General features: G+C 40.2%; 3 protein-coding genes across 3 annotated transcripts in view; 1 reads left to right on the forward strand and 2 right to left on the reverse strand.

Moving 5' to 3' along the window:
- The window catches only part of LOC138835282 (vomeronasal type-2 receptor 116-like), a 19,537-nt gene extending 9,681 nt beyond the window's left edge, over positions 1–9,856 (reverse strand). Inside the window, 1 exon segment of the mRNA XM_070033848.1 lies at positions 9,741–9,856. Coding sequence (XP_069889949.1) covers positions 9,741–9,856 — 116 coding nt within the window.
- Positions 9,857–19,038: 9,182 nt separating this feature from the next.
- LOC138835283 (PRAME family member 12-like) lies at positions 19,039–22,406 on the forward strand. Its single transcript, XM_070033849.1, has 2 exons — positions 19,039–19,196; positions 20,801–22,406. The coding sequence occupies exons 1-2, from the start codon at positions 19,039–19,041 to the stop codon at positions 22,404–22,406; spliced, it is 1,764 nt and encodes a 587-aa protein (XP_069889950.1).
- Positions 22,407–39,211: 16,805 nt separating this feature from the next.
- LOC138835284 (vomeronasal type-2 receptor 116-like) lies at positions 39,212–57,249 on the reverse strand. The gene is given in 8 exon segments (XM_070033850.1): positions 39,212–40,155; positions 41,246–41,369; positions 43,233–43,460; positions 44,147–44,953; positions 46,498–46,792; positions 51,589–51,752; positions 51,921–51,994; positions 56,799–57,249. Coding segments are annotated over 8 exon segments (3,087 nt in total).
- Between the last annotated feature and the right edge of the window lie 14,840 nt (positions 57,250–72,089).

Here is a 72,089-nt window from a genome sequence, read left to right on the forward strand (position 1 = left end):
GAACATTTTCTAATTGAATGCCTGGAATAATATATTTCAAGCAAATGCTCCCATAAATAGGGTGGCGTAGCAATACTAATATCAGATGAAATAGATTTAAAATTAAAAGTAATGGTAATAAACAAAGGAGGGCACTGCAGAAAAATAAATACAACTCTCCCTCAAGAGCATATAACAATTCCAAATATCCATGCACTAAATACTGGACACCCAACTTCATTAAACAAATAATTATTAATCTAAAACTTATCTAAAAAATAGATGCAAACACATTAATTGCTGGTGACATCAACATTTCTCTGTTGTAGCTGGATAGATCATCCAGGCAAAAATTCTGCATAAGACCATCATACCTAAACAACTGCATTGATAAAATAGAATTACCATATAGCTAGCAAATAATTAACCCAGGAGCATCCGAATATACATTCTTTTCAGCCACTCAAATAACATTCTCCAAACTAGATCATCCTGTAACTCAAAAGGCACATCTGTGCAAATTCAAAAAAAGTCATGATTTCCTATATCCTGACAGATCATAATGGAAGAAAATTACAATTCAGCAGGCAAAGCTATTACAGAAAATCCTTTGAAACTGGTGACTGAACAACATATTGCGGAATGACCAGAAGGTTATTGATAAGATTAGAAGGTTGATTCTAGTTTTTATGAAGCAACAGATATGAATACTAAAAAAAAAATCAGCTACTTTGGGACACAATGAAGGCAGTAGTCAGAAGAAAATCTATACCTCTAAATGCCTACAGAAACAAATTGTAGAAATCACAAATTAATAATTTAATGATAAGCATTAAGTTTCTTGTGCAAAAGGAACATGACCAATTCAAAACCACTAAATGGAAACTATAATATTAAAACCTGGGAAGGTTGCTCTGTGGTACAGTGCTTGCCTTGTATGCATGAGATCCTGGGTTTGATTCCTCAGCACCACATAAGTAGAAAAATCTGGTAGTGGCCATGTGGGTCAAGTGGTGGAGAGCTGGCCTTGAGCTGAAGAGCTGAACATCAGTGCCCAGGCCCAGAGTTCAGGCCCTACGGCCGACAAATAAATTAAAACAAGAAGTAAACAAAATAGAGAAGAAAATACCATAGAACGCATAAAAAATGAACAGATTGGTTCTTTGAATAAATTAAAAAATTGAGAGACCCTTAGCAAATCTGAACACAAAAGGAAAAGAACACACAAAATTATAGACAGCATTACATTCAGTGGTGAAAAATTCCCTATTTGCAATCCCTATTTGCAATTTTTTTCAGGGGACCAAGGCAGTTATTAGTCAGCCAAACCTTCATGGCTGTCAGTTAACACTTGGTACTAGAAACTTCTTCCCCAAGAAGCCCCTCTTCTGCCACAGAGCCCTAGTGTTTCCCATATTCTCTCCTGCAATACTTTCAGGATGTCTGTGTTACATTGAGGTGTTTACAGATGGCATAACCCAGTATTGGAAGATACCTATAGCTTCCTTCCCCCAAACTAATCCAAAACTTTCGAAAATACAGAATCAAAATTAACCCATTAAAATCAGTAGATTTCTGGTGTGCCAACAACGAGAAGTTTGTGACTAAATTCAGGTAAACCACTTTTTTGTAATAGACTCAAAAAAATTGAAAAGACCCAGGAATTATCTTAACCAAGGATGTGAACAAAACCTGAAGAAAACTTTAAATGTCTGAAAAAATTAAAGCATTTATAAGTAAATGGAATACCTTTTTCTTCCCCCGTCGGTTGTGGGGCTTGAACTCTGGGTTTGGGCACTGTCCCTGCGCTCTTCAGCTCAAGGCAAGCACTCTACCGCTTGAGCCACAGCACCACTTCCGATTTTCTAGTGGTTTATTGGAGATAAGAGTCTCACAGAGTTTCTGCCCAGGCTGGCTTTGATTCGTGATCCTCACATCTCAGCCTGCTGAGTAGCTAGGATTACAGGTGTGAGCCATTGACGCCAAGCTTAATGGAATACCTTTGATGCTCCTGAATGGGAAGGATTATCATCGTGAACATGGCAGCACTGCCCAGTTATTCTACACATTCAATGCAATGCCCATTGAAATCCCAACAACATTCTTGAGAGATATAGAAGAAATATGCAAATTTTTACGGACAGAAAATCGTGACAAAGAGCAAAAATGGTCTTTAACATCAAGAACAGTACTAGGGGAATAACAATATCTATCTTCAAACTCTGAAACAAAGCCTTAGTAAGAAAAGATATTTGGTAGTGACCCATGAAAAGGCCTGAGAACCAATGGAATAGAAGACCCAGAAATAAACCTGCATATCTATAGCTATCTACTATCTCATAAGGAAACACAAAACACAAAATGGAAGAAAGAAGCCTCTTCAATGAATGGTGCTGGCAGAATTTTGTATACATGAGCAGAAAACTACTAGAATCATTTCCAGATGGATCAGTGATCTCAATGTAAGGCCAGATTCACTAAAGGTATTACAGGAAGAGATTGTGAAACAAAGGTTATGTGATGGATATCACAGATTGAAACATCTTAGTCAAGTTCCAGAATCACAACAAATCAAGTTAAAATCTAGGTAAATTGCATTCAGCCCAAAAAATATTTCTGCATGGCAAAGAACATACTTATCAAGATACATACTTGAGAAAATGGGAGAAAGACTTTCTAACATGTATGATTTAATGTCTGATGTTAGAAAACGTCATACATAAAATCTATTCAAAGGTCAAAATTAAAAAAAAATACCCTCAATAAACAAATCCTCAAAGAAACAACAACTCTATTCATCAATGGTCTAAAGACATAAAGAGAGATTTCTCCAAAGAACAAATAAGAATTGCCAGTCAATATATGAAGTGATATTGAAAGTTTCTGGGAATAAAAGGAATACAAATCAAAAACTTACCGAGAGTCCACCACAACCCTATGAGAATGTCCATTAGCAAGAAAACTAACAATTGTGTCAAAAAGGGAGCACTACCACACTCCTGGTGGGAATGTAAACTTGTTCAATCACTCTTGAAGCAGTATGAATGTTGCTCAAAAGAGTAAACATAAAGCTTCCCTATGACCCAGGAATTGCACTCCTAGACATTCAGCCAGTAGAACAAAAACGAAGTTACAGGAAAGCTATCAACCCAATCAGGTTTATTAAACATTGTTTACAATAGCTATGATATGGATTCAAACTACATGCCTGTCAGTGGTGGAATGGATTAAGAGAATGTGAGAGTATGGTGTATATATACCAAATATCATTATATTTTTTCATGTGAAAGAATGTATGGCTAACTAGATAAAGAAATGGAAATACTTGAAAAGATAATATTAAGTGAAGTAAGCCAGACCCAAACTATAGTTTACATGGTTTACCTCATTGTTATAAATAAAATAAGTCTATTTTATATATATATATATACACACACACTATATACATATATATGTATTTATATACATATATATGTATGTATATATGTACATATATATGTGTATATATATGTATATATGTGTATGTATATGTATAAATATATATGTATACATATATGTATATACATGTATATATGTATATATATGTGTATATATATATATATATATATATATATATATATCCACACTGGATGGTAAAAGACAAAAACTTACACTTGGACATGACAAATTTTACAGGATTTTAAACACTCACATGGTGAGACCAAATGTGGATAATCTAAGAAATGATCACATATGCTAAATAGCTATATTTATATGATCTTAAAAAAGTTTATTAAAATGCACTCCATAGAATTGGAAATGAGATTTTTGTCATTTTGCTTTTTGTTTTGTTTCTTTGTTTTCTCCTTTGTCGCTCTTTTTATTTCGTTATTGTGTGTAAGATTCCCTATTTTACTGAGTGTAAGGGGGAGCACAGACATGGTAGTTGAAGGGGGAAATATTGCAGCAGTTAAACAGAAACTTGGTTGAAACAAATATACAACTTATTGTGGAGGGGATGTTAGGGTACTGAGAGAAAATGAGGAAAGAGGTGGCACTATTCAAAAAGAATTTACTCATTAACTGACTTAGGTAACTGTAGTCCCTCTGTATATCACCTTTACTACAACAATTAAAAATTGAAAAAAAAAGAAGTGTAATGAGGCAATCCATGCAAATGAAATAAAAAACAGCAGTATCTGTAACACAACACATAAGATAGACTTCAATGAAAGAATCAAAAAGTGACAAAAAGTTTACATCATGATAAAGAGATCAAATTAGCAATATGAAATAATCCTAAGTGTTTATTTTACACTACCAGAGCACTAAGCTATAAAATCAGACTGTGAGTTAGTCCTCAATACAACAAGAGCTGAAGATTTCATGGAGACATCTTCCAGGCAAAATTAGGGAGGCATGAGAATTAAATTTCACCCTTGGTAAAATGAGCACCATATACACCAAAAGAATATTTCAGTCAACCTCTATTGAATAATATTGAATGATCAGTAGATCATTCTCCAGAAGAGATGATATGCCAGGATTAAACACTGCCAAGTTTTAATTTATTGAAAATATATTTAACACACGTGCAGGTCATACTATAGTAATGAGAGAATTTAACAAGCAAATTATGCCCAAACATAAAACCAAAGGACTTTATTTTCCAACAATTATAAAATACTTAAATAATAATTAAAGTATTAAATGTAATTAACTAAAGATTAATGTGTGATAAAGTGAACTTTATGTTTTTTGGTCATGGGGGCTGAACTCTGGCCTGGACGCTGTCCTTCAGCTCTTCAGCTCAAGGCTAGTGGCCTACCACTTGAGCCACAGAACCACTTCCAGCTGTTTTTCTGCTTATGTGGTGTAGAGGAATTGAACCCAGGGCCTCATAATTCGAGGCAAGCGCTCTACCACTGAACCAGCTTCCCAGCCCAAGTGAACTGTTTTTTTTTCTTGTTTTATGAGTTTTTTTATTTTTATATAAGACAAGATCAGAGTAAGTAGAAGAAAGAAAATAATTATTCAATCATAAACATATTTATAGTGCTTGTATAAAAATTTCAGGATTTTAAAAGGAAGAAAATAGAATTAAAACTTGTATTTTATTACATGATGAAACATTAGAATAAGTAAGTCCTTCAAAGACTGAGAGAAAACTCCATCCTCATCCAAAAAAATACTACAAATACTAATACTCAAATAATTAGTGCCAAAGTATTCAAGGTGGTGAGCAAAAGACAAGTCACCATTTTCAGAAAGACCAAAGAGATTCTTCATCTTTAGGTTCATAATATTAAAAACTATATGTGTGTATGTACATGTATATATAAAACTCTAAAATTTAGGTTCAATTCTGTGGCAGAGTAACTGTTAACTGCTTTCTAGAGCAAGGTCAGAATTCCCATCCAACCCACTATTAACTTTTGCTATCACCATGACAACTTAGCACTAGTTTTAAAGAGCTCACAAGACCTGTTGGCAGAAATTTAAACCAATGAGTTCTTCATTTTGTATGTTGAAGTATCCTAATAATTTTTCTCAATGGTAACCACTCAATCATAATGCAGTTTTAAATAGATTGTCTCACTTGGTAGCAAATTGGGAGTTCAAATGAACTCTCTTTATGGACTAAACTCTCTATTTGGACCATTAATAACAATAAAATCACCAAGTGAACTGTTTTTTAAGACAAAATATAAGAAATAAAATGATCCTTAGAACAAATGAAAATAACAAGAGCTTACAATAAATCTATGGATATAGAAAATGGATGAAAGAAAAGAATATAACAACCCTGCTTAAATCAAGAGAGAATATTGTGGAAGAACAATTTATCCTGCAACTCAAGGAACTAGATATCCAACCCCCAAATTAGTACAAGGAATAAAATCAAACAGAAAAATAAATAGAGAATAAAAATAGTAGCAATAAGCAATGAATCGAAATCAGCTTGTACAAAAACAAAAGGTTGACAAGACTGAAGTAAAAGTCATGAACAATCATAGCAGAAATAACCACAATCACCCATATAGACACATATCTCCCAGGATTCTGGATGAGCTGAATCAGTATGGTTAAAAAAAAAGTCATGCTACAGAAAACCATCTACAGTTTTAGTACAACCTTCATCCCATTTCCTATCATTTCCATCGCAGAAACAGAAGAGTCAAGACTAAATTTTATGAAAAAGGAAATTGTCAATTATCTAGACCTATCTTAAGGCACAAGAACAATACTGCAGTATCACTATGTTTATTTTATACTGAGACAAATAGCAGAAAAATTACTGTGTTGAAAACCGGCAATATATCAATGAAATATAAGGCCCAGAAATAGTTGTAATCAAATACAGTTACCTGATTATTTGAGAGGTTCACAAAAAATGTCTGGCCTGGGAATGGGACCCTAAGAAAGGCATGGCACTGTAAAACTGGGTGTCCATTTGTCCAACGGTGAAATTTGACCCTATTCTTCAATCTGTACTTTTCTTCAACTCACAAGTTGATCACTTATTAATAAGGGATTAGAACTTTACAAGTAATAGAGAAACTGAGAGACAACATAACTTTAATAGAAGTCAAACTGCTCATAAAATAATAGCAAGAATAAGCTCTAAATTTCACTGAGTGGAAGAAAGCTTTTCATTCACAAGTCCCCATATTCCACACTACAAAACAAAGTAGCTGTGGTTGCATCAAATTGAAAATTTCAGCACAATGGATGAAACAGTGGGATATCCAAATGAATGGTTGAAATTACTGGTACCTATTCATATCACAGAGGATTAATAGCATAGCATAAAACAACTCTAAATTTTAAATACCAGTAGGAAAAATGCAGTTAAGGAACAAGCAGATGAGCAGACACATTAAAATTTAAAAATCCAAAGGGAAATCCATTACTGAAAAAAAAGTTAAACTATTTGAGCAATCAGAACAGTAAAACTAAAAGATAAAATGAGTTACCCATCAAGCCAGACAAAAATTGCAGTTTCAATTGAGCTAAAATGTATGTGTGCAATGAGGGAATGTAAAATATTAAACTGAACATTTAGGTCCAGAGAAGTTTAAGTTGAATTGGAAGATGGCAGTGTGGGCAGAAGGAATATGCATTTTTAAATCATGGTATCAAGATATAGTACCTCAGTAATGAGGTGTGAGCTGGAGATACATGTTAGAAATACATAGTATTTAAATGTTGCTCCTCTGTGGCAGAAGTTAAGAAGGAGCTATGTCATATATGCTAATTTGTTAATTAATTAAATATCTGCAAGATACAGTAGAAAAAAACATTCTGTGAGGCAAGCACCTGCATATTAGTGCCTTAAAGTGTTCTATTGTGATAGAATGAGTTCATATTTTCAGTGCTTATTACTGTCTCAGTTATGTTTTCATAATGCCTTGGGAACTAGAGGCTTTCTCATTTTGGTGATGACTTTTCAAATGTAGTCATGTGGATAATTTATATTTCTATTTTTCCTTCATGCACATTTGTACCCGGATCTACCGTTGTACAAAACAAACAAGCTATTTCTTCACAGAGATAGTCTGGAACACAGAAATAGTTTCTGAAAATTATTCCTGAATTTCTTTAGTAGAAAAACCAAAAGAAGGAAGTATTTTTTATATTTCAAATGTACTATGTATATGGAACTATCACAATGGAACCCATCATAATATGGTTTGTACATATTCATAAACAAAGTATTTTTTCTAAAAATCCCCCAAAATTGCATTGTTGGTAATAATGTAGAGAAATCAAAGGTTGAAGATAGCTCTGAATTAAAATTGCCTGTGCTAGTTGTTCAATCCTGAAATTCTAGCCAATCAGGAGTTTGAGACCCATGGATCCTGAGTGAAAGACAACTTGGGCAGATAAATCCATGGCACATTTATCGCCCCTTAAGCAACAAAAAGACAGAAGTGGTGAGTTCAGAGTTCCAGAGTTCTAGAGAAAGCCCATCAAGGGTGCAAAGCAAGCCAAATACCAGTGCCTCATTCCTGAATTCCTAGCATTTTCAGGAAGCTGAAAATGAACAGAAGAAATGATAAATATGGGAAAGGACAAAGGACATCAGAGAAGGTATAAAATTGGTTAAAAATAGAGTGAGTGACCATAATCTAATTTTATGATATGCAGGGTGGAACTACAATATGAACCAGTGAGAAACTTCATGGTAACATCAGATATCACAGCCTGATATCTAATGGCAGTGGTCTACTTATCTACAATAAATACTTCATGAATAAATATTACTATCTATTGTCAATATCATGCATAATACTTTACTAAACCAGACTGTAATTATCTTTATGTCTGTAGATAGCTATGAAACTATATTAGCAAAGTAGCAAAAGTAGCCAAACATGTTTTGGGAAATGAAGAGAAGGAAAATCAGCTAACCATGGGTAAATAATGAGGTAAAAATTGGTGCCTCATGCCTGCAGTCTTAGGCACTTAGGAGCCTGAGATTTCGGGATCATGTTTTGAAGCCAGCCTCTTATCTCTAATTAATAACCAGAAAGTTCCAGAAGTGTAGCTAGCTTGAACAAAGAAGCTCAGTGACAGTGCCCAGGCCATTAGTGCCTAGGACAAGTACAGAATAAAAAATGATAATGAAACATACTAGTGGCATAGAAAATAAGGACAGATATATTCTATAGTAAGGAAGAGAGTAATTCCTATTGCTGCCATCTCTGCTCCCATGGGTGAGCAGGTATCTCAGACTTTATTTCTCATACCAGGATTTGGAGAGGAGTACACATGATAGAGGCAATAGCATTTCCTCTTGGAGTAGGTATCAAATAGACTGCTAGAGTTCCTTTGAGTGTTATAGAATTATTTTTCTTTCCTTTTTCCTTTTCTTTCACAGCCATTTATTAGTGATATCTTCAGATAGAGACAAATAGCCAATGATATGGATGTGCACAAGTAAAGGTGTTCTCATCTTATATAGATAAAGTTCTCCTATAAGGGACCTTTGATAATGTTTTCTAATACCTCGATGTGACATGAAATAGTGAAATAGTGCTTAGTTTGAAAGTCACTGTTTGTCTAAAGTGAAAGATAGCAAGAGAGAGAGAGAGAGAGTGTGTGTGTGTGTATGTCTCTAAGGAACTGAAATCAGACACTGGACACAGTCCTTGAGTTTTTTTGCTCAACACTACCACTCTGTCACTTGAATGACATCACCACTTCCAGGTTTGGCTGATTAAATGGAGATAAATCTGTCATATGTTTCCATGCCTGGGCTGACTTCAAACATTGATCCTCAACTTTCAGCCTCCTGAATAGATAGTATTACCCCCATGAGCCAGCAGTCCACAATAAGAATGTGTTTCAGAGACCTCAATATTAAAGTGATACCTAAACAAAACGTCTGAGACGATTTGCCTATGGGAAAGGAAATGTGTCTTTAGTCTTTTAGCACAGAACCCATGAAACTGACTCAATTTGTTTGTAATAATATCAATTCATCATCTTCAGTGAGATCTGGCATGGAATAAATACAGGAGTAAAGTGAAATGCTGTTTCCCCAGGAAACAGGAGTTACATGGAAGAAACCAGATACATTTTCTACCAGCATGTAGAAATTTACTCAACCGTAGATAGAAGATGAAATAATGAAACTGAGCAGTTTCTGGTGCAGTAAGGATGGTTTTTCAGGGTAGAAAAGAGACAGTACACTCAGCAGTAACCAGGAGTTCCCTCAGCAGTTGCCTATCCTGACAACAAAACCGTAAATAAAAATTAACTGATGAGTTACTTACGGCTTATTCTCTTCTTGTCCAGAAACATCACTGCTACTGAGATCCGTTCCTAAAGTGTAGAGGGGGAAAAACCCAGCAATCATCACATCTCCATTCGTGTGTGCTCGCTTCTTCATTGTAGAAAAGCAGTTCGTGCTAGGCAAGCACCTGACAAGGAGCAGAAGCTGAAGGAGAAAGAATATGAAAGTCAAAAGAGACATTCCTGAAGCATCTGCCAAGCTGAAACCCTGACTGGCAGTGAGGCCAACAGTTTCAGGTATATATACATTCATGTATTTTCGTATATATGTATATGTGTCTTTTTATTGACAGAGATGAATACATAGCCCCCAGTTCTTGGAAAGCTCTTGCAAGTCCCCAGGCAGAAAGGGTAAAACTCCTCCATGGGGCTCTGCATCTGAGACCCTGCATTGAGAAGGAAAACATAAGTTGGAAAACATGTTTACAGAAAACATGGAAAACATGTTTCAGATTCCCCTTATTCAACCCAGTTGCTAAGATTTCCTTCAAGACCACAAATAGTGAGTCTCTAGGGATAAAGTTAACTTTGATATATTTGGTCCAACATCTGTGACAAGAAACTATTTGCATGAAAGCCATTTAGGATGATGCAACTGGATTGCATCAGAGGATGCCTAATCAGGTGCATGGTGAAATGGCCAGAAAAAAATGTATGCCACTGGGATAACAAAAGCTATTAGGACATCACACACAGTGGGTCAGTTCGCAAACTCAAGATCCAGAACAGCCACAGAACATTGCTTCTTGATCCAGGCAGGTTTCCATGAGAATTCCATGTGCACAGTCCTCTGCAAATGTACCTACTTACTATTCCCTGGGAAGCAGTGCTGCTGGTGAAAGCAGCAGCCTCATATTGAAGGCTCTGCGAAAAAATTGCTTCTTATGTATTTTGACAAATTCACAGATCAGTTCATCAAAAATAGCCTCAATTAAATAGCCTCAATAAGTCAAGTTCAATGCCCAAATTGAGTTTTACATTTACATTCTGATATTTCATCTTCACATAGCTAACTTTTACTAAACAGGATCAAGATTTTTTTTGTTGGTCGTGGGCTTGAACTCTGGGCTTGGGCACTTTTCAGCTCAAGGCAAGAGCTCTACAGCTTGAGCCACAGTGCCACTTCCAGTTTTCTAGTGGTTTATTGGAGATAAGCTTCTCATGGTCTTTCCTGCTCGGGGTGGCTTTGAACCACGATCCTCAAATCTCAGTCTCCTGGACAGCTAGGATTACAGGCGTGAGCCACCAGCACCAGGCTAAGTTATTATTTTTAATGATGTACTTCTCTGAGAAAACGTGATTGTGAAAGTTGTTAAGACTCGAGGTCTTAACAGATAATCCTCAGGATTATCTGAGGACTGAGTTTGGGATTAGGAAAGCTCTTGCAATGCCAGGCTAGAGAGGGAAAATGTTCTCTCTCCCTATCCCAAAACACATGTCACAGACTCCTGGGAGCTGAGGAAGTATCTCTTCTGCTTGCTTAAGCATAGATGAACAGCTGGTCAAGCATTTTCCTGAGATTGGAGAAGTGGTTTGAGCTTGCTCTAAAATAGTTTAGATAATAATATACCTAGAAGCCGGGCGCTGGTGGCTCACGCCTGTAATCCTAGCTACTCAGGAGGCTGAGATCTGAGGATCGCGGTTCAAAGCCACCCGGGCAGAAGAGGCCGTGAGACTCCTATCTCCAATAAACCACCAGAAAACCAGAAGTGGCGCTGTAGCTCAAGTGGTAGAGCGCTCGCCTTGAGCTGAAGAGCTGAGGGACAGCGCCCAGGCCCAGAGTTCAAGCCCCACGACCGACAAAAAAAAAAAAAATAAAAAAAAAAATAAAAATAATATACCTAGACATTGTCTCATAGGTTAAGTAAAAATGTATCTGTTGAAATTTTTGTGTGAATGTCTTCTGACCAAATCTTGGCAAAGATTATGCTTGCTTGTCTTTAAATACCCACTAACAATAAAGCACGGCATGCAGTGGCAATTGCTGTTTGCACTCTGCATCCCCTGTGTCCTGGTGATTTTGTGACCTTTACCCAGGGACCCCAGCGCACTAGACATTGACACGTGGTAATACAGGAAGTTCTTGCTATGTCAAGTATAAGTCAATATGAAACCATCTGTCTGTTTTCTACTTGTCTTAATGTTAGACCCAAATTCCATGCAGAGACCTCAATAGTAGGGCTACTTCAGAGTGGTGAGCACACTCTGCAGAAGGCTGCCGTGTTTCATACACATACACATCACAGTATAAATGAAGCTGAATATGTACTTTAACAAGCAGGAGGAAAAAACCTTTCTCATGAGGTTTCCAGTGGATTTTATACTTGTATACTTTTAAAACTCTTGGTACTATATGTTAGCTCCACTGAGGCTTTATTTATACTTGTACATGTATGTGTAGAGTGAAACTCAGTCTCACAAAAAGTGGCAATGGTTCATGTCATAAATCTATTAATAGTTTCTTGAGGAAATCACATACATTTCTGTAGTGGTTGTATGAAATGATATTGCCATGAGTACGTGCTCCCTTTCACTACATTCTTGCCATAATTTGTTATTGGTGTTGTTCAAGATAGACCTTGTCACTGGAATGTGATAAAATTTAATGTCCTTTGGCTTTGCATTTTCTTAATGCCAAGGATTTTCAGGGATTTTTATTAGCCAATTATACTTCTGGATTTGAGAACTATCCTTAACCATATTTGCCAATGTGACATATTGATTGCTTAAGAGTATTTTTCTGAGTTTCCTGTATATTTTGCTTATTAATCACTTGCCAGATGTTTAGCAGTGTAACTCTGTAGGCAATCTATTCACTCTACTGATTCCTTTGTTGTGCTGAAGGTTTTATTTTTTTTTAAATTTAATTTTATTTTATTTGTGAACATACTGTACAGAGGGGTTACAATTGCATGGGCAGGATAATGGGTACATTTCTTACCAAGCATTGCAGTCTCCTCCTTTGTTTACCCTTCACATCATTTCCCAGCCTCCCCCCTCCTCCCCCAATCCTTCTCCTTCACCCCCTCCCCCATCCATCCCCCCTTCCCCCCCCCCCCCACCGACGTTGTAAAGCTCGTTTTGGACATGACAACTTGTACTTCTCATTGTTGCAACAGGTCCACCTGTATCCTTAAACAACTGGTTTTTCCCCATCTCCTCCACAAGTTATACTGACATCAAATATAGTGAAAGCAGGGGTTATACTGTGGGGGAGGGACATACAAAGCAACAAAGAGATAATCTTATAAATGCGTTAGAAACACATGCATGAAAGAAAAAAAACACATTAAAATACATATCTAAGGGTTCATTTTCCTGACATCACATTATCTGACCTTTTCTGCTTCACTCATACATATACTAGATATTGCAAATAAGGGAAACCATGGGACCTATGTTTCTTTGGGCCTGGCTTACTTCACTTAATATAATTTTTTCCAAGTTTTTCCATTTCCTAACAAATGGGGCAATGTCATTCTTTCTGATGGAGGCATAGAATTCCATTGTGTATATATACCACATTTTCTTGATCCATTCATCTACTGAGGGGCATCTGGGTTGGTTCCAGATCTTAGCTATGGTAAATAATGCTGCAATAAACATAGTTGTGCTGGTAGCTTTAGTGTGGTCTTGTTTGTAAACATTTGGGTAAATGCCCAAAAGTGGGATTGCTGGGTCATAGGGGAGTTCTATGTGAAGTCTTTTCAGGAACCTCCATACTGCTTTCCAAAGTGGTTGAACAAGTTTACATTCCCACTAACAATGAAGTAAGGTTCCTTTCTGTCCACATCCCCTCCAGCATCTGTTGTTGTTGTTAGAGTTCTTGATTTTTGCCATTCTAACTGGGGTGAGGTGATATCTCAATGTTGTTTTGATTTGCATTTCTTTTATGGCTAGGGATGTTGAACATTTCTTCATGTGTCTATTGGCCATCCTTCTTTCTTCTTCAGAGAAGTTTCTCTTTAAGTCTTTCGCCCACTTATTTATTGGGCAGTTGTTTCTTTGAGGATTTGTTGTTGGGGGGTTTAATTTTTTGAGTTCCAAGTATATTTTAGATATGAGACCCTTGTCCGTTGTATGGCTAGTAAAGATCTTCTCCCAATCCGTGGGCTTTCTATTGATCTTGCTAGCTACGTCCTTTGCCAGGCAAAAGCTCTGCAACTTTATGCAATCCCATTTGTCCAACCTTTCTTTGATTTGTTGTGTTTCCGGGTCTCTATTCAGAAAATTTCGGCCTGAGCCAAGGAGACCTAGGGTTTCTCCTATTCCATCATGTAATGTTTTCAGAATGTCTGCTTTGACTTTGAGGTCTTTGATCAATTTGGAGTTGATTCTGGTGCAGGGTGATATATAAGGATCTAGCTTTAGTTTTCTACATGTAGTTAACCAATTTTGCCAGCACCATTTACTGAAGAGGCTTTCTTTCTTCTATTCTATTGTTTTAGCTCCCTTATCGAAGATTAGATGGCTATAGGTCTGTAGGTTCATTTCTGGGTTTTCAGTTCTATTCCATTAGTCCTGAGGTCTGTTCTTATGCCAATACCAAGCTGTTTTGATTACTATGGCTTTATAGTAGAGTTTGAAATTTGGTATTGATATTCCTCCAGCAGTGTTCTTTCCGTTGAGGAGCATTTTTTTTATTCGGGGTCTTTTATTGTTCCATATGAATTTTTGGATTGCCTCTTCTATTTCCTTGAAGAATGAGGTTGGAATTTTGATAGGTATTGCATTGAATTTGTAGATAGCCTTGGGAAGTATTGCCATTTTCATGATGTTAATCTTTCCAATACAGGATCATGGGAGGTTTTGCCATTTTTTAAGTTCTGTGTTGATTTCTTTTTTCAAGATTTTAAAGTTTTCATCATAGAGGTCCTTCACTTCTTTAGTTAAGTTAATTCCCAGGTATTTCATTTTTTGTGGGGCTATTACAAATGGAGTTGCTTTCCTAATTTCAGCCACACTTTTCTCATTGTTGGCATACAGAAAAGCCATTGATTTTGGGGGGTTAATTTTATAACCTGCTACTTTTCCAAAGATTTGAATCAGCTTGAGTAATTTGGGAGTGGAGTCTATGGGATTCTTTAAATACAAGATCATGTCATCTGCAAAGAGGGAGAGTTTTATTTCTTCTTTCCCTATTTGGATCCCTTTTATGTCTGCATCTTGTCTTATTGCTGTAGCTAGGCATTCTAATACTAGATTGAAGAGAAGTGGAGAGAGTGGGCATCCTTGTCTTTTTCCTGAGTTAAGAGGAAATGGCTTAAGTTTTTCACCAATGAGTATAATGCTGGCTGTAGGTTTGTCATGTACAGCCTTTATTGTATTGTGGAATGATCCATGGATTCCTAATTTTTCCAAAACCTTCATCATAAAGAGGTGTTGGATCTTGTCGAATGCTTTTTCTGCATCTATTGAGATAACCATGTGATTCTTATTCTTGTTCCTGTTGATGTGATGAATTATATTAGTTGATTTGCGTATATTGAATCAGCTTTGCATCCCTGAAATGAATCCTGTTTGATCGTGTTGTATAATTTTTTGGATGAATTGTTGAAGTCGATTGGCCAAAATTTTGTTGAGAAGTTTTGCATCAATGTTCATCAAAGAAATGGGTCTATAGTTCTCTTTCTTTGATGAGTCCCTGCCCGGTTTTGGGATGAGGGTTATGATGGCTTCATAGAATGTGTTGGGTAGTGAGCTTTCTCTTTCTATTTCATTGAAGAGTTGGAGGAGTATTGGTGTGAGCTCTGCTTTGAAGGCCTTGTAAAATTCTGCTGTAAAACCATCTGGTCCTGGACTTTTCTTAGCTGGGAGGTCTCTTATTGCTGTTTCTATTTCAGTGCTTGATATGGGCCTGTTAAGATAGTTTAACTCATCTTGGTTTAGTTTTGGCATGTCAATATTTGCTAAGAAAAGGTCCATTTCTGTCAAGTTTTCAAACTTATTAGCATAAAGTTTTGAGAAGTATTCCCTTATAATGTTCAGAATCTTGGTTGTTTCCGTGGTGATGTTTCCATTCTCATCTCTGAGTTTATTAATTTGGGTGTGTTCTCTTCTTTTTCTGATAAGATTTGCTAAGGGTCTGTCAATTTTGTTAAGTTTTTCGAAGAACCAACTCTTTGTTTTGTTGATTCTTTCTATTGTTTTTTGGATTCTAATTCATTTAATTCTGATTTAATTTTGATTCTTTCTTTCCGTCTACTGGATTGGGGTTTATCTTGCTGCTCTTTTTCAAGGAGGTTTAGATGTGTCATTAAGTTGTTAGTTTCAGCTCTCTCCAATTTGTTGATGTAGGAGCTCAGAGCTATAAACTTGCCTCTGAGTACTGCCTTTGCTGTGTCCCAGAGGAGCTGGTAATTTGTGTGTTCATTTTTGTTGAATAGCATGAACATCTGAATTTCCTTTCTAATCTCTTCCATGACCCACTCATGATTCAACAGTGTGTTGTTCAGCCTCTATGTGATACCGGACTTTCTTTGGTGGCTTTTGGTGTTGAGTTCTAATTTTATTCCCTTGTGGTCAGAGAGAATGCAAGGTATAACTTCAATGTTTCTGAATTTAGACAAGTTTCTTTGTGGCCTAAAATGCGGTCTATTTTAGAAAATGTTCCATGTGCTGCTGAGAAAAACGTGTATTCTGATGCTGTTGGGTGAAATGTTCGGTAGATGTCTATTAAGTCTAGTTGATCTATGCAGCTGATTAGATCTTCAGTTTCTCTGTTGAGTTTTTGCTGAGTTGATCTATCTAGTGGGGAGAGTGGTGTGTTAAAATCCCCAACAATTAATGTCTTCGGATCTATATGGGATTTGAGGGAAAGTAGTGTTTCTTGGATAAATTTGGGTGCTCCATTGTTTGGCGAATAGATATTTAGAATTGAAATATCCTCCTGAAGGAGATATCCTTTAATTAGTATGTAGCGACCTTCTTTATCTCTTCTCACGAATTTTAATTTGAAGTCTATTTTATCTGATATTAGGATTGCAACTCCCGCCTGTTTATGGGAGCCGTTTGCTTGGTAGATTTTGTTCCAGCCTTTAACATTGAAAATGTGTTTGTTTTTATGGGCAAGATGTGACTCCTGCAGGCAGCAGATAGAAGGGTCTTGTTTTTTAATCCAACTAGACAATCTGTGTCGCTTAATTGGAGAGTTCAGTCTGTTAACGTTAAGAGATAGAACTGAGAGGTATTTGGGAGTTCCAGCCATGCTATCCACCTTCTTGGGGGCTGTGAAAACTGGGTTCTTCCTATGGTTCTTGGATTCTAAGTTTGGGTGCAGTTTCTTGGCCTTTATTGTGGTCTTGTTGGTTTTCTATGTGTAGGACGTCTTTAAGAATCTTTTGTAGTGCTGGTTTGGTGGAGATGTATTGTTTCAATTTTTCTTTGCTATGGAAGGTTTTTATTTGGCCATCAGTTATGAAGGAGAGTTTAGCTGGGTACAGTATTCTTGGTTGATAGTTGTTTGTTTTTAGGGCATGGCATACATCATTCCAGGCTCTTCTTGCTTTGATTGTCTCTGCTGAGATATCTGAGGTGATTCTGATTGGTTTCCCTTTATATGTGATTATCCTTTTCTCCTTGACAGCTTTCAGGATCTTTTCCTTGGTCTGTGTGGATCTTGTGTGGATTATAATGTGACGGTGGGATGTCCTGTTCTGGTCTGGTCTATTTGGGGTTCTAAAAGCTTCTTGTATCTGAATAGGCCTATCTTTTTGCATGTTTGGGACGTTCTCTGCTAGGATCCTGTTAAACAAATTTCCTAGACCATTAACTTCTGTTTCTAGGTGCTCCTCTACACCCATTATCCTTAGATTAGGCTTTCTGATGGTGTCTTCCAGGTGTTGGATAGATCTATCATATTTCTTTGACTTGTCTTGGATGGTTGTATGTTCTTTCTCCATAATATCTAGGCTGTCTTCAATCCCTGAGATTCGATCTTCTGCATGGTCTAACCTGCTGTCAAGTCAAGACTCTCTACTTTGTTTTTTTATCTCGTTTCCTTCTAATTGGTCATCTTGATGCCTTCAAATTCTTTGTTGAAGCTCTGTTTTAGGTCTTGTATGAATTTCTTCACTTCCTTAATTTGGTGTTCAGTGTTTGTTCTCAAATCACTTAGTTGATTGGTTATGGTTTCTTTGGACTCCCATTCCTTCTGTTGGGTTCCATTCAGCATTCCCTTTGTGGTCTCCCTGACTTCCTTCAGCTCTTTTTAATGGATTCCATGAATGCCTTTAATGATCTTTGTGTATTCTCTACCTGGTCTCTCAATTCATGTATTACTCTTTGTTTAGCTTCCTCCCGTTCATGGGATTCCTTCAGTTCTCTTTGAGTGTTCTCAGCCTGCTCACGCCATTCCTTCCTTTCTCTTTGAGTATTCTCAAGTTGCTCACACAAATCCTGTATCAGTTTTTGAGTAGCTTCCTCACGGTTATGATATTCCTGTACAAACTTCTGGGATGCCTCCTATCTCTCCCTTTCACGCTCATACAGAGTCCTTTGTAAGTTGTGAAACTTCTCATTTATCATATTTGCCAGCAGTGTTTGTAGAGCTATTTGGGAACTCTCCTCTGGATTATTCATTATCTGTTCTGACCCCTGATTATCAAGATTGGGAATTGAGATATCCGGATATGCCATTTTTCTTATGTTTTTCCGGCTTACTCTGCCCATTTGAAATGAAAATAGCACCAGTTTTGTGCTAGAACACTATCTTAAGGCAACCATCAACCAAAGTTTGCATTTGTACAGTCAATAGTCTACAGGTACAATCTAGTTCAACAGATACATCTATTCAACATCAAACAACTATATGTTAATGGGCTTCGAACCACATAGAAGAATTTGGAAAACCAGTAATTATTAGGGTTATGGAGAGATGTGAGTAAAAAATAGGAAGAGATTGGTGTGGGGAGGCACAGGGACAGTTAACTATGTCCTAATCTCAATGCAGGAAATAGATTGGGTAGGATGCAAGTAGAGAGAGAGAAAAAGAAGAAAGGGAAAGGGAAATGAAAAGAGACCAGAAAAAAAATAGAAGCATAAAAATTAAAGTTATTATGGAGATTGAGACAATCTATTTAGAGAGTAATGTGAGTATATTGAGAGAAGGGTAGAGACATAGAGGAGATGTGAAAAACTTACAAAAATGCTTAAAATATTATATAGGTATAAAGAGGTAGTACTGCTATTAAGGAATTTAAGTCTCAGAGGTTTTGAATTGAGTAATTAATTTGTGGATTAAGTGTGTGCACAATGGGGGATAGGGTCTACTAGTTAACTATGGGTTTATCTGAGGATGTGGAGGACAAGAGTTTAGTCAGGCTTAAGGGGGTTGTTAGTTGTTGCCCCTTTTCGTTGAAGGCCACAAGACAGACAACAAAGACAATCAACGCTAAAGAGAAACAGATGAGACTAGACAAATGCTGCGCGGTGCCCGAGTAAGTACAGATGAGGAAGGAAACTACAGATGGAAGTGGCCAGCCACAACTTAACTCCCCAGAACAGAGAGACACTCGGATCTCCTCCTTCCTCCAGACGACCCTGGAGCAGGACTCCAGGGTGGGACCAGGGTACTGGGCACGTCTGTTTTTCTCTCTGGCCCAACTACAGATTCAGACTCAGGTCCTGTACAGGCACTTTTGGATCCCAGAACGTAAAACAAAAACGACAAACATGAAAGACACGAAACCTTAGAGCTCTGCCTTACCTCCAACTGGCCTTGGAATTTGGGTCTGGGGGCGCTGTTATCCCGGACGAGCCCCCAACGGAAAGACCACAGCCTCACTTGGATAATTTCTCAACGAGTGGGCACCCCAGAAACCAAGATTCCAAACCAGCAGATGCAACAAGCAAGAGCAGTTTACTTGACATTTGCACAAACAGACTCTCTGACCCGGTCAGTCAGAAAGCCCCGAGCAGAGGTTACAGACACTTTTAAAGGCAAAAAACCAAAAATTAACATAGAACACTCTTTGTGAAACAATTGACTAATGGTTGGTCTAAGAGGGGGGGGGGTTACAGGCTACAGGCCTATGATTGGTTGTCATTTGGCTTAGCTTGTAGTCTTGCCAGGTGGTCGTTGTCAAGGTCCGACCCGGGGATTGTTGAACTGAACTGGAACTGAACACAGACACACACACACAGACACACACTCAAAAAGAAGAAATATTCAGACCAGGCTATGGTGTAAATTCCCTTTTAATCTGCATTATTCCATTATTTCGGAAGCTGACATCTGAGGATCAGATGACAGGGCAGGTCAAAGCTAGCCAGCCAAGAAGGTGTGTGAGAAGAGTATCTCCAGTCAACTCCTGAGAATATATTCTAGCATTCTTAAAACCGTAGCTTGTAGGAACTCTGAGATGTGAGGGTCACAGGTCAAACACACTGGGCAAAACTATCCTTCAGAATTTCTAGTGTTGTGTAACAAGAGTTGTGGATGATGTGGTTGAGCAATAGCTGTGACAAAAGCAGCTCAGTTATGGCACCCAGGTCCTGAGTTCAAAACCCAGACCTGCAAAAAAGTGAACAGGACAGGAAGGACGGGAGAGAGAGGGGAAGAAAACAAGGAAGGATGGATGGAAGGCAAGAAGGAAGACCGGGAGAAAGGAAGGCAAGAAGGCAAGAAGGAAGGAAAGGGAAGGAAAGAACCAAGGGAGGGAGGAAGCGAAGAAGGGAGGGAAGAAATGACAGGCAGAGATATTTCAGATACATTGTTAGATAGGATTAAGGTGGGCTGACTGCTCCTCTTGGATGCTTTGCATGCTCAGGGGAGTGGTCCATTTGTGGGAATATCTGGAGCGCTTAATGTAGAAGGTTTGGCAAGCTGTGGTGTCCCAAGCGTTAACCACTGAAGGAGGAACAGTGCAGTGGGAGTCGGGCTGATAATCCTGTCACTTTTGTGTTGGAACCTGCCTGTGAATATGTCCAGTAGGAGGCTGGCTGGCTCTCCAGCTGTGCTGGGTGTGACTCAGGAATCCCATCAGAAGCTGCTATCTGATTGGAAGGTAAGTGTTGGTGAGGGTGTGGTCAGATTATAAAGATGGCAGAGGGCTAGAGATGAGCAGCACACTCTTGGAGCCTGCAGTCAGTCCCCGGTCCTGCTGGGATTCCGAGAGCCCTGCACACCTGCTCCACATCTGGTCCACATCCGGTCCCTCAAGATGAGCATCAGGACGCCACCCACACTGCAGCATCTAGCCCTGCAAAGCCTACTGAGCAAAGAGTCCCAGGCCATCTCAGTCTTGGAGGATCTGCCGGTGCTGCTGTTCCCCCCACTCTTCATGGAGGTCTACGCACAGGGCCGCACAGAGGTACTGAAGGCCATGGTGCAGGCCTGGCCCTTCCCCTGCCTTCCCCTGGGGGACCTGGCAGAGTCACCAGACCTGGAGACCTTCAAAGCTGTCCTGGATGGGCTTGATCTGCTGCTACTTGCCAAGAAGGAGCGCCCCAGGCGGTGGAAACTGCAAGTAGTCGATCTGCGGAAAGCACACCCTGAGATCTGGATACGGGGATACCCCTCCATGGCGCAAATCTCCGCTCCACATGTCCTGACTGAAAGGCCAACAGACAGTCGCCTTTCAGTTGGGACCGAAGAGCAGCCCTTGATTCTCGCCAGTGACCTGATCATCAGAGATGGCACCCAGGATGCTTTCCAAGCCTACCTCCTCCAGTGGGCCAGGAAAAGGAAAGGACGAGTCCAGCTGTGCTCTACCAAGCTGCAGATTCTGTCTGGCTCCATCTCCAAAATCCAGAAGGCTCTGCATGCGGTGCGCCTGGACTCCATCCAGGAACTGGTGGTGAACAATTTCTGGCATCTAGAAACCATGAGAAAATTCGCTCCTTCCCTGGACCGGATGAAGAACCTTTGCCTGCTCACCTTCTCCAAGATGAGTGTCGACTTCTACACTTGCAGCCGCCGGAATCTCTGGTATTCCGGCAAATATGCGGTGCATCTGGGGCAGCTGCAGCATCTGCGGGAGCTTCGTGTGCACGATGTCTTCTTCCTGTATGGACGGCTGCCCGCCATCCTCAGCAGCCTGACGCCTTTGAACACCTTGTCTTTGAGCTCATGTCCGCTGAAGGAAGCCGACCTGAGATTTTTGTGCCAGTGTCCCTGCACCAGGCAGCTCAAGCACCTGCGTCTGAGGAGTGTGTGCATGGGCCGCTTCAGTCCTGAGCCCCTGCGAGCCCTGCTGGAGCAAGTGGCCGGCACCCTGGAGACCCTGGCCTTGGAGCACTGTGACATCACTGACGCACAGCTCTCGGCCATGCTGCCTGCCCTGAGCCAGTGCTCCCAGCTGCGCTTCCTCAGCTTCTATGGAAACCACATCTCCGTGGCCGCCCTGCACAACCTGCTGCGCCACACTGCCAGGCTGGGCCATTTAAGCCGAGGGCTCTACCCGGCCCCTCTGGAGAGCTACCGCCCTCCACACTGGGGCCTAGGGAGCCTCGACCCCGAAAGATTTGCCCAGGTTCGGGCTCGGTTGGAGCAGGCCTTGAGAGACATGGGGCCAAACCAGAAGGTCCAGATCTGTACTGATTTCTGTCATCGCCGGCAAAAGGGCCAATTCTACAGCCTGGGGCCCGATGGCTCCTGGATGCTCACCCACGAGGGGCTTCCTAGCCTTTCTGATCTGCCTATGTAGTCACCAGCCTCTCTCCTGGAATCTCGCCTCAGCATCACAAGGAACCCCTGGACACAAGGACATTCTCCCTGGGGCATACTCCCATCATTCAATGTACGTGGCAGGGACTGGGAAACTTCTCCCGAACTTCCTAGTTATCCAAGCCCCGGACTTTCTCAGCATGGTTGGTGTCCATGGGGCCTGTGTACACATCATCAGTAAGCTGGAGTGGACTCTGCCTGAAAGAACTGGAACATCATCTCGTTTTCGCTCTTTTTGTAAGCAAACCTTAAAGTCCTGTGCAATCCCACACTATCTGTCATTTACTCTACCATTCACTTTATTAAATAAAAATCAAATAAAGGAAAACCATGAGTCGATTGATGTCATTTCTCAGCACCAAGCAATGGGAGTATTTTTGTTGCCGAGAATTCTAGGTAGTCGACCCATCAGAGATCGGAGCATCACAGTTCTAAGCTGGCCTGGGGAAGAAAGTCCCCAAGATTCTCTTCTCTAGGGAACCACCAAAAAAGGCCAAACCTGGGCCTATAGTTCAAGTAGTAGAGTGCTGACACTGAGCACAAAAGCTCAGGGAAAACTCCCAGGCACTCACTTCAAGTCCCAGAATTGGCACAAACAAGCCAATAATTGCATGACCGAGTCCAAACTGATAACAATCCAATTTGGGAGGGAGAGGAAGGGTGCAGGGAAATTCAACATCAAATATCAAATGACGTCCCATGAACGCAAGAGAACTCCTGGCAGAGATCCTTCATACTTAGTTATGAGAATGATCAATACTGCTTCAAATTTGATCATCTCTGCCTTGAAAAGACAAACCACACTACATTGGCACTTTGGGGAGTGATATTGACTTCAAGCCCAAATACACACACACACACGCACTCACACACACACACACACACACACACACACACACTCAAAAAGAAAATATATTCAGACCAGGCTCTGGTGTAAATTCCCTTTTTGATAAACCCCAGACTCACTGGGATACTTTCTCAATGGGAGGGCACCCCAGAAATCACGACTCCAAACCAGCAGATGCAACAAGCAAGAGGAGTTTACTTGACTTTTGCGCAAACTGACTCTCTGCCCCGGTCAGTCAAAGAGCCCCGAGCAGAGGTTACAGACATTTTTAAATGCAAAACCCAGAAAATTAGCATAGAACACTCTGTGAAACAATTGGCTCATGGTTGGTCTAAGGGGGGGGTGTACATGGCTACAGGCCTATGATTGGTTGACATTTGGCTTAGCTTGTGGTCTTGCCTCGTGGTCGTTGTCAAGGTCCGTCCCGGGGATTGTTGAACTGAACTGGAACTGAAAAATATAAACTCAAACTGAAAAACATGTACTATCTATAACCGTTGTCCTTGTCCTGTGGCCGGCTGACATCCGGACATCTAGGCCGGCCGATATCCGGATATCTGGGCCTTGAGACTCTGCCCAGTTTTATTTCTCAGTGAAGTGGGGGGTCTGAATGCAAGCACATTTACCGAAGCAAAATCAGCGGTTAGTAAGTTAGTAATGGTAATGGTAAAGGGAGGTTTTTAATTTTTAATCTTTCATTCCCCACTTCTTCTCTGGACTAATTTTAATCTTAAAATTGAGGTTGTCTCTATCCTTGTGGGATGTCAGTTGTCTTTAATACTTGGTATTCTTGGGTTAACACCATGGTCTGTATACTGGATAGCCTTTGGCGATGAACTGTAACAGCCTGTTGAGGATGCAGGGGCCAAAGGTAAGGAGCAAAAGTAAAATTATGATGGGCCCTGCTACCGCAGACAATAGGGTAGTGAGCCAAGGGGATCTGGTCCACCAATTTTTTTTTTTGGTCTGGTCGTGGGGCCTGAACTCTGGGCCTGGGTGCTGTCCCTCAGCTCTTCAGCTCAAGGCTAGCACTCTACCACTTGAGCCACAGCGCCACTTCCGGCTTTTTTCTTTTTGCTTATGTGGGGCTGAGGAATCGAACCCAGGGCCTCGAGCATGCAAGGTGAGTGTTCTACCACTGAGCCACCTTCCCAGCCCCTGGTCCACCAATTTTTAAACCAACTGGCTTCTGCAGTTTTATTCCATTTACGTTTTTCTAGTCGCTCACGAAGTTTGGCCATTGAATCCCGTGCCACCCCGGTGTGGTCAGCATAGAAACAACGTTCCTCCTTGAGGGCTGCACATAGTCCCCCATCTTTAATAAAAACCAAGTCCAGGCCTCTCCGATTTTGCAGCACATCCTCTGACAGGGAGAAGAGGGATGTTGTTAGTGCGGAGATGTATTTTTCTATTCGCTTTAAATCTTCTGTTATGGCAGCCTTTAGCTGCTGCATGTGCTGATATCCTTCCACGTAAGCAGCACTCCCTACTCCCGTCCCGGCTATGCCTGCCGCTGTTCCTATTCCCATGAGGACAGCCAGAGTTATGGTGACGGGTTCTCTCTTGTACCAGTGGGTTAGGGCCTCCACTCGTTCCTCAAAGGATGGGGAGTTATGATATATAACTCGAGGATACAAATGTACTAGAACACAGAAACTAGTCTGCTTTATCAGCATTGGTGAAACACAAGGGGTTAAACCGGTGTTACAGGCCCACCACCCTCCATCTGCGGGCACTAAGTATTTGCCTGTAATAGCCGTAACCTTTTCAGTGTGAGTACAAAGCCAGCTCTTTTTAGGGGGTGGTGTCCCAAGACATAGTCCCTGACCTGACACTTCAGATAAAGTTAGCTTGCTAGTACTTTGCTGTCCCCAGGGGCATGAGGAAGTTATGTTGTAGGTGCCATTGTAGGCTGTTCCTTCATAATAAGGGGGTGCCTCGGAAAGGCAAAGCCAACAGGACCGAGTGAGGTCGCTCTTGGTGGAGTTGTGGGCAGCATAGGCTCCCTTAATCAGGTTATATAAGGGGAGCATCAGGGGCAGCTCTGGGTCAGCAGTAGCTCTCGGGAGGGTATGGTTGGGTGGCTGGCTTGGGAAGAGGGGTCTCCTTTTTAGAGTGGGGTTGGGTCCCAAAGGGAGGGGGTTCATGCTCTGTACCAAAAGGCGGATAGTTTTTCGCCCGCCGTCGTCAGCACCCCGCGTGGGCAGCCTAAACCCCCAGGTGAGTCCAGTCCCCCAGTCCAGGTTAGGCACTTTTCCCTTATCAGTGAGTTTTACAATAAGCTTTATGCACCACCGTTGGCAGCTTTCGTCGACACAGTTTCCTTTTCCCCCTTGCCCACTGAATCTCTTAACCGTGATATAGTCCCAGGAGAATGAGGGGTTCCAGTAGGTATCGCCTGTGGTCTCACAGCCCCAGGCCTTACAAAAATAATCTTCTTTCTTCCCACATTTAGATTTGAGTCTAGGTTCCTGATGACTTGTGCAGACATAGATTGGGAAACCTCCCTGGGCCCCATCTCCCCAACGTACTGCAGCCTGGCTGCCATGAACCCCAGTAGCGAGCGGTATGCAAAAGATTGGTTCTTGGTCAGGCCACCATGTCCACAGAGGGGCTACGTTGGAGGTGGAGCAGATTATACTTCCATGTTCATTTACTACCTGCCATGTCTGGTTTTGGGGAAAGTGTGGGTTTGAATTTATGCCTGCCAGGGGGTGGACCCTTTGTCCCTCAGCTACTGTTAAGGTTACAACAGAAAGGAATATTAAACAGTTTTTAAGAGTCTTATGTTGAGAGGATTTTGAGTGTGCTGCAGCTTTCATTTGGGTGGCTCTGCCGGGTCCTTCTCATCCTCAGGTGGCACACATTTGACATGGGAAGCATGGATCCAGGCGGCAATCCCGTCTACCTTTAGCGCAGTAGGTGTGGTGAGCAGCACAGTGTATGGGCCTTTCCACCGCGGCTCAAAATTTTGGATTGGTGTCTCCTCACCTACACCTCATCGCCGATCTGGAAGGGGTGTGGGATAGTGGAACTTCCCTTCGTGTAGACAGCAGCCAAAGGTTTCCACACCTGTCTCTGGATGAGTTGCAGAGCTCGCAGCTGCGCCTGTAAACTTTGGGTATTTGCAAAAGAATCAATGGCAGGGTCAAGGAAGGCTGCTATGGGAGGGGGTCCCTCATATAGGATTTCATAGGGGGTTACTCCATGGCTTGCCGGGGTGTTACGAGCTCTAAACAAGGCCATGGGAAGGAGTTGGACCCAGTCTTTAGTGAAAGTTTCTAGGGCTAATTTGGTTAGGGTCTTTTTAATTTTCCTATTCATTTGTTCTACCTGTCCTGAACTTTGGGGGCAATAAGCACAATGTAATTTCCAATCTATCCCCAAAAGCTTGGCCACCATCTGACTTACCTGGGAGACAAAGCAGGGCCGTTATCTGACCCTATGACCTCAGGGAGCCCGAATCGAGGAAAAATTTCTTCCAAAATCTTCTTGCCTACCACTTGCGCAGTCTCTTGTTTAGTGGGGAAGGCTTCTGTCCAGCCGGAGAAGGTATCTACAAAAACTAGGAGATATTTTGCCCCATACCTGCCAGGCTTAATTTCGGTGAAATGACCTCCCAGTTGGTGCCGGGTCGTTCTCTCATTCTGACTTCATTGGGGGCTGGGAATCGGCCTGCATTAACCTTGACACATCTGGAATGTAATGAAACTGCTCCTCCCTCTGTAAAAGTCTCCAACATTTTGTAACCCAAGTGGGTCCACCTGTGTAAGTAGGTAACCAGCCTCCTTGCATCCTTTTGGGTCAATACAGTCCCGTTTTTTTATTCCCATGTCCCAGTCGAGTCATTAAAGATTGCCTTTAGCTTTTTGGCTGTTTCCACATCCTGATCTGAATACTGGAAGAGAGGCTGTTTGTTTGGCTGTCGTTCTCGTGATGTGACCAACACAATGGTTTGGTTCTGTAAGGCCACCGCCTTAGCAGTTTCATCCGCCATCCTGTTCCCTACTGCTACAGGGTCCCTCCCTACATGGTGGCCTGGACAATGGATGATGCTCACCTTTTTAGGTAGGATGAGGGCCTGCAGGAAGTCTAGGATTTCCTTTTTGTTTTTAATGTTTTTTTCCCCCCGGGGTTAACAGGCCTCAACTTCAATAAATTTCTCCATGAACATGTGTGGTAGCAAAAGCATGCCGGCTGTCTGTATAAATGTTGACTTTCTTTTCCCGGGCCTTTGTCAACGCCTGTGTCAGGACCATGAGTTCGGCCCTCTGTGCTGATGTCCCAGGCTCTAGGGCCGATGCCCACATGACTGTGGTCCCATCTACCACTGTTGCCCCCGCCTTCCGCTCACCGTTATGCAGGAAACTGCTCCCATCCGTATACCAGGTGTGTTCAGCATCTGGTAGCGGCTGGTTGGTCAAGTCCTCACGGGTCCCGTGCACCTCCGCCAGGATTTGATGACAATCATGTTCGATGCAGAGGTGAGAGTCTGAGTCCGGAAGTAGAGGTGCTGGGTTGAGAGAGACCGAAGCACCGAACCGAATCTGGTCGGGATTTAACAGCATTGTTTGGTAATGGGTGATACGAGTGTTTGAAAGCCAATGGTCAGGGGGCTGGCAAATAACTGTCTCTATGGCATGGGGGCCGTCACTGTCAAGGGCCGTCCCAAGGTTAGCTTATCAGAGTCTTTTACCAACACAGCCACAGCTGCAATGATATGGAGATATGGGGGCCACCCGGCCACCAGTTTCTTTGAAAAGTAGGCCACCGGTCTTTTCCAGGGCCCCAGTTTTTGAGTCAAGACTCCTTTTGCGATTCCCTGTCGTTCATCCACATATAGGGTGAACGGCTTGGTCACATCCAGGGGACCCAAGGCCGGAGCCCATAATAAGGCCTTTTTAAACCGATCGAAAGCCTGTTGTTGTTCTTTCTCTCACAGAAATGGGACAGTGGCCTTAGTGAGAGGATATAGAGGGGCTGCTAACTCTGCGAAGCCTAGTATCCACAGGCGACAGAATCCAGCGCTTCCCAAGAACTCCCTCAGGGCCCGTGCACTTGTGGGTGGTGGGATCTGGGTGATGGCTTGTTTACGACTCTCTGTTCGCCACCTCTGCCCTCCTTTCAGCTTATAGCTTAGATAGGTCACTTGTTGGACACAGATTTGGGCCTTTTAGGCTGAGGCTCTATACCCCAACTCCTCCAGTCTCTTTAAAAAGGCCCCAGTACCTTTTAGGCAGTCATTTTGATTTTCAGCCGCTAGGAACAGGTCATCTACATATTGTAGAAGGGTGAATTGGGGGGGGGTTTGACTCTGAAATCAGCCAGGTACTGGTGTAGAGCCTTGTCAAACAGGGTCGGGGAGTTTTTTAAATCCTTGTGGCAATCTGGTCCCTGTGAGCTGTCCTGAAAAACCTGATAATGGATCTCTCCATTCAAAAGCAAAGATCAGTTGACTCTGAGGGCTTAGCCTCATGCAAAAGAAGGCATCCTTTAAATCTAACACTGTATACCATGTGTGGCTTGGGGGCAGCATACTTAGTAAGTGGTAGGGATTAGGCACCATAGGATGTATGTCCTCTGTTCTCCGGTTCACTTCCCTCAAGTCCTGCACTGGATGGTAGTCTCCCATCCCAGGCTTTTTGACGGGCAATAAGGGGGTGTTCCATGGAGATTGGCATGGTTTTAGGATACCCAATTGGAGCAGTCTTTGTATATGCGGCCTAATTCTATTTTTGGCTTCCCTGCTTCGTGGATACTGATGTATCATCACTGGGGTAGCGGAAGCTTTAAGTCCAATGACCACGGGAGGCTGGTTCATAGCCAGCCCCATTCCCGCAGTCTCCGCCCAAGCCTGGGGAAAATCTGATAACCATTAGGAGTCGATCAAGGCTGACTGAGGGCAATCATGTAACCGATGTTCATCCTCCAGGTGTAAGGTTAGGACTTGGAGGGGCTGTCCTTGGGGTCCCCTAATGGAGGCCCCTTTTCCTTGGAAATAAATCTGGGCCCCTACCTTTGAGAGGAGGTCCCTCCCCAACAACGGATAGGGGCAGTCTGGAATTAGGAGGAACGAGTGAGTGACTAACCCTGTTCCGAGGTGAACTTTTCGTTCAGTTGTCCATCAGTACATTTTCCCTCCTGTGATCCCCTGCACCAAAGATGTCTTAGAACTCAGGGGACCTCCTGATCGTGTTAGGACCGAATGTTGGGTGCCAGTGTCAACCAGGAAGGTTACTGGCTTGCCCCCACTTGAAGGGTTACCCGGGGCTCGGGGGGGGGGTTCCTGGCTCTGACTGTCCTAATCTTTATCATCCTGTAGGGCCAACACTTGTGCCAGCCTTCGGGGTCCTCTCATCTGCCCCCTTTTCTTCGGGCAGTTCCTGACCCAGTGTCCTGTTTCCTTGCAGTATGCACACTGGTCAGGGCTCACCAGAGGTCTCTTTTCGTCCCCCAGGTTCCTACCTAACCTAGCCTCTCTCTTTTCTGGCTGTTGCACTACAGTGGCCAAGATCTTACTTAACTCTTTAGTACGTTTCTTGTCTAGCTTGTCCTCTCTATCCTCCTGCAACTTCCGTAATCTTTCTTCCTTTTCTTCCTGAGTTTCTCTCGTATTAAAAATGTTCTCTGCTACTTCCCAAACATGCAAAAAGATAGGCCTATTCAGATACAAGAAGCCTTTAGAACCCCAAATAGACCAGACCAGAATAGGACATCCCACCGTCACATTATCATCCACACAGGATCAACTCAGAAAAAGGAAAAGATCCTTAAAGCTGTCAGGGAGAAAAGGGTAATCACCTATAAAGGGAAACCAATTAAAATCACCTCAGATTTCTCAGCAGAGACAATCAAAGCAAGAAGAGCCTGGAATGATGTATGCCATACCCTAAAAACAAACAACTATCAACCAAGAATACTGTACCCAGCTAAACTCTCCTTCATAACTGAAGGCCAAATAAAAACCTTCCACAGCAAAGAAAAATTGAAACAATACATCTCCACCAAACCAGCCCTACAAAAGATTCTTAAAGATGTCCTACACATAGAAAACCAACAAGACCACATTAAAGGCCAACAAACTGCACCCAAACTGAGAATCCAAGAACCATAGGAAGAACCCAGGTTTCGCAGCCCCCAAGAAGGTAGATAACATGGCAGGAACACCCAAATACCTCTCAGTCCTATCTCTTAACGTTAACGGATTGAACTCTCCAATTAAGCGACATAGACTGTCTAGTTGGATTAAAAAACAAGACCCTTCTATCTGCTGCCTGCAGGAGTCACATCTTGCCCGTAAAAACAAACACATTTTCAATGTTAAAGGCTGGAACAAAATCTACCAAGCAAACGGCCCCCATAAACAGGCGGGAGTTGCAATCCTAATATCAGATAAAATAGACTTCAAATTAAAAATCGTGAGAAGAGATAAAGAAGGTTGCTACATACTAATTAAAGGATCTGTCCTTCAGGAGGATATTACAATTCTAAATATCTATTTGCCAAACAATAGAGCACCCAAATTTATCAAAGAAACACTAGTTTCCCTCAAATCCCATATAGATCCAAAGACATTAATTGTTGGGGATTTTAACATACCACTCTCCCCACTAGATAGATCAACTCGGCAAAAACTCAACAGAGAAACCGCAGATCTAAACAGCTGCATAGATCAACTAGACTTAACAGACATCTACCGAACATTTCACCCAGCAGCATCAGAATACACGTTTTTCTCAGCAGCACATGGAATGTTTTCTAAAATAGACCACATTCTAGGCCACAAAGCAAACTTGTCTAAATTCAGAAACATTGAAGTTATACCTTGCATTCTCTCTGACCACAAGGGAATAAAATTAGAACTCAACACCAAAAGCCACCAAAGAAAGTCCGGTATCACATGGAGGCTAAACAACACACTGCTGAATCAAGAGTGGGTCATGGAAGAGATTAGAAAGGAAATTCAGATGTTCATGCTATTCAACAAAAATGAACACACAAATTACCAGCTCCTCTGGAACACAGCAAAGGCAGTACTCAGAGGCAAGTTTATAGCTCTGAGCTCCTACATCAACAAATTGGAGAGATCTGAAACTAGCAATTTAATGACACATCTAAACCTCCTTGAAAAAGAGCAACAAGATAAACCCCAATCCAGTAGACGGAAAGAAATAATCAAAATTAAATCAGAATTCATTGAATTAGAATCCAAAATAACTATAGAAAGAATCAACAAAACAAAGAGTTGGTTCTTTGAAAATCTTAACAAAATTGACAGACCCTTAGCAAATCTTATCAGAAAAAGAAGAGAACACACCCAAATTAATAAACTCAGAGATGAGAATGGAAACATCCCCACGGAAACAACCAAGATTCAGAACATTATAAGGGAATACTTCTCAAAACTTTATGCTAATAAGTTTGAGAACTTGACAGAAATGGACCTTTTCCTAGCAAATATTGATATGCCAAAACTAAACCAAGATGAGTTAAACTATCTTAACCGCCCATATCAAGCATTGAAATAGAAACAGCAATAAGAGACCTCCCAGCTAAGAAAAGTCCAGGACCAGATGGTTTTACAGCGGAATTTTACAAGGCCTTCAAAGCAGAGCTCACACCAATACTCCTCCAACTCTTCAATGAAATTGAAAGAGAAAGCTCACTACCGAACACATTCTATGAAGCCATCATAACCCTCATCCCAAAACCAGGCAGGGACTCATCAAAGAAAGAGAACTATAGACCCATTTCTTTGATGAACATTGATGCAAAACTTCTCAACAAAATTTTGGCCAATCGACTTCAACAATTCATGCAAAAAAATCATACACCACGATCAAACAGGATTCATTTCAGGGATGCAAAGCTGGTTCAATATACGCAAATCAATTAATATTATTCATCACATCAACAGGAGCAAGAACAAGAACCACATGGTTATCTCAATAGACGCAGAAAAAGCATTCGACAAGATCCAACACCCCTTTATGATGAAGGTTTTGGAAAAATTAGGAATCCATGAACATTCCTCAATACAATAAAGGCTGTATATGACAAACCTACACCCAGCATTATACTCAATGGCGTAAAACTAAAGCCATTTCCTCTTAACTCAGGAACAAGACAAGGATGCCAACTCTCTCCACTTCTCTTCAATCTAGTGTTAGAATGCCTAGCTGCAGCAACAAGACAAGATGCAGACATAAAGGGGATCCAAATAGGGAAAGAAGAAATAAAACTCTCCCTCTTTGAGATGACATGATCTTGTATTTAAAGAATCCCATAGACTCCACTCCCAAATTACTCAAGCTGATTCAAAACTTTGGCAAAGTAGCAGGTTATAAAATTAACCACCAAAAATCAATGGCTTTTCTGTATGCCAACAATGAGAAAAGTGTGGCTGAAATTAGGAAAGCACTCAATTTGTAGTAGCCCCACACAAAATAAAATACCTAGGAATTAACTTAACTAAAGAAGTGAAGGACCTCTATGATGAAAAATTTAAAATCTTGAAAAAGGAAATCAACACAGAACCTAAAAAATAGCAAAACCTCCCATGCTCCTGGATTGGCAAGATTAACATCGTGAAAATGGCAATACTTCCCAAGGCTATCTACAAATTCAATGCAATACCTATAAAAATTCCACCCTCATTTTTCAAGGAAATAGAAGAGGCAATCCAAAAATTCATATGGAACAATAAAAGACCCCGAATAGAAAAAAAAAACACTTCTCAACGGAAAGAACACTGCTGGAGGAATATCAATACCAAATTTCAAACTCTACTATAAAGCCATAGTAATCAAAACAGCTTGGTATTGGCATAAGAACAGACCTCAGGACCAATGGAATAGAACTGAAAACCCAGAAATGAACCTATAGACCTATAGCCATCTAATCTTCGATAAGGGTGCAAAAACAATAGAATGGAAGAAAGAAAGCCTCTTCAGTAAATGGTGCTGGCAAAATTGGTTAACTACATGTAGAAAACTAAAGCTAGATCCTTATATATCACCCTGCACCAGAATCAACTCCAAATGGATCAAAGACCTTGAAGTCAAAGCAGACACTCTGAAACCATTACAGGATGGAATAGGAGAAACCCTAGGTCTCCTTGGCTCAGGCCGAAATTTTCTGAATAGAGACCCGGAAACACAACAAATCAAAGAAAGGTTGGACAAATGGGATTGCATAAGGTTGCAGAGCTTCTGCAGGGCAAATGACATAGCTAGCAAGATCAATAGAAAGCCCACGGATTGGGAGAAGATCTTTACTAGCCATACAACGGACAAGGGTCTCATATCTAAAATATACTTGGAACTCAAAAAATTAAACCCCCCAACAACAAATCCTCAAAGAAACAACTGCCCATTAAATAAGTGGGCAAAAGACTTAAAGAGAAGCTTCTCTGAAGAAGAAAGAATGATGGCCAATAGACACATGAAGAAATGTTCAACATCCCTAGCCATAAAAGAAATGCAAATCAAAACAACATTGAGATATCACCTCACTCCAGTTAGAACAGCAAAAATCAAGAACTCTAACAACAACAGATGCTGGAGGGGATGTGGACAGAAAGGAACCTTACTTCATTGTTGTTGGGAATGTAAACTTGTTCAACCACTTTGGAAAGCAGTATGGAGGTTCCTCAAAAGACTTCACATAGATCTCCCCTATGATCCAGCAATCACACTTTTGGGCATTTACCCAAATGTATACAAACAAGACCACACTAAAGCTACCAGCACAACTATGTTTATTGCAGCATTATTTACCATAGCTAAGATATGGAACCAACCCAGAAGCCCCTCAGTAGATGAGTGGATCAAGAAAATGTGGTATATATACACAATGGAATTCTATGCCTCCATCAGAAAGAATGACATTGCCCCATTTGTTAGGAAATGGAAAGGCTTGGAAAAAATTATATTAAGTGAAGTAAGCCAGGCCCAAAGAAACATAGGTCCCATGGTTTCCCTTATTTGCAATATCTAGTATAGGTATGAGTCAAGTGGAAAACGTCAGACAATGTGATGTTAGGAAAACGAACCCTTAAATATGTATTTTAATGTTTTCGTTTCTTTCATGCATGTGTTTCTAACGCATTTATAAGGTTATTTCTTTGTTGCTTTGTATGTCCCTCCCCCACAGTGTAACCCCTGCTTTCACTTTATTTGATGTCAGTATAACATGTGGAGGAGATGGGGACAAACAAGTCGTTTAAGGATTCAGGTGGACCTGTTGCAACAAGGAGAATTACAAAATGTCATGTCAAAACAAGCTTTACAATGTCGCTGTGGGGGGGGGAGGGGTTATGATTGGGTGGGGGGAGGGAGGAGGCTGGGAAGGGAGGTGAAGGGTAAACAAAGGAGGAGGCTGCAATGCTTGGTAAGAAATGTATGCCTTATCCTGCCAATGTAATTGTAACCCCTCTGTACAGTATGTTCTCAAAGAAAATAAAATAAAATTTAAATAAATAATAAAAAAATAAAAATAAATAAAAAAAATTAAAAAAAAAAGAAATTCTTCTACAGGTCTTTTTTCAGGAACAACTTACAGAGAATTAGCAAATGTGTATTTTTTTTTTTGAACAATTCAATGGTGAAGCCACATTTTGTTATATTTTCCTTTGATGGAATACTTTTTACTCTTCTGGTCCTAGGGTTTTGAACTCAGGCCCTTATCACTGAGTTTCAGTGCTCAAGATGAGTGCTCTGTAACTTCTGTTGCAGCTTCCATTCTGGTTTTGAAGGGTTTATTGAGATAAGAGTCTCACGGGCTTTTTACCCTGGACTAGCTTCAAATTGTGATTCTCAGATACCAGTGTCCTGAGTTACTAGGGTTACAGATGTAAGTCACTAGTGAACAGTTTGGAAGCCTTTTATGGGTACTTTAATTTCATTTATTTTTATTGGAAAATCTGAAAGGTTGTAACAGAAGTATAAGAATTTTTGATAATGTTCTGGACAGCTCTCAGGAAGTTTGAAGTTACTTTAAAAATGCAATAAGTGGTGCAGAGGAAGAAGGGGTATGGCATAAGTTAAGCAATTACTTAAACAGACCTGAGTTTGAATGAGTGGTCAAGAAGTTTAGCTGGTCAAGGGTGCTGGGTTTTAGTCTTACTCACCTATCCTCTTGGGTCTGAAAGCTTTTAATAACCCCCTTCCTACATGTTGTTCACTATTACTCAATGCTCTTCCTTAAGTACTGTCTTGTTACTCCTTTGGCAAAGTGGCTCCACAACAGACTGCATTAAGACACAAAAAATATAAAAGTGACATGCTAAAACGGTGTGTTCCCGATATATTAGCTGAGAAAATATGAGCTTATAATGTTGCAGTCAAAACTCCATGATCCTGGAGTAGTTCAAATTGCAATGTGACAAAAGTAAAACCAAGGAATCTCTAGTACAAGTTCCTGTCTTTTATGTTTATTGACTTACCAGCACAGGCATGGAAGCTTGTTGTGTATTCATTTTAAAAATTACTGGAAAGACAGAAGAATGTTTACATACTTTACATCATTTTTGAGTGGGAGTCTTTTTTTGTTTTGGTCAGATGTAGTGCTTTAGCTCAGAACCTGGCCTCTGAGCATTTTCTGAATTAATTGGAGATGAGCTTTCTCTTAATTTTTCTTTCAATAGTTGTACAAAGATATAGAATTCAATATGTGAAATTCTCTGCAATTCATCTTTATTAGTGTCACCATTCCCATCATTCTCCCCACATATAAAAAGTACCATCCCCTCAAGTTTCCAGGCTCTATTTCTAATTACATTCATAATTATTTTGACTGCACTTGCCTCCCTCTATACCCTACAATCCTCGTTGCCCTGCATTTAACCATTCTCTTCTTCTGAAGAACATGTTTAAGTATTATTTATTTAAACAGTATCTCATGTTTATTATTCATAGATGACACATAACTGAAAGACACTTTGTACTTTATTCCGTGTGTCTTTCTATGCCCATGACTACATACATTGTTTCTTGTGTATTTCATGCTTAATGTTTGTATTTTCAATCAAACTTCCACATATGAGAGAAAATAGGCTTTCTTTGTCTTTCTGAACCTGTTGTTCCAGAAATTGTGTCAGAAAAAAATTGAAAACAAAACAACCCCTTTGGGCCGGGAGGTGGCTCAGTGGTAGATTGCTATCCTTGCAAGCGTGAGGCTCTGGGCTCATTCCTCAGCACCACATAAGCAGAAAAAGCCAGAAATGGCACTTTTGTCCAAGTGGTGGAGCACTAGCCTTGAGCTGAAGAGCTGAGGGACAGCACCTAGGCCCAGAGTTCAGGCCCCAAAACTGGCAAAAAAGAAAAAAAATATCCCTTTACTTTCTCTTTCTCCATTTCTTCCAACCCCCTACTCTGAATCACATAGCTAATCCTTGTACTTTAGTTGTCATTATGGCCAGTATTTACTACTTTAAAACATGCATTTATCCATTACTACCATTAGATAACGCAAGGATCCCTTGTATCTTAAATTAATGAAAAACCTACTTGATCATTTTTCTGACCTTCTGGGAAAGGTTTGAGTGGATTACCAAGAGAAAAAGTATTTTTTAAAGGATATGCTAGTGTTAGAATTAATGGAATTTTCTAATAATTTGACTAAGTGGACAAATTATTTTGCATTTCAATGGCCAGTCAAGGAAAGAGAGCTTTGTAGAAGTAATGGAAGCCATGGAAACACCTTTTGTGTAAATTTTACCCCCCAAATTGCCAGCAAAATTACATTGATCCAGATTTTATACCTGATTTCCTCAAAGCTGTTCATCACCAATTTCTTCTAATTGACCTTTTTATTCATGACACATTCTTTGGAACTGCTCTCATGATGCTAAACAGGGAGTTAAATATGGATTTCAACAATTGTCATTGTTATCTAAAATGAATACTAGTGAATAAAATGTGATCAAAGCTAACTACCTATGTGGCTAAAAATGAATATAGGGAATCCAAAAGATGTTTTCCTCCGTTGTTTTATTTATTTGACTTTAAAACACTTCCAAAATGGTTTATCAACATAGGTTTCATCACTAGAATAAGTAGCTTCCAGAGGCAACTTCATTGAAAGACAGTATTTAGATATATTTAACATAAGCATGCTGGATATGGAGGGCTCCATCTGTAATCCTACCACTCCTAAGGCTGGAGATGAGCATGGTGTACATAATTACCTTGCCCCTAACCCATCTCAAATAAACCAAACCCAAACCACAAAATTACAATAAAAATAAAGGAATGAAAACCCAGAAAATCACGAGTGTATAAGGTTTCTTACTCTAGAAAAAACTCAGAGATAACTTTTTGTCTGACACACTATTTGGTATAGGTTTACTATTGGTATGGAAACTTTTTGGACTTACAATCACTGTTTTCTTTAATTCTTCCCCAACACACTATTTCATTATTGTTATGTTAGAGGTGTGGTTTACCTTTACATATATCCAGAAATGAGTGCAATTCCTTTCACATAGAGTAATCTCTTCCCTCATTCTCTCCCATCTAGTTCCAGAGATAAATTTCATTAATGTCCAACAAGCCAGTGTGACCAACATTTCCCTTTGTCACCTTTCACTGTCTCACAAGTACAAACCGATACACAGATACTCAGTTATTTAAGTACTATTTAAGATGGACTAGGAATCAAAGATTTGACGCTCAAATATTAGGTGCGAAAAAAGGTGTTACATACTCATATATATATATATATATGTTATATATATTATATATAATGTGCTATATATACATGATATATGTATAATATATATTATATGATATATGATATATATGATATATTATTGGTCCCCATTTATTGCTTTCTGTTGAGTAACATGTTGCCATCAAATTATCATTGCATAATTATAACTGAAATCATCAAGGAACAAACTTGGAATTTAGAATTCTGTGGCTTATTGTTCTTAGCAGCTTCTGTTTTCCACAACTTGGCCAACTCAGATAGCCTTCACAATATTTGTAAAGGAATTACACAATAATAACTTGAAAATTATATCCAGCCATGGATAAGCAACCTATTATGATTCTCTACATTCCGTAGCTGTTACTTCATAAAGACAATAAAACTGAGTTGTATTTGTAGCTTATTAAACCAATTCTTAAAATTATAAAACAATATAGAGAAAGCAAAAAAAAAAGAGAAAGCAGAGAGGGGGGAGAAAGAAGAGAGGAAGGAAAGGGAAGAGAGAGGGAATGAAATCAGAGAGAATGGGGGAGATTATTTCACCAAAATCAATTGAGGAATAAGGATAAAGAAAGATGTGTGAGTGGAAATATACAAGTATGAAGCAAAATAAACACTATTAAGTATATAAAACATGGAACTTTTGGAAGAGGAAAATATTAATGAGTCATGATTAAGAAGAATAGTTACAGGTAGGAAGATAATGTACTTTAAAAGTAAAAAAAGTCCATTAATTCAGCTGCACAGGATAACATCTAGTGATCATGGCTTAAAAGTAACCTGGGAAGGAACATTAAGAGAATAACATTTCCAGTTAACCATTACAGAGCCAAAAGAGGAGCTGTGGCTCAAGTGTAAAGCACTAGACTTGACCAAATGAATGAATGAATAAACTAACTAACTAAATAAGCGAGAGTAACCAGGCTTTAAGATCAAGACTCAGGACTAGCAACATAAAATAAATTTTTAGGCGAATGATTAAGAAAGCACAATTCAAAAACAAGTAGCAGTTAAAATATAATAGTGGAGATGATTGGATAAGTGCAGTGTAAGCATGAAAATCCAAAGATATTGGAACAAAATTAAAATGTAGGTGGCTAAAAATTGGGACTGTACTATCACATGAGAAATGAGTGAGACTCACTTATTCATCAAATTGATTCTAACAATATAAACTAATATCTGATGGAAAAAGAAATGTAGAGTTTATTTGACCTCCTATGTATTTAATCATACATGTAAGTTTCATCTGAGGGTTTATTTCCCCTGGCACATGTTTTGTCCCAAAAACCATGCAGACAATTTCTATCTGGCCTTAACAAGATGATGTAGCACTTGGGAGCAAAAATGCAGCCCAGCAGCCCTGCACTGGAAGCCAAGATGGAGAAAACCTCTGTAGCCACCATGACTTTTCCTTTGGCACTGTGGTAGACAGGCAGGAAAGTGAACCAGATACTACAGAACACCAGCATGCTGAAGGTCAGGAACTTGGCTTCATTGAACGTGTCAGGAAGGTTCCTGGCCAGGAAAGCCCCAATGAAGCTGGCCAGGGCCAGAAAAAACAGGTATCCTAAGACACAATAGAAAGCAGTGAGGGAGCCCTTGTTACACAGGATGATAATGTGGCCATGTTCAGAGTGTACATCTGTGTCAATGAAGGGAGGTGAAGTCCCCAGTCAAAGTACACAGAATGTCACCTGAATCAGAGTACAGATGGGAATGATGAAGTTAGGAGCCCCTGATAGCAGTAACCACCTCATTCTTCTCCCTGGATAAGTGACCTTGAAGGCCAGAACCACAGTTGCAGTTTTGGCTAAGACAGCAGAAACAGCTACTGTGAATACAACTCCAAATGTGGTTTGCTGTAGAATGCAGGTGGCTGTGTTTGGACGGCCAATAAAGAGCAAGGAACAGAGAAAACAGAAGAAGAGGGAGATGAGCAGGATGTAGCTGAGAACTTGGTTATTAGCTTTAACAATGGGGGTGTTCTGATGTTTCACAAAGACTCCAAGAACAACTGCTGTGAGTGCACATAAACATAGAGCCATGAAGGCCAAGGCCATCCCCAAGGGCTCTCCATAAGCCAGGAAACTTACAGCTCTTTGGAGGCACTGGTTTCTCTCTGTGTTGGCATACTGATGATCTGCGCACTTCATACAATGCTCCACATCTGGTGAGGAATTCAAATAATCTTTTCAGTACTTAAAAGCAAATTAGAAAATCTCTACATAGAGAAAATTATAACATGTCAATACTTACTAGCATAAGAACAAAAATTCCCAAGTATTACCAGATATGTTCAGTATCATATTATATCTTCATCATATTCTCATATACTTTCCCACTTTCTCTTCTTTTATCCAGTCCTAGGAGTTGCTTTGATGACCTGGGCACTGTCCCTGAGCTTTCTTTGCTCAAGGCTAGCACTCTGTCACTTGAGCCACAGTGTCACTTCTGGCTCTTTCTATTTCTGTGATACTGTGGAATTGAACCCAGGACTTCATGCATGCTAGACAATCTCTCTATGTCTAATCTACATTCACAATAACTTTATCTTTACGTGTCTATAACACATATTATACCTTACCATTACTATTATCCCTAAATTTTTCCAGACCTCATGTTGCCATAGCTCTTCTCAGCCTTGTGTTCACTACTGAAACACTTCAACGAAAAGTGTGCATCACAGGGTTGTATTTCCCTCCATGTCTCTGGACAATATAAATAAAAGCCCTATATCCCTTCCTTGAAGTTGTCATATTGTCTGTCCCGCTTGCTTGTAATGCAGGGGGCAACATAAAATCAATTCACACTTTCAAGCACTAAAGTCATGCTGTGCACAACCCTTTTGATTCCTTCTTATACAGAAAACAATCACATCACTTGCTGTGCAGCAACAATATTTCTGGGCACTAGGAAATAAAGATGTGCAAGATCTCTTTTTTCTTTATTTTCTGAAGTCAATTTTGAAAAAAAAAACCGGAGACCTCATCCTTTAAGTAGCTTTGCACTTAATATGATGAGCATTAAACTTACATTAGTGATTACTTGAACATTCATATACGAGAGTAAAAAAATTAGTTCCATACATAATTGACAACCTGTGATCTTTTTCAGGAAGCAAGAACCTCTACAGTCACAATTCATTTATGAGTAAAATGGAAGACATTGGTGCTGCAATCCTAATACACAACTTTTGCATTGCATGGTTTGGGGACACTACTAGAGAATATAAATTTCTCCCCAAGTCATGAACTTACCTGTCCCATTAGCTATCTCATTCTCTGAGCAAGGGGTACAATCATAGCAACAAGCAGCCTTTTCCTCCTGAGGAGTTTTCCTGAATCCTGGAAGACAACTTTCACTGCAGACAGAGTGAGGAGGCTGAAGAAAATCAGTTCTGTGTCAGTAACTGCTCAGACTTTTACCTGACACTCCAAAAAGTTCATTTTTTTAAAGAATAGGATTATTAAATGTAGCATTTTATGCACATAAATCTGGTCAGTTAATTCAACGTTGGTATAGATTCCACATTATACCACAAACAACTTATGTTCTATCAGCTTGATCTCTATTTAGCCTATTGAACTATTGAGAAGTATGAGACATTTAAAAGTTGATTAATGGTGAGAAAGTAAGTCCTATTGGCCAGAGCTATGGAATTTCCTTGAATTCATGTCATAATTTGTTATTTCCCGCTATTTGTGAATGATGAGGAGTAAAGAGAAACAAATTTCTTTGAAGCTTGAAAAGTGTGCTGTAAGATATTGCATAGGCCTTCTGTTTTAAGGTTATTTGAATACAAAGACTGTCACATTTATACAGTGGCCATGAGGTGAGAATCTTTTTGCGCAGGCTCTTTAACTGATTCATCTCACCAAAGATGCCTAAGCAGTAGGCAAGTAATCATTGAATGGAACTTCCACAAATGGGAGCAAAATAAACCCTTAAAATATATAACGTGATTGCTCTGATATTTTGTCACAATGTAGAAACTTGCTAAGAAAAATGCAATTTAATATTCCTTATAAACTTTTAGAAACACTCTGTTAACTTTTTTTGGAAATGATCCTGGGACTTGAACTCGTAGTATGGGCACTGACCTTGAGGTTTTTGTGCTGAAGATTAGCATTTTATTACTTGAGCCAAATCTCCACATGAGATTTTTTATTGTTAATTGAGATATGAGCATATAAGATGATGTTAAGCGAAATGAACCCAAAGATGGGGACACAAGTGGGTTTTCCTTTCTTGCTATTGTTTTTAATGTATTTATAATGTGCTATATGATTTTTGGTTTCTTTGTTATGTTCCTCCCCCATGGTATAGCCCCTGTTTTCACTCTACATAATTTTGGTGACCTGGGTCTTGTATGTACATTTTTGTAATTTGGGGAGTGGAAGGTAAAAAACAAAATGTTCAAATAGGTATACAATTTGACCCATTGTAACAACGAAACGTACAAGACACTATGTTGAAAATGAACTTTACAACTTGGTGGATGATGGGGGAGTTGGGAAGGTGGAGAAGGAATGGATATTAGGGGGAAAACAAAGTAGAATGTAACAATGCTCGATAGGAAACGTATTCATTACCTTACTCATGTCACTGTAACCCCTCTGTATACTATTTTTATAATAAAAAGCAAAAAAGTCTCATAGAATATTCTACCCAGTTGAGCTTTCAACAAAACTACCATCTTAGATCTGAGGTAGTCATCTACCTGGGTAGATATAATTAGAAGCAAGAGTACCCTCACCCAAGTACTGTTAATATATTCTATTCCTTTTATAGCCAACAGTCAGTCATTCCAATTTCTTAAGTGGGAAATATTTTAAATGTCCACTGCTTGGTTTTTAGTAAGCACATAGGGTATATATTTATGTGTGCGTGCATGCATGTGTCTGTCTGTCTGTTTGTATGTGTGTGTGTGTGTGTGTGTGTGTGTGTGCCAGAACTAAGTCTTACAATGTGAGTCTGGGTTGGGTATCTGAGCTTTGTTGCTTAATGTGAACACTTTAATGCCTAATCCACAGCACCACTTCAGCTATATTGATGGTTAATTTGAGATTAGTCTCAAAGCATTTCCTGTTAGCACTGTTTTTTAAACATGATATTCATATCTCAGCCTGCTAAATACCAAGTATTATAGGAGTAAGATACTGGCACACAACCAGGTATAAATTTTAAGGGTGAAATTTCTTTACTTATATATCCTTAAAATCATTACTGTTAAATCCAACCAACCTCTGTAGTTCCTATGGTCCACTCTACTAGATCTTCAGATAAAGTCAGTTGATGACCATGAAGAGTATATGGAGAAAATTTTCCTACTTTCATCTCAAGTTGAAGACCTTCGGGAAAATTCCAAATGTTCACAATATCATACTCTGCCCCCAATTTCTTTTTCTCATCTAAAATCACTTGATCTCCAGCAGGATTGTGAAACTGGATGTTCTTCAGAAAAGGATGCAGCTACAAGAGAAATATATGGTGAAATATATCCCAGAGTTAAGAAGGAAAACCTGAACCAAGAAAGGCTCTTGATTGCCTTAAATTTTTTATTCCGAATTCAAGAATAGTAGAGGCACCTCGTGAGTTGCATAGAAGAAAACCTATCAGAGAATAAAAATATTCTTTCGGAGTCCTGGTCACTCAGCAAGGAAATAGAAGGCCACTCTTCAAGAGAAACCAATTTCATGTAAATAGTCATTAGTGAGAAAGTTTTCATTTGCTTACTGTAGCTTTCTACATCCACTAGTTTTGTGATCATCTGTAGTATGAGCTTGGTAAAATTTTAATAGATAAAATAGAATAAAATGATCTCTTATGAAAAATATGCATAATTATGTGCAGGAGGTCATCATTTACACTTACTTAAGAAATGCAGATTGCAATGGTGATTTTGAAGTCTTCAAAATATTGATTATAAACATGTTGGTTTATTTGTAAATAAAAGCATTTTTAGAAATGTCCTTTTTCATGGCTGCTTTTCTTGAAGAGTACTTAAAAACATTCCTAGAGAATCTCACACACAATTGAAGAAATATAGTATCTTGGGGTTTGAGGCAACACCAAAATTATTTAATTTCATAGAGTAAGAACCTCTCTAAAAAGTAACTTTCTTCCTAATGTGTGATGTACAACACAGAAGGCCTTACCTGTGCAGGGGAAGACACTATCCCATTTCTATTTCCCATTGTTTGTGTTTCTGTTTGATAAAGCAGCATATCATGGAGAGCCTGGGCCACAGCATACACAGCATTGTACACACTGTAACTGTCTCCAGACATACTCATGTCAAACATATGCCTAGGCAACCAATCCAAAGAGGCATCATGAGGACAGTTCTCCCACCTCACACAGCCAGACTCAGAATCTGAGCAATTAAAAGAGAGAAACCATAACCTAGCAAGAAAGAAGTCTTCTGGGTATTTGCAAGGGTTAACTGATTTGAGAAAATCTGTGAATCCAGAAACATCTGGGTGATGGTGTGAAAAAACAAGAGGTACAAGGAATGAACCTAGAATGAAATATCTCTTTCTCATGGTTACATCCCATTCTGAGTTCATAATAAAAACTTTGCCTTTTATTAAAAATTGTTCAACACATATAAATAAATGTCGTAGGAACTCATTATCAGCATACACAATGAAGATATTTGCTGAAGATTTATTTATCTGGTTATAATGTGCCATAATTTTTAAAATATTTGTCATGGAATTATTTGGTAATGATAGCTCAAAGGCTAGACAAACTCTGTTCTTGGCCATCTCTTCTTTCAATGCAGGAAGAATCCACAAACCATTCTCATCTTCTACGGTCATCAGTCCCACCCAATTCCAGCTGAAGTGAAGTAGTAATAAAACCATGCCATTGACTATTGAAGTGTCCTTTGGAGCCATTTGATAGAGACCAGGAAACATGTTATTGTCACTCAGAGCATGATCGAAAGGCCCAGAGGTCAGCTAAAGGGAATGAGAACAGAATGCTACAAAAATGAGAAGATTTCCATCCATCCTAATTCCAGTCATGATATGTATATCATATAAGTATGTTCAATAGTTGGAAGGTAGGTTTTTCGTTTAATTTTGGAAGAAATAAATTTAAAAATTTTAAATTGACAATGTATTTATTGGTTTTTACAAAATTTCTTAATCGTTGTCACTGTTTCCATCAACTCCTGTAATCGGTATCTACCCCACATATTCATTGACTTTCCTAGTTCCATTTTCACGTATATGTACATTGAATATTATATTATTTTCAATACCCATCTACTCCTTTCTCCTCTTCCATATTCCCTGAACTCCTGAAAAGCCACCCTCATTGAAGATATGCTTCAGTTACCTGGTGTTTTTATGTACAGTCTCTATCTCTGAGCGGTTACATCATTCAATTCTACCCGGATATGTACCATAATTTAGTCAGACTGATCATATATATATATATATATATATATATATATATATATATATATATATATATATTCAGTTGCCTGTTGTTTTTATGTACAGTCTCTTTCTCTGTGTGGTTACATCATTCAATTCTACCCTGATATGTACCATAATTTAGTCAGACTGATCATATATATATATATATATATATATATATTTGAGTGTGTTATTTTTAATATTTCATTTTCCTATTTTAGATAAAACATTACATATGAGAGATCATATACCTCCTTTCTCTTTCTAAGTCTGACATATTACATTCAATATATCTTACATATGAGCCTGCATATATGTGTGAATGAGTGTGTGTGTGTGTGTGTGTGTGTGTGTGTGTGTGTGTTTGTGTGTGTTAGTAAAGGACCAGGGACTCAGTAGTAGTTCTTGGCGTTTCCCCCCAAATATAGCACTGTACCACTTGAACCACACATTACCGCATGATTTTTTCTAATTAATTAGAAATGATTTCTGAGTCACTGGGATTAGAGATGTGGTCCATCAGCATCATGCTCAACATATCTTGACATTTTAAAGTCATTTTGCATTTCCTGATTTTTTAAAGAATGGACATGAATTATAAAGCTTAAAATTCTAAAATAATACCTTTTGGCTATAATGTTTTCATCCCCCTTTTAAAACCAACAGGACTATAAATATCACATTATCTTTGAATACATACTCTTTTTTTAAGCTACATTTTAAAATATGTTTTTATTGTAAAAAAATACTGTACATAGAGGGTACAGTTATATGAGTAAGGTAATGAGTACATTTCCAATTGAGCATTGTTACCTTGTCCTTTGTTTTCCCCCTACCATCCTTTCCCTCCCCACCTCCCACACTCCTCCTGTCCCCCTTCCTCTCTGCCAAAGTTGTAAAGTTCATTTTCACCAAAGTGTCTTATACATCTCATTGTTACAATGGGTCAACTTGTATCCTTATTTAAGTATTTTGTTATTTCCCTTCCCCTCCATAAATCAAGTCTCTTCCTTTTGTCCTCTTCTAACACCTGAGATGGCACTAAATTAGGCATTCTTAAGATCTCCCACCCCTCACACTCTCACCTGTGGAAAACTGTAGAGGTCCAGCAGTGTCCCAATCTGTGAAGATAATGTTCCTGAAGGTCCTGTAAGTACTGCTATAGACTGGATGTCTCTCATACAGTTATAGTTTGGAAAGTCATATTTCCCAAAAAGGCAAATGAAGGGATTTTTAAATGATGTCCTTGATCCATATTGAACATCATAGATACTAAATCCCAGAGTTAAGTTATGTAAAATATCAGGGTTTTTGTTGATCTCTTCTATAGCAAAAGCCAAGGCCAAAACAAACTGGTAGTTCTTGAAGGTATACCTGCATAATGAGCATAGAAATTCAACAGGAGTATTTCAAAATTCTGGCTTTTATGAAAAGAATGCTTGCGTTTCTGCTAATAAGTATGGTAAAATATTATGCCCAATTAGGATGGAATATGAATACAATGTCTTGTGCTTGAATATAGGGTTATGTAAATATATGAAAGGAATTTGTCATGAATTACATTCAGAAACTTAGTTCAGCCAAGTGCTTGATTTATCTCCACTACCATATACATGCAACATTTTCCATTAGGCATGGAGTAAATTGTGATGAGACACAAAATATTCTGTTGCCTTCACCTTGGGTAAATATGGTGAAACAGGTGGAGACCTGTGTGAAAAGCCTTCTGGTTCAGTCGCCCAGCTGCTGTTAAGTGCTTATATTGCAGGTTGAGCTAACTAACAATTCTTCAATTTAATAGCATCTTTCAGAAGGAAAGCATTATTTAATGAAGATTCTATAGCAAGCTTTGCTCACATACCCAACAAAATCAACAGCTCTTCCTGAAATATCAACCACAAGAAAAGCTTAATAACAGCTGAGGTAATTTAACTGTTATTTATGTAATGAGAACATAGGTAGTCAAGCAACTCCAAGGTACTGAATATGGGGAAAGGAGCCTCCAATGTAGGTAATGAGGAAAGAATTGTGAGAAATCTTTACATTGAAATCCACCATCCAAATCCACCATGAGGCATTACACTAATACTTAATATATTTGCTAGTGTATTTATCTTGAGATATAGGAAAGGAAAAAAAACATAAAGTTGTAAAGAGGATAAAAATGCTTTCCTTTCTCTTTTGTGATATGTATGTGCAATGTTAGATCTGCGTGTGAGAACATTAAAAATTAATATAACGAAATCAACGTACATTATTCAAAGAAGGACACAATGGAGACAACATGAAAATACAAATGATTCAAAATATAGAGAAATAATCCATGAAAATACAAGAAAAATGGCAAATAAAGCAAGATTAATTCTTAGAGAAAATGTCCAGGCTATGGGTCAGACAATGAAGGACCTAGAATATAGTTATAAAATACTTTAAGAAAAGGTTGATGAAAATATGAAAAGAAAGAAAATGTACACAGACAATTCCTGAGCATGATGAGACTAGGTAAAGCTTTTTAGAAGGAGTCACGGCATCTACAAAGATAAAGGTAAATCTATATCGCAGATGAAAAGGAAACTAATAGTACAGATGAAATGAAAGTGTCTTCTCCTGGCAAAAGGATATATGACACTGATAATTCCTGGGGGGAAAAAAGTAAAGAGTGTGCAAGAAATTTAGGGAAAAATGACCTTTACAACTTTGGCATGGGGGCGGGGTGGGAGGGGCGGGCTGGATGGGGGGGAGATGGGAAGGAATGGTAAGGGGAAACTAAGGAGGAGGCAACAATGCTTGATAAGAAGTGCATTCATTACCTTTCCCATGTAATTCTAACCCCTCTGTACAGTGTATTCACAATAAAAAAGCAACTAAAAAAAAGGATTTTTACGAATCAACCAAAAGCCCTACTTTAAGATTACATATTCACGAAGGAGGAGAGCAAGCAATAAAAAAGATAGAAAATATATCTAATGGAATTTTATTAGAAAAATTTCTGAGCATGGAAAAATAAAGACACATTCAGTAACAAAGAGTAGTAGAAGCCCAAACAGTCCCGACCAGAAAAGAGCATGGTATTGCCCATGGAAAGGGTACTGGAAGATATTAGAGAGGAATAATTGATTATTTATGAAGGAAAACCTGTCAGAATAAATACAACTTTCTAATGTGGGACAGTGAAAGGAAGAAGAGGCTGAAATGATGTATGCCACAGTTTATAGGCAAGCATCTACCAACCAAAAAATTGTACCCAGCAAAATACTCCTTTATATCTAGTGAACAAATATAAAATTGCATAACAAGAATAACTGAAATAATTTTCCTCACCAATCCAGCAATAGAAAAATAACTAAGGAAATACATATTGAAAATCAATCAGAATACCATAGTGGTGGAGAGAATATTCCTTATTAGAGAGCCAGCTAAACATTATAGGAAAAGATGAGGCACAGCCACCAAGCAGGTGGATAACATGTCAGGACTTACCAAACACTTCTCAATTCTTAACATTAATGGCCTTAAATCTCCAAATAATTGGAACAGATTAGAGAATTGAATCAAATAGCAAGACCCATGTATGTGCGGTCCACAAGAGACCCATCATGCCAAAAAAATGAACATTTTCTAATTGAATGCCTGCAATAATATATTTCAAGAAAATTCTCCCATAAACAGGGTGGAGTAGCAATCCTAATATCAGATGAAATAGATTTAAATTAAATGGTCTAAAGACATAAAGAGAGATTTCTCCAAAGAACAAATAAGAATAAATATATTAAGAGATATTCACAGTCTCTGGGCATAAAAGGAATGCAAATCAAAAAACGTACTGAGATTCCACCACAACCAAATGAGAATGTCCATTAGCAAGAAAACTAACAATAGCAGATGCTGGCAGGATTAAACAGCTGCCAAGTCTTAATTTTTTGAAAATATATTTAACATATATGCAGGTCATACTATAGTAATGCTAGAATTTAACAAGCAAAATATGCCCAAACATAAAACCAAAGGACTTCATTTTCCAACAATTATAAAATACTTAAATAATAATTAAAGTATTAAATGTAATTAATTAAAGATTAATGAGTGATAAAGTGAACTTTATGTTTTTGGTCATGGGGGCTGAACTCTGGCCTGGACGCTGTCCCTCAGCTCTTCAGTTCAAGGCTAGTGGCCTACCACTTGAGCCACAGAACCACTTCTGGCTTTTTTTCTGCTTATGTGGTGTACAGGAATTGAACCCAGTGCCTCATAATTCGAGGCAAGTGCTCTACCACTGAACCAACTTGCCATCCCAAGTGAACTGTTTTTTAAGACAAAATATAAGAAATAAAACGATCCTTAGAACAAATGAAAATAACAAGAGCTTACAATAAATCTATGAATATAGAAAATGGATGAAAGAAAGGAATATAACAACCCTGCTTAAATCAAGAGAGAATATTGTGGAAGAACAACTTATCCTGCAACTCAAGGAACTAGATTGCCTGTGCTGGTTGCTCAATCCTTAAATTCTAGCCAATCAGGGGTCTGAGACCCATGGATCCTGAGTGAAAGCCAACTTGGGCAGAAAAGTCCATGACACATTTATCTCCCCTTAAGCAACAAAAAGACAGAAGTGGTAAGTTCTACAGAAGGCCAATCAAGGGTACAAAGGAAGCCAAACACCAGTGCCTCATTCCTGTAATCCTAGCTACATCAGGAAGCTGAAAATGAACAGAAGAAATGAGAAATATGGGAAAAGACAAAGGACATCGGAGAAGGTATAAAAATGGTTAAAAATAGTGTGAGTGACTATAATCTAATTTTGTGATATGTAGGGTGGAACTAAAATATGAACCAGTGAGAGACATCATGGTAACATCAGATATCTAATTGCAGTGGTCCACTTATCTACAATAAATGTCTGTGAGCCTCTTATCTCTAATTAATAACCAGAAAGTTCCAGAAGTGTAGCTAGCTTGAACAAAGAAGCTCAGTGACAGTGCCCAGGCCATTAGTGCCTAGGACAAGTACAGAATAAAAAACGATAACCAAACATACTAGTGGCATAGAAAATAAGGACAGATATATTCTATAGTAAGGAAGAGAGTAATTGCTATTGCTGCCATCTCTGCTCCCATGGGTGAGCAGGTCTCTCAGACTTTATTTCTCATACAAGGATTTGGAAACGAGTACACATGATAGAGGCAATAAGCATTTCCTCTTGGAGTAGGTATCAAATAGACTGCTAGAGTTCCTTTGAGTGTTGTAGAATCATTTTTCTTTCTTTTTTCCTTTTCTTTCACAGCCATTTATTAGTGATAACTTCGGATAGAGAAAATAGCCAATGATATGGATGTGCACAAGTAAAGAAGGTCTCATCTTATATAGATAAAGTTCTCCCATAAGGGACCTTTCATAGTGTTTTCTAACACCTAGATATAACATGAAATAATGAAACTGTGCTTAGTTTGAAAGTCACTGTTTGTCTAAAGTGAAAGATAGCAAGAGAGAGAGTGTGTGTGTCTCTAAGGGACTGAAATCAGACACTGGACACAGTCTTTGAGCTTTTTTACTCAATAATACCACTCTGTCAATTGAGTCACATCACTGCTTCCAGGTTTGGCTGATTAAATGGAGATAAATCTGTCATATGTTTCCATGCCTGGGCTGACTTCAAACATTGATCCTCAGCTTTCAGACTCCTGAATAGATAGTATTACCATGAGCCAGCAGTCCACAATAAGAATGTGTTTCAGAGACCTCAAGATTAAAGTGATACATAAACAAAACCTCTGAGACGATTTGCCTATTGGAAAGGAAATGTGTCTGTAGTCTTTTAGCACAGAACTCATGAAACTGACTCAATTTGTTTGTAATAATATCACTTCATCAACTCCAGTGGATCTGGCATGGAATAAATACAGGAGTAAAGTGAAAGAAATACTGTTTCCCCAGGAAAGAGGAGTTACATGGAAGGAAACCAGATACATTTTCTACCAGCATGTAGAAATTTACTCAACAGTAGATAGAAGAGGAAATAATGAAACTGAGCCATTTCTGGTGCAGTATGGATGGATTTTCAGAGTAGAAAAGAGACAGTACACTCATCAGTACACCTGGAGTTCCCTCAGCAGTTGCCTATCCTGACGACAAAACAGTAAATAAAAATTAACTGATGAGTTACTTACGGCTTATTCTCTTCTTGTCCAGAAACATCACTGCTACTGAGATCTGTTCCTAAAGTGTAGAGGGGGAAAAACCCAGCAATCATCACATCTCCATTCGTGTGTGCTCGCTTCTTCATTGTAGAAAAGCAGTTAGTGCTAGGCAAGCACCTGACAAGGAGCAGAAGCTGAAGGAGAAAGAATATGAAAGTCAAAAGAGACATTCCTGTAGCATCTGCCAAGCTGAAATCCTGACTGGCAGTGAGGCCAACAGTTTCAGGTATATATAGATTCACGTATTTTCGTATATAGGTATATGTGTCTTTTTATTGACAGAGATGAATATGGTAGCCCACAGTTCTTGGAAATCTCTTGTAAGTCCTCAGGCAGAAAGGGTAAAACTCCTCCATGGGGCTCTGCATCTGAGACCCTGCATTGAGAAGAAAAACATAAGTTGGAAAACATGATTACAGATTCCCCTTGTTGAACCCATTTGCTATGATTTCCTTCAAGACCACAAATAGTGAGTCTCTAGGGATAAAGTTAACTTTGATATATTTGGTCCAACATCTGTGACAAGAAACTATTTGCATGAAAGCCATTTAGGATGATGCAACTGGATTGCATCAGAGGATGCTTAATCAGGTGCATGGTGAAATGGCCAGAAAAAAATGTATGCCACTGGGATATCAACAAAAGCTATTAGGACATCACACACAGTGGGTCAGTTCACAAACTCAAGATCCAGAACAGCCACACAACATTGCTTCTTGATCCAGGCAGGTTTCCATGAGAATTCCATGTGCACAGTCCTCTGCAAATGTACCTACTTACTATTCCCTGGGAAGCAGTGCTGCTGCTGAAACAGCAGCCTCATATTGAAGGCTCTGCAAAAAATTGCTTCTCATGTATTTGGAAAAATTCACAGATCAGTTCATCAAAAATAGCCTCAATTACATAGCCTCAATAAGTCAAGTTCAATGCCCAAATTGAGTTTTACATTTACATTCTGATATTTCACCTTCACATAGCTAATTTTTTTTATTCTTTTTTTTTTATTGTAGAGATACTATACAGAGGGTTACAGTTACATGAGTGAGGTAATGAGTACACTTCCACTTCCTCTTGAACATTGTTACCCCCTCCATTGTTTTCCCCCTACCATCCCCTCCCTCCCTCCCTTCCCCAAGGTTCTTTTTTTTTTTTTTTTTGATCGTGATTAAGTGATTACTTAATTTCCGGAAATTCACAGTATTGTGGAATAATGATGCTCATTTAAAGTCATAAGTTCATTCTGACTTTCCTGGAGCAAATTGTCTATCACAGTCTGTAATACTAAACACGATCAAGATTTTTTTTGTCGGTCGTGGGGCTTGAACTCTGGGCTTGGGCACTTTTAAGCTCAAGGCAAGAGCTCTACAGCTTGAGCCACAGTGCCACTTCCAGTTTTCTAGTGGTTTATTGGAGATAAGCTTCTCATGGTCTTTCCTGCCCGGGGTGGCTTTGAATCACGATCCTCAAATCTCAGTCTCCTGGACAGCTAGGTTTAAAGGCGTGAGCCACCAGCACCAGGCTAAGTTATTATTTTTAATGATGTACTTGTCTGAGAAAACGTGATTGTGAAGGTTGTTAAGACTCGAGGTCTATGTTACGGGGGCAGAATGATGCAGGCTCCAGCCTCAGGATTATCTGAGGACTGAGTTTGGGATTAGGAAAGCTCTTGCAACGCCAGGCTGGAGAGGGAAAATGTTCTCTCTCCCTATCTCAAAACACATGTCACAGACTCCTGGGAGCTGAGGAAGTGGCTCTTCTGCTTGCTTAAGCATAGATGAACAGCTGGTCAAGCATTTTCCTGAGATTGGAGAAGTGGTTTGAGCTTGCTCTAAAATAGTTTAGATAATAATATACCTAGACATTGTCTCATAGGTTAAGTAAAAATGTATCTGTTGAAATTTTTGTGTGAATGTCTTCTGACCAAATCTTGGCAAAGATTATGCTTGCTGGTCTTTAAATACCCACTAACAATAAAGCACAGCATGCAGTGGCAATTGCTGTTTGCACTCTGCATCCCCTGTGTCCTGGTGATTTCATGACCTTTACCCAGGGACCCCAGCGCACCAGACATTGACACGTGGTAATACAGGAAATTCTTGCTATGTCAAGTATAAGTCAATATGAAACCATCTGTCTGTTTTCTACTTGTCATAATGTTAGACCCAAATTCCATGCAGAGACCTCAATAGCACAGCTACTTCAGAGTGGTGAGCACACTCTGCACAAGGCTGCCGTGTTTCATACACATACACATCACAGTATAAATGAAGCTGAATATGTACTTTAACAAGCAGGAGGAAAAAACCTTTCTCATGAGGTTTCCAGTGGATTTTTTACTTGTATATTTTAAAATTCTTGGTACTATATGTTAGCTCCACTGAGGCTTTATTTATACTTGTACATGTATGTGTAGAGTGAAACTCAGTCTCACAAAAAGTGGCAATGGTTCATGTCATAAATCTATTAATAGTTTCTTGAGGAAATCACATACATTCTGTAGTGGTTGCATGAAATGATATTGCCATGAGTATGTGCTCCCTTTCACTTCATTCTTGCCATAATTTGTTATTGGTGTTCTTGAAGATAGACCTTGTCACTGGAATGTGATAAAATTTAATGTCCTTTGGCTTTGCATTTTCTTAATGCCAAGGATTTTCAGGGATTTTTATTAGCCAATTATACTTCTGGATTTGAGAACAATCCTTAACCATATTTGTCAATGTGACATGTTGATTGCTTAAGAGTAGTTTTCTGAGTTTCCTGTATATCTGCTTATTAATCACTTGCCAGATGTTTAGCAGTCCGACTCTGTAGGCAATCTATTCACTCTATTGATTCCTTTGTTGTGCTGAAGGGTTTTTTTTTTAATTTAATTTAATTTGTGAACATACTGTACAGAGGGGTTACAATTGCATGGGCAGGATAATGGGTATGTTTCTTACCAAGCATTGCAGCCTCCTCATTTGTTTACCCTTCACATCACTTCCCAGAATTATATTAATTGATTTGCGTATAGTGAACCAGCTTTGCATCCCTGAAATGAATCCTGTTTGATCGTGGTGTATAATTTTTTGGATGAATTGTTGAAGTCGATTGGCCAAAATTTTGTTGAGAAGTTTTGCATCAATGTTCATCAAAGAAATGTGTCTATAGTTCTCTTTCTTTGATGAGTCCCTGCCCAGTTTTGGGATGAGGGTTATGATGGCTTCATAGACTGTGTTTGGTAGTGAGCTTTCTCTTTCTATTTCATTGAAGAGTTGGTGGAGTATTGATGTGAGCTCTGCTTTGAAGGCCTTGTAAAATTCTGCTGTAAAACCATCTGGTCCTGGACTTTTCTTAGCTGGGAGGTCTCTTATTGCTGTTTCTATTTCAATGCTTGATATGGGCCTGTTAAGATAGTTTAACTCATCTTGGTTTAGTTTTGGCATGTCAATATTTGCTAGGAAAAGGTCCATTTCTGTCAAGTTTTCAAACTTATTAGCATAAAGTTTTGAGAAGTATTCCCTTATAATGTTCTGAATCTTGGTTGTTTCCGTGGTGATGTTTCCATTCTCATCTCTGAGTTTATTAATTTGGGTGTGTTCTCTTCTTTTTCTGATAAGATTTGCTAAGGGTCTGTCAATTTTGTTAAGTTTTTTGAAGAACCAACTCTTTGTTTTGTTGATTCTTTCTATAGTTTTTTTGGATTCTAATTCATTTAATTCTGATTTAATGTTGATTATTTCTTTCCATCTACTGGATTGGGGTTTATTTTGCTGCTCTTTTTCAAGGAGGTTTAGATGTGTCATTAAATTGTTAGTTTCAGATCTCTCCAATTTGTTGATGTAGGAGCTCAGAGCTATAAGCTTGCCTCTGACTACTGCCTTTGCTGTGTCCCAGAGGAGCTGGTAATTTGTGTGTTCATTTTTGTTGAATAGCATGAACATCTGAATTTCCTTTCTAATCTCTTCCATGACCCACTCATGATTCAACAGTGTGTTTTTCTGCCTCCATGTGATACCGGACTTTCTTTGGTAGCTTTTGGTGTTGAGTTCTAATTTTATTCCCTTGTGGTCAGAGAGAATGCAAGGTATAACTTCAATGTTTCTGAATTTAGACAAGTTTGCTTTGTGGCCTAAAATGTGGTCCATTTTAGAGAACGTTCCATGTGCTGCTGAGAAAAACGTGTATTCTGATGCTGCTGGGTGAAATGTTCGGTAGATGTCTGTTAAGTCTAGTTGATCTATGCAGCTGTTTAGATCTGCGGTTTCTCTGTTGAGTTTTTGCCGAGTTGATCTATCTAGTGGGGAGAGTGGTGTGTTAAAATCCCCAACAATTAATGTTTTTGGATCTATATGGGATTTGAGGGAAAGTAGTGTTTCTTGGATAAATTTGGGTGCTCTATTGTTTGGCGAATAGATATTTAGAATTGTAATATCGTCCTGAAGGAGAGATCCTTTAATTAGTATGTAGCAACCTTCTTTATCTCTTCTCACGAATTTTAATTTGAAGTCTATTTTATCTGATATTAGGATTGCAACTCCCGCCTGTTTATGGGGGCCGTTTGCTTGGTAGATTTTGTTCCAGCCTTTAACATTGAAAATGTGTTTGTTTTCACGGGCAAGATGTGACTCTGAAAGATTGAAATTGGGGCTATGTCCATTTTACAATATGGGCTATGTCCATTTTACAATATGCTAACTGCTAATTCTGCTTCTGTAAACCTGCTTGCACTAACACTGACTCTTCCCCTCCCAGAAATAAGTTAAAAAGTTACAAAGTCCAGATGCAGGCCGGCCCAGGGACAAGGTCTGCAAACATAGATAAAGAATAAAAGAGTAAGTTCTTCTAAATTCCTGTTTAGAAACTCAGCAAAGGGGCTCAAAATAAAGACCATCTGGCGAGCCCAGCAAACTAGGGTCAAATGTCCACCAATCATGAGCCTGTAACTATGTGGACTCCCCTCCAGGGAAGCTTCCCCCTAGAGAGCCAACCAATTTTCAACAAGTGTTACAAAACTTCCCGAGCAGAACTGAGCCAATCCTGGGGAGCCTGGGGTCTTATGCTAATCCTGTGGAAAAACCACAAACCACTTTTAAAGACAAAAAGTCTTTAAAAGTGCCTGTAACCGCTGCTTGGGGCTTCCAGTCTGCCTTGGACAGGGAGCCCGTTTGCGCAAATGCCTAATAAAATCCTCTTGCTTGTTGCATCTGCTGGTTTGGAGTCTTGGTTCTTGGGGTGCCCTCCCGTTGAAGAAAGCATCCCAGTGAGTCTGAATTCTTTCAGTTGGGGGCTCGTCCGGGATCCAGGCTCCCCAGACCCCAAATTCCAGGACCAGTAGGAGGTAAGATAGAGCTCTTGTATCTCGTGTCTTCTGTGTTTGTCACTTTCGTTTGGCATTCTGGGATCCAAATCTCTTTGGACTAGAGGGAAAAGCAGACGTGCCCAGTACCCTAGTCCCGCCCTGGAGCCCTGCTCCAGGGTCGTCTGAATCTGTATTTGGGCCAGAGGGAAAAGCAGACGTGCCAAGTACCCTGGTCCCACCCTGGAGTCCTGCTCCAGGGTCGTCTGGAGGAAGGAGGAGATCCGAGTGTCTCTGTTCTGGGGAGTTAAGGCGAGGCCAGCCACTCCCATCTGTAATTCCTTCCTCATCTGCACTCGGTTGCCACGCGGCGTCTGGTTTTGTCTGTCTCTGTTTAGTGTTACTCATTTTTAATGAGTGTTTTGTATTCTCTATAGAGATGGGACAACAAGTAAGTCCACTCCTAGGACACCCGAGACCTTGTCCTAGTTCGTTTGCTTTTGTAACTTGCTTGTTTGTCAATTATGAAACTGCCACTGACCACCTGCAAGTGGCCCCAGTTAGATCTCAGCCTTGGGCCTTGGCTGGGGGGGGGGGTGTCTGAGAGTGGGGGAGAACCTGTCAGTCTGAGGGGACGGCCGCTAGGGACTTTTGTCCCTTGCCCCAACATGCCTGGGAATTCTCCTCCGCCTTGTAAGGCCCCTGGGTCAACGTCTGCAGGAATCTAAGAGAAAAATCCTCCGGAGGTGAGTGGGGGGGTTGAGCACCCTGGTAAGTGAATGGTGGTGAGATGTGGCCCCATTCACTGAGACCTGATTTTGTCTTTGTGGCCCCTTGTTTGTCTTGTTTACTTTAGTGTGTGTTTGTTTTATGTTTTCTGGGTGAGTGTGGCAGGCTCACTCAGCAGACTCTGGATTCAGCTTGCTGAGTGGGAGCAGCACAGAGTTCCGGTAGGGATAAATTGGGGCGCATTAGTCCCCAACTCAGCCTTCAGTTCTTGTCTAGTTCTGTTTTAGAATTGGTACCAGTTTTAAATGTGGATTCTTGGTTTTTGTGTTTATCTGTGTTTTTGTTATTTAATTGAACATCTCTGGGGGAATAAAAGTTCCAGCGGGGCTCTGTCACAGACCTGCTATGCCCACCTTCCTGTGAGGCATGGAAGGTTACTGGGCTAGTTTGGTTCCCTTCTAGCCTCAGGCTGCATTTTCTCCTTGTGGAGGCTGCCAGCAGGGAGGGTGTAGAAGGCTGTGTGCCTGGTTTGGACTTTTTCAGCTAGTCCTGACAATGTAACAATTTGTAAAGTGCTCTTGTCTGAAATTGGAGAAAAAATCTGGCCAGTTTAAATTGGCCCCCTGCCCCAGCCCTCCTCCAACAGAAGGGATTCAAAAGACTAATTAGTGAATTGCCTTGCTAGACAAGCAAGCTCTGGGAAAATAAAGCCCAACAAAGGTACCTAGTTTCAAAATGAAATTGTTCTTAACATTGGCCTCAATGTGCACAGAGAAAAAATTAGGATTATCAAAATGATTGCTATTCCAGTTTGCTCTTATAGGTTGTTTTTTAAGTTTCCAGCAAAGTCCAGAGCAAAGCACAGAGGATTCTTAAAAGTTTGTCAGATGTAACTTTGTAACTTTGACTCTTAATAAGTTTTAGGTAAGAGCATGCTTAAAAGCTACTTCTATGGTGACCTCCTTGTTGCTTTTAATTGGAGTAAAATGGCCTTTTATAAGACTCATTGATCTGAAACTGGTTCAAAGCCAGCCCGGGCAGAAAAAGGTTCCTGTGAGACTGTCACCTCTACTCAGCCAGCAGAGTGCTGAAAGAGCAAGCGGAGTTGCTTTGGGACTCAAAGCGGCAGAGTGCTAGCCTTGAGCTGTAGAGCTGAGGGACAGTGCTCAGGCCCCGAGTTCAAGTCCAGTGACCAGTTAAAGAGAAATGCCAATGAGGCATTTATCCCAATGTGGAGAAGACACTCCTGGGACAAGAGCAATGGAGGAGCATCCAGAGGCAGTAAGCCACTGCTTGGATGGCAGAAATGTCAGATCCTAGAGTCATTTGTGCGTGGCCCTTCAAAACTGGTCAGAGCCGGTAGGTCATGGGAAGAGTTTGAAAGCATGCCTAATGTCCATGACTATCTACCTTGTAACGGACAGGAACTTGCCAGTCCTCTGTGATAGTAAAAAGCTAATGTTATAAAATGTGGGGGATAGTTTAAATCTCAACCCCTTTATGTGCCAAAAGCTCTAATTGGCAGCTCTAATTGAGCTGACACTAGTTACATGAAGTTCATCTGCTCAGGAAAAATACAGAGAGTGTGTTTCTATTGATATCTGTGTTTGGGATCATTAGAGATCACATTCCTAAGCCATCTAGGAAGATGCTTTTGCAAACCAGAGTGCTAAACAAGCTACACCGCTGTAGCTGGAGAAAAGGTCTGTGCAGTTGTCAAAATATTGTTCTTAATGACATCTAACCCTGATGACCTCTTTGTAAAATAGGCTAAGGTTATAGGTTCCTGGTTAGGTAAGATCAATGCCCCTGAAGTCAGCTTGAAAAAGTTACAGAAGATGGACCTTCGCTCTTCTACCCCCATTTTAAGATCAAGGGTCCAGAGTCAGTTTTGGAAAAATGAGGCAAAATAGATAAAATAATTTTAAAAAAGACATAAAAATAGTGTTAACTGTTGTAGGTGTGCAAGATGTGGAGACTGCATCTGTCAGAAATGGTTACAAGACCTTGCCCTCTGTGTCTATTTACAAAAATATCTGGTTAGTAAAAAAGTAGTGATTTTCGTAAATTGTCCTGCGCTATTGTTTAAAGATCTTAAAGACCAGCAGGATCAAAGCCTGCCAAGCCTATGCAATGTATCTTTAACCAGTCTGTGTAGGAATTTACAGCCCAGCACGAGGTGTGACAGTCCCTTGGAGCCACTGAGAGACCTGGCGGCTGTGGCTGCTGCTGTTGCTGTTGCGAAACGACGGCCTGACAGCCACCTGAAGGAACTCCTGCCTGATTCCATCACCTGAGTCTGCTTCCTGGTTGACTGCTGCTAAATCTAAGAACTTGTAGGACATTCTTTTAGGTGATATCCAGAAACCCTCTCTTCCCACAGTGGATATTGAGGACAAGGATATCACTGGCTTGCTTGCCTTAGGCACTTCAGTGCATAGTGTCTGGAAATCCACTCTATGGTCACAGCCTAGTTTGGCTCTGGTATGGTAATAACCTGAGTGTGTTATCAATGGAAGTAATAAACTGAAAAGGAGAGGGGGGTAGTAAGAAAGCCTTGGGAAAGGAATTGGGGAAAAATTGGTATCCCCTTTGGATAAGAAAGGATTTGAAAAGTAAGGATTGTCTTTAAGACAAACCTCAGAAAGTTTAAGTATGTCGTAGATGGTATGAGTATGTCTTAAAATTGGAGCTTACAAGTACAGCTGGTATAAAATTAAGTTAACTGTGATACATGGAGTCAGGACTGGTGGAAAAAAAATGTAAGAGGCCCTGGTACTGTTACTTTTGTTACAATCGGACCTTGTATACTCAACAGACTTGTAAAAGAAAAGATCAGCTCAATCCGTCTATTAGTTCTGAGATCCAAATACCAAGCATTGAGAACAACTGACACCCCACAAGATAATATAGAGATACTCTAAATTTTAAGATTAAAATTAGTCCAAAGACAAGAGGAGGGAATGAAAGATTGAAATTGGGGCTATGTCCATTTTACAATATGGGCTATGTCCATTTTACAATATGCTAACTGCTAATTCTGCTTCTTTAAACCTGCTTGTGCTAACACTGACTCTTCCCCTCCTAGAAATAAGTTAAAAAGTTACAAAGTCCAGATGCAGGCCGGCCCAGGGACAAGTCTGCAAACATAGATAAAGAACAAAAGAGTAAGTTCTTCTAAATTCCTGTTTAGAAACTCAGCAAAGGGGCTCAAAATAAAGACCATCTGGCGAGCCCAGCAAACTAGGGTCAAATGTCCACCAATCATGAGCCTGTAACTATGTGGACTCCCCCCCAGGGAAGCTTCCCCCTAGAGAGCCAACCAGTTTTCAACAAGTGTTACAAAACTTCCCGAGCAGAGCTGAGCCAATCCTGGGGAGCCTGGGGTGTTATGCTAATCCTGTGGTTTTTGTCTTTAAAAGTGCCTGTAACTGCTGCTCGGGGCTTCCAGTCTGCCTTGGACAGGGAGCAAGTTTGCGCAAACGCCTAATAAAATCCTCTTGCTTGTTGCATCTGCTGGTTTGGAGTCTTGGTTCTTGGGGTGCCCTCCCGTTGAAGAAAGCATCCCAGTGAGTCTTGGGTCTTTCAAAACATGCGAGCAGAGTGAAAGAAGAGGAGAGAAAATCCTTTTCAGAGAAAGCAACTATAAAGAACATTGGGTAGTTTACTTTTAAATTCAAACCATTGAAATGACCCTGTTAAGAAGTCAGATGATCCAGAGTAAAAATGAAGAAGATAAGAAAGGAAAGTGCCAGTGGCTGCTGACTAATCCCAGCTCCTCAGGAGGCTTAGATGTAGAGAATCTTAGTTTGAATCCAGCCAGCATAGGAAAGTCTATGACACTGTTATTTCTAAGAGATTACAGAAAAACCCAGAAGTGGGGCTGTGACTCAAGGTTAATGCACTACCTTTGAGCAAAATCAGCTTAGGGACAATGCCTAGGCTCATAGTTCAACCCCAGGACCTGCCCCCCCCCAAAAAAAATTAGCCGGTACCTCCATGTCCTTGTGTATGTGGATGTATCCCTGTAGGTGAAGCTCTTGAGTAGCTATGATGAATGGCACCAAACTAGGAAATTTGTTTTCAATACAATGATTTCATAGCACAGAGAGTGTTTTCAAGACTGTGCATATTCCGGGGCTCCCCTCACTTTTCCCAGTGTAGCCTGAGATTTTCGCTGCATCCCAGGCCTGGTGGAAGAATCCTCTTTCATTGTCTGAACAGGCAGACAAAAAGGCTCACTCCTTTACAGCTATGTAACAAACAACTCCATCCGGGCCAATTAGTGTGGAGGAGTGTGGGTGCACTCTGAAGGTCAAAAAGGCCTCTTTGTACCCCAAGCTATCTCTCTCTCTCCCAGTACTCTATTTTGACAGGAAGCCTTCATTTGTGCCACCTCCCAGGGCAGGCCAACATCTCTGCACTTATTCTGTCTGTGTTAGACTATGTTCCAATTTTGCAATAACCTGCTACAATTAAGTCAAGTGTCCTTCTGGCAGACAACTAGGGAGCTGAACCTGCCTAATTTTCCGGAAGCTTGTTAAATCTAAGCACATGTGTAATATCATAATGCTTAATGCTTCCTGTCATCTAGTGTTGGTGAAGCTCAGCATGTCTGGAAACCTTTGACCTGTCCTAGTTGGGGCTTGGGTAGCTAGGTTTTGGGGTTGAACACACGACCAAGGTGATGCCCATGGGCTCAGGGCAGAAGCTATTTGCTTTACCATTTGGTGTCACAGCTTCACATCTGATATCTTTGTGTGTGTGTGTGTGTGTGTGTGTGTGTGTGTGTGTGTGTGTGTGTGTGTGTGTGTGCATACACTTGTCCTGAACTTGAACTCAGGACCTGAGCACTGTACCTGAATTTCTCCTGTACAAGAATAGCACTCTACCACCACTTGAGCCACAGAGCCACTTCAGGATTTTTTCTAGTGATGTGGTACTGAGGAATCAAACCCCACGATTCATACATGCAAAGCACTCTACCCCTCCACTTCAGGTTTCTTTCTCTTTTTTTGTAAATTGGAGGAATTGATGTCTAGGCTTGGGTGCTGGCCTTGAGCTCTTCAGCTAAAGCCAAGCTCTCTACCACTCGAGCTACATCACCCCTTTAGGTTTTTGGTGGTTCACTGGAGAGAAGCTTCTCAAGGAATTTCCTGCTCAGGCTGCCTTTGGACCATGATCTTCAGCTCTCAGCCTCCTGAGTAGCTAGGATGACAGTTGTGAGTCAGTGGTGCCCATCTTCCACTTCAAGTTTCTATGTGATTAATAGGAGATAATAGTCTCATGAGACCTTTTGTGTCTGGGATAGTTTGGAACCCAGATCATCAGATCTCAGGTTCCTGAGCGGTAGGGTGACAGACCTCATCTACCAACTCCTAGACCGTCACACTCTGTTGTAAGGGGGTCCTTGGCTCTACGTGGTAGGGCGCTAGCCATGAGATCAACAGGGAAGGGTCAGTGCCTAGGCCCTGAGTTCAAGAAGGTTCACAATGGAGAAAAAGAAGCCAAAACATTTGTCTGCAGGAGACCACTCACTACTGTTCAGAACACACATCATTTTGGCCCTGACATGGTGACATATCTGAGCCTCAACTTTCTCATTTGCACACTCATCTTACTTGTGGAGCTCTTACAAGGACCAGATGAGAGAATACACCCCGTGAATGACTCAGCACATCACACCTCACGAAGGACTCAGGCTTTGGGTCAAAATGGCCGTGGTTGGACCAGAGGGCTACAAGGAGGAAGATCCCAGTCTATATAACTGAATAATGGATGGACATCTCTGGCACCCTATGAAGATATATATATATATATATATATATATATATATATATATATATATATATATATATATTAACATGCTACCATCTGCGTGTCAATCTGTTCTTGTTTTCTCAACCCCTGGGGCTCGATCTCAGGTCCTGGGAACTGCCTGTCAGCTCAGTTTGCCCCAGGATGGCATGCTGACTCTCACCCATTCATGAATTTGGCCCTGTAGGCTGTGAGTTCAGATGCCAGCACTCCCAAACAATGAATCGTGGAGTAAGAAATGGATGGTGACACATGTCTTCCTTTTCTGTGAAAGTCGTGGGTGTCAGGTATGAAGTGGAATACATATGCAGATCTATATCCTATGTAATTAATGTAATCAATATTCTAAGTGCCATAATAGTAAATAAAATAAACGGTCAAGACATGAATAAAGCAAAAAATAAAATGAATAACTACCCTGAACGCAATATGGAGTCAACCTATGTATGTAAATATAAATATATCATATATTTAAAATGTCCATGAATAGGATGCTTTCTTGTGCTGAGGATCGATTTCAGTCCTAAGGAACAGACTTGAATTTCTTGACTTCAAGGAGGTGAGCTTCCCCTTCCCGCACAGTGCAACAGAGTTAGCCAGACCATGAGTTCCAATCCCAGTCCTGGCAGAAAAAATGTTTCTAGACTATGTGACTCCCAATTGTTAGGTATTTCATTCTGCCTCCATTTAACGAACGTGATTGACTCAATGCTTCATAAAGTATTCATTAAAATCGATCGGTGTCCTAGAATATAATTGTGTATATTTTTATCCTAGAATCATTCAAGAACTCCCCACTCTCCATACTTATTCCTGTGGATGTGAAATAGTCTTTCAGGATTTCTGGCCATCTGGAAGTGGCATGACTGGGATTGGAAATGTAGAGCTACAACATTGCCTTGCGGGACTATGGCTTCCCCAGTAGCACTCAATTTTAAAAAATTATTTAGCTACCTGGTTTGCAATTTATGCAGTTTTTTTCTACAAGGCCTGCGACTTGAACTCAAGGTCTGGGTAAATATGCAGCACTGTGGGGGAAGGAGAAGCTCACCATCCTTGAAAACTAGCATGTCAGGCCAGGTCCAGGGACTGATTTGAAATCCCAGCACTGGACAAAAAAAAAGCCCACCACTTTTAAACATAGGACCTCTATTTACATAGAGGAGTGGTATGCATCTTGCATTTAATGTAGTTATTTTTTTATTTTGAGTCTTCATCATGCATGTTTCGTGTATATTATTGAGCATGGTTACAGGTATAACTGTGATGACATGGATGGCAACCTGTTCCCATGGTAATAGAGTTGATTATGTAGCATACTTCATCCTAGCTGAGACATGCACAACACGGGAAAACAGGTGCAAAGATTGGCTTCTCTCATCAGGATGATTCCAGGGCCTAGCAGGCTCAATTGGTGAATGGTTTAAGGTTAGCACCACAGTCTGAGAGCCAGTAAGGGGCTAGGCCATACCCAGGACTTGAGACCCAGCCTCAGGGAGGGCCAGAAGAGTCATCAATTCATAATTTCACCATAAGATCTATATTGACATCCATGTGTGGACAGCATCTTGCGTTCGTTGCACTCCTTCTCCAAGCTTTGTGTCTAATTCATGGAGGTATTGTGTATTTTACTGAGTATGCAGGGAGGTATAACTGTGCTGACATGGATGACCAGCAGTTCCCATGGTTCTAGGGTTACCTATGCATTCATTCTCCATCCTAGGTGAGACCCAGGGCTTCCACAGTAGAGCAGAAGAGGCACAACACCTGGCTTCTGACATCAGGATGAATCTTGGGTCAGTGCTGGGATTTGAACTCAGGTCTGGCTAACCCCATTGCACTGTGGGGGGGAGGGGAAGCTGACCATCCTTGAAGACTAGAATGTCAGGCCTGGTCTAGGCCTAATTTGAAGCCCCACCATTGGACAAATTAACAAGCTCCCCTCTTTTAAACATAGGATCTCTATTGACATACATGTGTGGTATGCATCTTGCATTCAATGTTGTTAATTTTTCTAGTTTGAGTCTTCTTCATGGATGTTTTGTGTATTTTATTGAGTATGGTGACAGGTATAACTGTGCTGACATGGATGGCAACCTGTTATTATGGTTATAGAGTTGCCTATATAGCATACTCCATCCTAGCTGAGACCCAGGAGTTGCACAGCATGGGGGAAAAATGGTCCAAAGATTGGCTTCTCACATCAGGGTGAATATTTGGCAGTGCTGGGATCTGAACATGGGGCTTAGCAGGCCCAATAGGTAAAGGGGAAGGGGGAGCACAATAGTCATCCATTCATGAGCTGAGGTAGTATGCAAATAAGTACATATTTCTATAGAGCAGGAGAGATAGACCTGTGATGCCATCCAACTACCTGTTGACTATCGATTCTTAGATCTTCCCCAATGCCTTCATTTCTCGACTGTGATGATTATGGTCACGCTTCATTAACTCTTCATTAAAACGAATCGATACCCCATGAGTCTTGCCTACCATTTTCTAGCGGCATCCTGCAGGAAGTGCTCATTCAAGGATGAGAAAGATTGCATTCCAGGACCCTTCCTAGGTCACGAAACAAGTATCTCGGGATTTCCCGCCATTCCCTCATCAAAGGGGGCTGACCAGGATTAACCTTCGGGGCCTCAGTTGCCGGTCAGCCTGAGGCTCCCCGGAGAGCCACCAGGCCTTCAGCCTTGCCAGGTCACCTTCACTCTGCAGGCCGCCTGGTTTGGACCTGGCACCGTGCAAAAGAAAAGAAACGTAAAAGCAACAAGATGCAGACATAAAGGGGATCCAAATAGGGAAAGAAAACATAAAACTCTACCTCTTTGCAGACGACATGATCTTGTATTTAAGAATCCCATAGACTCCACTCCCAAATTACTCAAACTGATTCAAAACTTTGGCAAAGTAGCAGGGTATAAAATTAACCCCCCAAAATCAATGGCCTTTCTGTATGCCAACAATGAGAAAAGTGTGGCTGAAATTAGGAAAGCAACTCAATTTGTAATAGCCCCACAAAAAATAAAATACCTAGGAATTAACTTAACCAAAGAAGTGAAGGACCTCTATGATGAAAACTTTAAAATATTGAAAAAGGAAATCAACATAGAATTTAAAAAATGGCAAAACCTCCCATGCTCCTGGATTGGAAAGATAAACATTGTGCAAATGGCAATACTTCCCAAGGCTATCTACAAATCCAAGCTCATTCTTCAAGGAAATAGAAGAGGCAATCCAAAAATTCATATGGAACAATAAAAGACCCTGAATAGCAAAAACGCTCCTCAATGGAAAGAACACTGCTGGAGGAATATCAATACCAAATTTCAAACTCTACTATAAAGCCATAGTAATCAAAACAGCTTGGTATTGGCATAAGAACAGACTTCAGGACCAATGGAATAGAATTGAAAACCCAGAAATGAACCTACAGACCTATAGCCATCTAATTTTTCAATAAGGGAGCTAAAACAATAGAATGGAAGAAAGACAGCCTCTTCAGTAAATGGTGCTGGCAAAATTGGTTAACTACATGTAGAAAACTAAAGCTAGATCCTTATATATCACCCTGCACCAGAATCAACTGCAAATGGATCAAAGACCTCGAAGTCAAAGCAGACACTCTGAAAACATTACAGGATGGAATAGGAGAAACCCTAGGTCTCCTTGGCTCAGCCCAAAATTTTTTGAAAAGAGACCCGGAAACACAACAAATCAAAGAAAGGTTGGACAAATGGGATCACATAAAGTTGCAGAGCTTCTGCATGGCAAAGGACATAGCTAGCAAGATCAATAGAAAGCCCATGGATTGGGAGAAGATCTTTACTAGCCATACAATGGACAAGGGTTTCATATCTAAAATATACTTGGAACTCAAAAAATTAAACCCCCCAACAACAAATCCTCAAAGAAACAACTGCCCAATAAATAAGTGGGCGAAAGACTTAAAGAGAAACTTCTCTGAAGAAGAAAGATGGCCAATAGACACATGAAGAAATGCTCAACCTCCCTAGCCATAAAAGAAATGCAAATCAAAACAACATTGAGATACCACCTCACTCCAGTTAGAATGGCAAAAATCAAGAACTCTAACAACAACAACAGATGCTGGAGGGGATGTGGACAGAAGGGAACCTTACTTCATTGTTGGTGGGAATGTAAACTTGTTCAACCACTTTGGAAAGTAGTATGGAGGTTCCTCAAAAGACTCCACATAGAACTCCCCTATGACCCAGCAATCCCACTTTTGGGCATTTACCCAAATGTTTACAAACAAGACCACACTAATGCTACCAGCACAACTATGTTTATTGCAGCATTATTCACCATAGCTAAGATATGGAACCAACCCAGATGCCCCTCAGTAGATGAATGGATCAAGAAAATGTGGTATATATACATGATGGAATTCTATGCCTCCATCAGAAAGAATGACATTGCCCCATTTGTTAGGAAATGGAAAGACTTCGAAAAATGTATATTAAGCAAAGTAAGCCAGGCCCAAAGAAACATAGGCCCCATGGTTTTCCTTATTTGCAATATCTAGTATATGTATGAGTGAAGTGGAAAAGGTCAGATAATGTGATGTTAGGAAAATGAACCCTTAGATATGTATTTTAATGTTTTTTTCTTTCATGCATGTGTTTCTAATGCATTTATAAGATTATTTCTCTGTTGCTTTGTATATCCCTCCCCACACTTTCACTATATTTGATGTCAGTATAACTTGTGGAGGAGATGGGGAAAACCAAGTCGTTTAAGGATACAGGTGGACCTGTTGCAATATTGAGAAGTACAAGTTGTCATGTCCAAAATGAGCTTTACAATGTCTGTGCGGGGTGGGGGGGAAGAAGGATTGGGATTAGGGGGAGGGGGGAGGCTGGGAAGGGATGTGAAGTATAAACAAAGGAGGAGGCTGTTATGCTTGGTAAGAAATGTACGCATTATCCTGCCCATGTAATTGTAACCCCTCTGTACAGTATGTTCACAAATTTAAAAAAAAGAAACCTAAAAGCACCAGGTGGAACTTCTCGCTGCTTTTTTTCCCCATCCCGCTGCTTTTTTCCCCTTGCAGTTTTTTTTTTTTGTTTGTTTTCCTGCAAGCCCCAAGTTCCTAGGATCCGAGGATGGGCTGTGGGTCCAGAGGCTGCAGCCTAGGATGATCAGAGCTGAGGCAGAGATGTCAGGACTTGAGTTCAAGCACCGGGTCTGGTAAAAAAAAAAAAAAATATATATATATATATATATGAAGGAAGCACCCTAGCTCAGAATTTGTGCCATTTTACTGCCAAAGCCTGGATTAGAACTCAGGTCTGGGTAACTCTGTTGCACTGTGGGGTAAGGGGAAGCTCAACATCCTTGAAACCACAAGGTCAGGCCTGGTCCTAGGACCTGACCTGAAGCCCCAGCACTGGCAAAAAGATCTCTATTTACATACAGGTGTGGAATGCATCCTGCATTCCGTGTAGTTCTTCTTTTTATTGTGTGTCTCAGTCATGGATGCATTTTGTCTTTTATTCATAAGGTGACAGCTATAACTGTGCTGACAGAAATGTTAACCTCTTTCCATTTCTATAGAGTTGCCTATGCCTTCTCCATCCATGCTGAGGACCAGGACTTTCACAGGATAGGTAAACTGGTGGATTCATGCATGGCCTCACATCAGGATGATTCTTTGGGCAGGGTTGGGATTTGAACTCAGAGCCTAGCACGTCCAATTGGCTAAAGGGTCAAGGTGAGGACACAGGCCTGTGAACACCTAAGGAGCTAGGACCTTCCCAGGACCTGACATCGAGCCCCAGGGAGGGCCAGGATAGTCATCAATTCATAATTTCAACAGAGTATCTGTATTAACATACAGGTGTGGACAGCTTCTTGCCTTTGGGGCACTCTTTCTCTTTCATTGTTTTCTAATTCATGGAGGTATTGTGCATTTTACTGAGTATGGTGACAGGTATAACTGTGCTGACATGGATGACGAATTGTTCCCATGGTTCTAGGGTTGCCTATGAATTCATTCTCCATCATAGCTGAGACCAATGACCCACAGGAGAGCAAAAAAGGCACAATGCTTGGCTTCTGACATCAGGATGAATCTTTAGTCAGTGCTGGGATTCGAACTCATGTCTGGGTAAACCCGTTGCACTGTGAGGGAAGGGGAAGGTTACCATCCTTGAAGACTACAAGGTCAGGTTTGGTCCCAGAGTCTGAATTGAAGCCCTGGCACTGGCAAAAATCATATGCCCAACTATTTTATGCATAGGATCTCTATTTACATACATGTGTGGAATACATCATGCATTCATTGTAGTTCTTTTTATTGTGTGTCTCGGTCATGGATGGGGGAGGGGGAGCACAATAGTCATCCCTTCATGAGCTGAAGGTAGTATGCAAATAAGTACCTATTTGTATAGAATAGGAGAGACATATCGACCTGTGATGGCCTCCAATCCACCTTGTGATTACTGATTCTTGGATCTTCCCCATGCTTGCATTCACTACTGTGATGATTATGGTCACCCTTCATTAACTCTTCATTAAAACTAATCAATACCCCGTGAATCAAGCCTTTCAATTCCTCCTGGCATCCTGCAGGAACTACTCATTGAAGGATGAGATCGATTGCATTCCATGACCCTTCCTAGGTTAGGAAAGGAGTATCTCAGGATATCTTGCCATTCCCTCATCGTAGGGGGCTGAACGGGATTCGACCTTGGGGACTCTGGTGTACGGTCTGCCTGAAGCTCCCCCAATAACCAGTAGGCCTTCAGCCATGCCAGGTCACTTTCAGACTTTAGGCCAGTTGTTTGAGGTTTTGTTGTTGGGGTAGTTAATATTCTGAGTTCCAGATATACTGTAGATATGAGATCCTCATCCATTGTATGGCTAGTGAAGATCTTCTCCCAATCAGTGGGGTTTGTATGGATCTTGGTAGCTACCCCATTTGTCCAGCCTTTCTTTGATTTGTTGTGTTTCTGAGGGTTTATTAAAGAAAATTTTGGCTGTGCCAAGGAGAAATTATGTTTCTTCTATTCCATCCTCTAATGTTTTCAGAGTGTCTTCTTTGACTCCAAGGTATTTGATCCATTTGTAGTTGATTCAGGTGCAGGGTGATATATAAGGATCTAGCTTTAGTTTTCTACAAATGATTAACCTATTTTGCCAGCACCATTTACTGAAGAGGCTGTCTTTCTTCCATTCTATTTTTTTGGCTCCCTTATCAAAGATTACATGGCTATAGGTCTGTAGGTTCATTTCTGGGTTTTCAATTCTATTTTATTGGTCCTGAGGTCTGTTCTTGGGCCAGTACCAAGCTGTTTTGATTACTATGGCTTTGTTATAGAGTTTGAAATTTGGTATTGATATTCCTCCAGCACTGTTCTTTCTGTTCAGGATTGTTTTTCTATTCATGGGCTTTTATTGTTCCATATGAATTTTTGGGTTGCCTCTTCAATTTCTTTGAAGAATGAGTTGGAATATTGATAGGTATCGCATTGAATGTGTAGATAGCCTTGGGAAGTATGCCATTTTCATGATGTTGATCCTTCCAATCCAGGAGAATGGGAGGTTTTGCCACTTTCTAAGTTCTGTTTTGATTTCCTTTTTCAGGTTTTTAAAGTTTTCATCATAGAGGTCCTTCACTTCTTTGGTTAAGTTAATTCCTAGGTATTTTATTTTTTGTGGGGCTGTTACAAACGGAGTTGCTTTCCTCATTTCAGCCACACTTTTGTCATTGTTGGCATACAGAAAAGCCATTGATTTTTTTTTTTTTTTGTGTCCGGTTGTGGGGCCTGAACTCTGGGCCTGGGCGCTGTCCCTCAGCTCTTCAGCTCAAGGCTAGCGCTCTACCACTTGAGCCACAGCGCCACTTCCGGCTTTTTTCTTTTTGCTTATGTGGTGCTGAGGAATCGAACTCAAGGCCTCAGGCATGCAAGGCAAGCGCTCTACCACTGAGCCACCTTCCCAGCCCAAAGCCATTGATTTTTGAGGGTTAATTTTATACCTGCTACTTTGCCAAAGTTTTGAATCAGCTTGAGTAATTTGGGAGTTGAGTCTGTGGGATTCTTTAAGTACAAGATCATGTCATCTGCAAAGAGCGAGAGTTTTACTTCATTTTTCCCTATTTGGATCCCCTTTATGTTTGCATCTTGTTTTATTGCTGTAGCTAGGCATTCTAATACTAGAATGAAGAGAAGTGGAGAGAATGGACATCCTTGTCTCATTCCTGAGTTAAGAAGAAATGACTTTAATTTTTTACCATTAAGTATAATGCTGGCTGTAGGTTTGTCATATACAGCCTTTTTTGTATTGAGGAATATTACCTGGATTCCTAGTTTTGCCAGAACCTTCATCATAAAGGGGTGTTGGATCTTGTCGAATGCTTTTTCTGCATCTATTGAGAAAACCATGTGGTTCTTATCTTTACTTTTGCTGATGTGATAAATTATACTAATTGATTTGGGTATATTGAACCAGTTTGCATCCCTGAAATAAATCCTGTTTGGTCATGATGTATGATTTTTTGGATTAATTCTTGAAGTCGATTGGCCAAAATTTTGTTGAGAAGTTTTGCATCAATGTTCATCAAAGAAATGGGTCTATATTCCTCTTTCTTTGATGAGTCCCTGCCTGGTTTTGGGAT

Source organism: Dipodomys merriami, unplaced genomic scaffold, assembly GCF_024711535.1.
Source record: "Dipodomys merriami isolate MVZ:Mamm:240054 unplaced genomic scaffold, mDipMer1.0.p SCAF_233, whole genome shotgun sequence".
In the NCBI taxonomy this organism is placed as follows: Eukaryota; Metazoa; Chordata; class Mammalia; order Rodentia; family Heteromyidae; genus Dipodomys; species Dipodomys merriami.

Excerpts from the sequence above, each read along its gene's own strand:
- LOC138835283 (XM_070033849.1), top strand. The coding sequence starts at position 19,039 with ATGGGTTTATCTGAGGATGTGGAGGACAAGAGTTTAGTCAGGCTTAAG. Across the intron at positions 19,197-20,800 it reads AAATGCTGCGCGGTGCCCGA|ATGGCAGAGGGCTAGAGATG; the intron begins GTAAGTACAGAT and ends CAGATTATAAAG.